Source organism: Pseudorca crassidens, chromosome 5, assembly GCF_039906515.1.
Source record: "Pseudorca crassidens isolate mPseCra1 chromosome 5, mPseCra1.hap1, whole genome shotgun sequence".
Lineage (NCBI taxonomy): Eukaryota > Metazoa > Chordata > Mammalia > Artiodactyla > Delphinidae > Pseudorca > Pseudorca crassidens.
Window position 1 is genome coordinate 69,531,892 of NC_090300.1, and position 72,089 is coordinate 69,603,980.

Sequence of the window (72,089 nt, forward strand, 5' to 3'; positions counted from 1 at the left end):
TACAAGCTTTTAGAAAGACAGAACAGCTTATTTACAAGGGCAAGATAATCATTTTGACACTAGAGTTCTTATCACAACACTGGAAGCTAGAAGACGTTGAGAAATATTTAAAGAATATCACTGGGAAAGGACTGTGATTCTTTGGTTTCCAACCAAGAACTGCAAGGACTCAAAAAGCATGCAGCCATGGACTTCTTACAAAGGACTTGAAGAAATATGCCTTCTTCATTAAAATGTAATTAGAAAAAAAAAATCAGATTGGGGAAGATAAAATATGTAAGAAAAATACTGATTTTCAATGAATTCAATAAATCTCATTTTTAAGTATAAATCAGGTTTCTTAGAATAGAATACTGAAATAAATGTTTTAACAACTCAAAGTAAAACTTCCAATCATCTTAACAGGCAGGAAGAGGATAGAGTGAGGGAAAGCATTCTAAGAGTCTCTTCTTGAGGGACTATAAGCATATACAATGTACAAAAGTCAAATGTATTCATACATACCTGCGGCAAGCAGTTAAAACATAGAATTCTAAAAGTATGTCATTTATAAGGGCATAACAATATGAAATATCTAGGATAAAATCTAATAAAAGATGCTTGAAACCTCTCTGCAGGTAAGCATAAAATTGTTGAGACGTTAAGGAAGACCAAACTAAATGGAGAGATACAGTATACTCATGGACTGAAGACCTATTGTAAATATGACCTTTCTTCCAAATTGATCTAAATATGCAATACAATCCCAATCAAAATCTTAAAGCATTATGATCACGTTTATGATTATGATAATCTTAAAGCTTATCTTGATAAGCTGATTATAAAATGTATATGAAATATGAAGAGTCAAGCATAGCCAAGATACTCTTGAAAAAGGAACCAAGGTAGGAAGACATGCTGTAAAAATACGAAGCCTTATTATGAGGTTACAGTTATTAAAACAGTGTAACCTTAGCACAGGAATATAAACCAAGGGACTAGAATAGAGAGCAGACTCCAGTATATATGGATGTCTGATATGTGATATAGGTGACAATGCAGAGCAGTAGAGAAAGACAGTCTTTTTAGTAAATGGTGCTAGCTTGACCCCTACCTTACAACATATGCAAAAATTAATTCCAAGGGGATTTGAGATCTAAATGCGAAAGACAAACAAAAAATATTTTACAAGATAAAATAGGCAAATTTCTTTATACTTCAGGGAAAGTAAATTTTTCTTATAGAGGGCATGAAAGGGGAATTCCCTGGCAGTCCAGAAGTTAGGACTCTGCGCCTCCACGGCATGGGGCACAGGTTCAATCCCTGGTTGGGGAACTAAGATCCCGCAAGCTGTGTGGCACGGCCAAAATTAAATAAATAAATAATTAAATAATTAAATGGACATGAAAGCAATGATCATATAATAAAAGAATGAAAAATTTGAGTATATTAGAATGAAGAAATTGCGTTCATCAAAAGACACCACTGAGAGAGTGAAAATACAAGCCATAGAGTGGGAGAATATTTTTTCAAGGAGTTCATATCCAAAAATATAATTAAGAAACAAATCAGTAAGAAAATCCAAGAGTTAGCAAGAGTCTGGAACAGGCATTTCACAAAAGACAAAAAAATGTAGGAAATTAATATATGAAAAAGCACCCACTTTCAATAGTAATCCCAGAGATACAAAATTAAAATCACTGGAAGATATCACTACACATTCACCAGAATGATTATAATTTAAAAGACTAACCATATCTCATATCAGGGAGAATGTAAAGCAATAGGAACTCATACGTGTGGGAGTTATAAACAGGCACAATCCCTTTATATAAGTTAGACAATCTCTACTAAATTTAAAGATACTCACCATGCTCCAACAATTCTACTTATTGTTACATAGCCAATGGAAATGTGTGCACAAGAAACTTGTTCAAGAATGTTCATAGCAGCATTATAAAATAGCCCAAGATGGAAATAACCCAAATGTCAGACAATGGTGGAAAAGAAAAATAAATTGTTGTGTATTTATATGATGGGATACTATACAGCATCGCCACCAACAACCAAAAGCTATAGCTACACATAACAAGATGAATAAATCTTTAAAATGTAATACTGAGCAAAGGAAGTAAGACATGAAAGATTTATACAGAATAATTTTATTTATGTACGTTTCAGAAACAGGCAAATCTAAATGCTAAAGTACTGAATATACAGCTTGGTGGTTAAAATATGAAGAGAAAGGAGGAAACTCCTACACAAATCAGGATAATGGTAACATTCAAGGGGAAGGTTGAGAATAACTTTTGGCTTTTAGAGTTCTGTCAATGATCTACATTCAGTTACTTGAACTGGGTAGTGGTTAGATGAGCAATTCTTTAGGCCATACACTTGTGTTCTATGCATCTTTTTCTGTATATTTCATAGTAAAAATTTAATGTATATCCTTAAAATACAAAAAGAAAAAAGAAACACCTAAGAGTGGCAATGTTAATATCAGATAAAGTAAAATTTGAGTCCAAGAGTAAAAATGGAAAAAGAGAATATTTCCCATTTGATTAAAAACACCAAGACTAGAACTCCCTGGCAGTCCAGTGGTGAGGACTCGGTGCTTTCGCTGCTGTGGCTCGAGTTCAATCCCTGGTTGGGGAACTAAGATCCCACAAGCTGCACGGTGCGGCCAAAAAACAAAAAAAATAAAACCCCACCAAGATTATATATTTGTCATAAACTTTCATGTACTCTACACTAAACAGTACTTTGCAAGATATACAAAGCACAACTCTTAGAGACAAAAACAAAATTTGATAAAAACAGAATTGAAGAGTTTTTTTTTAACATCGTTGTCTCAGAATTTGATTGACCAAATAGACAAAAAAATATAAAAAGGATATAAATGAGTTTAAGTTTATAATTAGTAGGATAAACTTACTAGATAATCCAGTACTTGATACTTTATAGAGAATATATATTCTCACATGCCCATAGAAGTAGAAGAAAATTGTGATGTGTTTAGTTATAAAGAAAATCCTGAATAACACTTTTCAAAATGTAAAAATCTTACCACATTTTGGGACTATCACACAATCAAACTAGAGCCACATGAATGGTAGATCAAAACAAAACAAAAACCAAACAAATAAAATCCACAATTTCTTTAAAGAAATTGTAAATTAAGTCAAAATCATACTCTGAGATCATCTAAATATCAACAAAAATAAGAACAGTGCATAGCAAAACTATGGGTTGGTGCTAACAAGAACTATTATAGATTTAAATTCTTTTACTATTAATCAAAAAAGGCCAAAGATAACAACCAAGCTTTCAACTCAAGACAACAGAAAAATTAATATAATAAGCCAAATATATAAAATTATATACTATAGTTAATAAAAGCAGAAATTAATAACCTAGAATGCTAAAAATAAAACAGAATTAATGAAAAAAGGAAGTGATTCTTCAAGAAGATAAAATAAGCAAGTCCCTAGGAATCTGGGCTTTGAATAAAGGGAGAAAATAAAAATATAAAGCATTAGTAATGAGAAAGGTATAACTACATTAAGAAGCTAAGTGAAACACATAATTCTTTAGGAAAGTTGAAATAACCAAAATTGACTTGCAACAGGGCTCTCTGGCTCTCCCACCTTGCCTATGTGGGCACAGGGGTATAGGGGGAAAAGGTCTTAGCTCTCCAGTACCTTTCAGTGACTGGGAAGTTCAGTTCACCATTAGAGCTGCAGAGCTCCCTATGTTCTTCAGTCCAGCTTTGCCAGTAATAAAGGGTATACTGTGTTTTCATTCCCTCCTAGGCCCAGTGTCTATTTTTCAATGCATTCTGAATATGACTAGAAGGAGGTGTGAGTAATTAGCTTTCCAACATATTTAGAGGGTAAATGAAATGAAAAATTTCTCAAATCTTTTTATGAGACCAACAAAGACCTGACACCAACACTTGCTAAAGAGAGCACAAAAAATTAAAATACAGACAATTCTAGTTTATGAATGTTACATCGTGTCAACTGACTTAAGGGAAAAGGGGAGCTTATGTTTATGTGTCCATGTTACCAAAAAATATGGGAGTATGTCTTTTGGCACACTAGAACAAGTGCGTAAAGCTTCCCTTTGTGCTGGTTTCATTCCCAATCACACTTCCACCTGGCTGTGGCAAGGTGCTTACCAGTTGTATAAGCTAACATTCTATCAGCTTGGAACTGCAGCAGAATAAGAGAACCTCTCTCCTCACAATTCCAGCACAACTCCTGATAAGGAGTCTCACTGGTCTGGCTTGGCTCCAGTGCCCATCACTGAACTGTTCATTGTGGCCAGGAGACTGGTACTCCAGCTTGAACAAGAGTGGATTATGTGTCCACTCCTAGAGCAGGGATAGAATTAGCTTGACCTGATCCTCTTGGTCTGGGAGTGAGAAAGCAGTAATTCTCCAAAGGAAAACTGAACCTCTTTCTAAGAGAAGGGAGAATGGGAGAATGGATTCAGGGTAAGCCAAAAAAGAAGAAAGAAAAAAAAAGACACACACACACAACAGACAAAAATTATAAAACAACATCTAATTTAAGATTACTTATAAAATCTTAGCAAATCAAATGCAGCTATATATTCAAGGAATAGTATATTGTCAATAAGAAGAGTTTATTCCAGGAGTGCAGGATGGTTCAGTATTAAGAAGTCCATGAATGCAAATCATAAGATTAATTATTTTAAAAAAACACATGAAGGAAAGGCACTGGAGTTGATTCAGCATCTATTTCTGGGTAATTGATTCATTCCTCCAACAAGTATTTCCTGAACACCAACTATGAACTAAACACTCTTCTAGTCATTGGATACAGGAGTGAGCAAAACGGGCACAACTCCCTGCCTTATAGAAGTTACATATTAGTGATTAAAACTCTATACAAGGGCTTCCCTGGTGGCGCAGTGGTTGGGAGTCCGCCTCCCGATGCAGGGGATATGGGTTCGTGCCCCGGTCCGGGAAGATCCCACATGACGCAGAGCGGCTGGGCCCATGAGCCATGGCTGCTGAGTCTGAGCGTCTGGAGCCTGTGCTCCGCAGCGGGAGAGGCCACAACAGTGAGAGGCCCGCGTAACGCAAAAAAAAAAAAAAAAAAAACCTCTATACAAAATAGTAAGAATATGAACCATCTTAAATATGGTAAAAAGTATCTGACACATGCTAACAGCAAAATTTACATCAAATATTGAAGATTTAAAGATATTCTCTTCCTAGGATTTCTATTTTACTTATCTGTCAGAGCACAATTTTAATAAGATTTCTGGAAAGAGGCAATGTATATATTATCTGGATTCTTACTTGTTAAGAATATCTTTTCCTGCCCTTGCAAGTGAAAATAACTTGCAAGATTTCTCAGTCTTGAATATTTTCCCTTTAAACTCTGCAAATGTTGCTTCTTTTTCTTTGGCCATTTAATATTAATGAGGAATTATCTGAAGCCAACCTAATTTTTGTTTCTTTGTAGGTAAGCCATTTCCTCCCACTCAATTAATTAAGAATTCTACAGGACTCAATTAATTTGATTGCTCTTTATGAAACCTTTCAAACTGAAACATTGCCTTTCTTTGACTCAAGAAATGCTGCTTCTTCTTTTCCTTTTATTGTTTCTACTCAATTTGCACTTTTCTCCTCCAGGTTTTATTTAATAACTAAATGGCATCTTCTAAAGTTTTTCCCTATGTCTTTATCTTCAGTTGTTCACCTTCTTCTCCCTTTCTTTGGATTTGTGGAGACAGTTTTTTTTGTTGTTGTTTCTTTTGCGGTACGCGGGCCTCTCACTGTTGTGGCCTCTCCCGTTACGGAGCACAGGCTCCGGACGCTCAGGCTCAGCGGCCATGGCTCACGGTCCCAGCCGCTCCGCGGCATGTGGGATCTCCCCGGACCGGGGCACGAACCCATGTCCCCTGCATCGGCAGGCGGACTCTCAACCACTGCGCCACCAGGGAAGCCCTGTGGAGACATTTTTGAAACTTTCCCCTGCTTTGGTTTTCCTTGGTATCCCTGCTGTTTGTATTTTTGTTGGTGTTATTCTTTGTGAGGCTAACATAGGGAAGACAGGCCTTCCCTTATAAAACTGCATGATGTTGTTAGAAGAAATATCTATTTAGTTAAACATTCTCGGAATATAAATTAAATACAGTATCCTCTCTTTCTTTCCCTAGCAATTTTATTTAATAGAAAGATGATGCTCTGATTCCAGAAGTCCATGCTTTCTCAATATCAGATGTTGAGCCTGAATCTATGAACAATTATATGCTGACCTTTTAGACATTTAGGTCTAGACAAGGAGAGACCAGAAAAGGTTAGATCTGCAGTACTTCTCCTTTCTGGTTCTGCATTCCTGAAGCCTGGGAAGGGGAGGCGCAAGTCCAGGGGCAGTGATGGTTGGGATCTTTGCACTCTTTGCAGGGCTCCTTTCCTTTCTTGTATTCTGCGGGATCTGGGAGTTAGCAGTAGCCTCATCTGCTCACCTTCAGGGTCCCATGGCACCTGGCTCATAGGTCCTTGGACATGCACCAGTTACCAGTATACCTTTATGTTAAAAGGACGAGGAAACCTAATTCAAATAGTTCCAGGCAATAAAGGAGAATGATGTGCTCAGTTAACTGAGATATGGTGAACTCCACAAGGGTTTTTTGGCTTTTGGGGTTTTTTTTTTTGCTATGGCCCAGTGATGTTGTCAAGGACCAAGTTCCTTTTTGATCTCCCTTCTCTGACTCTGAAGTGTCAGCTCCACTCCTAGGCTGAACTTCCTTAAGGAGACAAGGTAGCTGCAGCAGTTCCAGACCACATGGCACAGCAGGTGACGAAGCTGACTAGCTCAGAAGAGGGCACCTGAACTTCATATGACTCCTGAAGGGGAATGCAATTTCACTAATTAGCTTAGACCAATCTTGGCACTCCTGCCCCCATGGCTGGGATGGGCAATTCACTCTTCCTTACCCCACCACACGGCTGCTACCCAGGGGAAAGGGTGAAACGGGTGGTGAGGCGTCACCCATAATATATTCAGATTTTTAGGGTTCCTTTCAGCGTGTTCTCAGAGTTGGAGACAAGTTCCAGAATTGGTCTAAACAATGCAGGGATAAATTTATTTGGCTATGTAAGTCTATTATATTAATTACTCAGTTTATTAAAATCCAATTTTGAGAGTGACAGTTTGGGAAAGCCCCTTAGCTGTTATTTTGGTTTTATTTCACTTTGATACTCTGTCAATCCAAAATCCATCAGAGGGGAGAAAGGAGACTGGACTAGCAGAATCTCATAAAATAATGCTATATTTTGGACATTTGGATTCATTTATATATATAAGAAATACTTTTGAACACCTACTACTTGCCAGGCATTTCATTCCTAAATGTGGAGATACGATGGTATACCAGCTAGAAAGTGCTCCTGTTCTCAAAGAGCTTAAGTCATAAAAGAGATGATAGCGAAGTCAACAGATTTGTGAGATAAAAGGAAAAATACCAGCTGCTATGAGACCACACAGGGTGGGTGCCAAATCCAGGCTTGAGGAAGCAGTCAAAGCTTACTTATCAGAGAAAAAAGTCATCTGAGCTAAAACTTAAGTGATGGGTAGGAGCTGGCCAGGTGAAGAGGAGACGAAGGAGCCTTCTAGTTAGAGGGTTAGTATGTAGAAAGGCCCAGAAGTGAGAGAGGCAGCAGAGCAATTCTAGAGGTAGAGCACCTGGGTTTGATTCCTGGCTCTGCCACTTAGCAGCTGTGTGATAGTGAACATTTAAGTTTCCATCTGAGAAACAGATAAGAATGGGAGTGACCTCATGCCATTATGAAGACTGAACAAATTAATATTTGAAAAGCACTAAGAACAGTGCTCCATTTGTTACATAAGCAAAATAAATCTTACATAAACCATAAAACACATCTTTCCACACTGCTTCAGTCAACAACGAGTAAGAAAGAAGTTACTTTTTGGTGTCTTCTGTTCAAGAGAGCCATGCTTTTTCTCTAACCTCCACAATAGTGGGTCCAGCTGCCTGAACAAGACTGTCCACTCAGTCCCCCTGGACTGAACCCCTTATCCATTCAAGAAAGGCTACAGTGTGAGATCACAAGGGAACAGTGAGAGTGGGAGTTGACAGCTAGGGCAGTAAGTAAATGCGAAGAAGGTCAATGAGGAATCCAGGAGAGATGGTTGTATATGTTGAAGGTGAAGGCAGGGGCAAAGCAACAGTCAGCCATCTGGGCAGGTTGTCAGAGAGACTGACAGCAGGTCCTTGTCAACGCTTCCAGACCCCATTCAGAGGCAAGACTCCATCTCTGGGAAGCCTGACCAGGACAAAGCCAGGTCCATATCCAGGGAAACCATAATGCCAGGCAAGTTATCAAAGCAATGATTCCTCCTTTCTTTCATTGATTCCACAAAAAATTTATTAAAATGCTTAACATGTGCCAGAAAACACAGCAGGTGCTGGAAGTATTAGTAATAAGACAATGTCTTTGTCTTCAAAAGATTTGAATTAGTGAGACTAGTGAGAGGATAGACTAAATAATGTAGTGTTTTGATAAAACTATTCACAGGGCACCATGGTAATGATCCCCAAATTCTGACCTTACCAAGTCCAGTTGTAAGGGTGAGGAGAGAGGCAAGGAAAGGGGGCATAGAGAAAACAGAGATAGAGAAATGGATTTAGAGTCTTCACTGAGAAGAAACCCAATTATTAATATAAAATCAGAGCAAGATGGCTTCCAGAATGGCCTGTTGAAGCTACTTCATAACATGACTCTATTTCTAGAAAGAAGGAGTTGAAGTATGCAAGGACAGAATCATATAATGAAGGTAAGGAAGGACAGTGTCTGAATGAAAGAGAAAAAAAAGCAGAGTACCCATAAATTATGAACAAAACAAACCTCAAAAATATCATTCTACAGAAAACTATTCAACAAAAAAAGGGAATGAAGTACTGATACATGCTACAACATGGATGGACCTTGAAAACATTACGCTAAGTCATAAAATACATAAAATTGCATGACTCCATTTATATGAAATGTCCAGGAAAAGCAACTTAATAGAGACATAAAATAGACTAGTGACTGCCTAGGGCTCAGGGGGTTGAAGGAAAATGGGGAGTAACTGTCTATGGGTATGAGGCTTCTTTTTGGGTGATGAAAAGGTTCTAAAATTGATTGTGATGAGGGTTTTACAGCTCTGTGAATATACTAAAAACCTTTGAATTGGTATACTTTGGATAAATTGTATGCTATGTGAATTACATGTTTAAAAAACTTTCACAAATATAAAATAAATTAAAAATGGTTCAGTAGAGGAATAAGGAAAAGCTAGTATGGCTAGGAGTTCAAACATATAGGGTGTAGGGTGTAGTGACAGATCAGTCTCAGGCAGTGGTTCTCCACCAGGGTTGATTTTGCCCTCTAGGGTACATTTGGCAATGTCTGCGGACATTTCTGGTTATCACAACTGGGGAGGTGGTATGACTGGTATCTAGGGGGTAGAGCCCAGGGATGCTGCTAAATATCCTAGAATGCACAGGAAAGCTTCCTACAACAAAGAATTATTTAACCCAAAATGTCAGTAGTGTTGACATTGAGAAATCCTGGCCTAAAGAGGCAAGCAGAGTTCAGGTCATGAAGGGTTATGGGGACAAGTCAAGGAGTTTGGTCTTCCTCTTAAGAGTAGTAAGGAACCATGATGGGGGATTGGCATGGTGAGATCTGAATTTTAGATAGATCACTTTTGGTGCAGCCTAGAAAAAGGATTGAAGAGGCAGGGGGATAGAGATAATGATGACCCAACTAGGATGGCAGGGGAAGAAATGGAGGGATTTGAAAGATATTAACTTAGGAGAAACAACTGGCGGAATGTGATGATTTGTTTGATTCAGAGTTCAGGAAAAAATGGAGAAAGAGGGGCAGGTTGGTGTCTAGGCTTCCAGCTTGTGCTAGAAGCTGGATGGTGGTAATGCCATTGACTAAAGTAGGAAACAAAGGTAAGGGAGTTGGTTTGTGAAATAAAATAAGAGATTATATTCTACATGCATGGAATGTCCTGTGGAAATCAAAGTGGAGATGTTCAGGGGATAATTGAAGATAAAGTTATGCAACTCGGGAGAGACTGGAACTGTAGATGGATATCAGGGTATATAAGGCAATTGTACATGGGAATTCCTGGGATAACCTAAGGAGAGTGAGGCTTGAGATGAGAAGGAAGAACTCTGAGGGATACTAACAGGCACAGAAAAAGGAATTTGCAAAGGAGACTAAGAGAGTAGCCAGAAACTCGAGGAGAAAAACAAAACAACACAAAACAGGACTGTATGGTAACATAGAAGTCAAAGGAAGATTGTTTCAAAGAGGCCAAGAGTAGAAAATTCTGCAGAGATCAAATAATATGAAGACTGAGAATTACCCAATGGATTTAGCAACAGGCGTTTGAGGGAGACCATGGTGAGACCAGTTTCAGTGGTGTGTCAGGGATAGAAGTCAGATGTAGTGGGTTGGAGAGTAAGTGGGAAGTAAGGAAGTGGGTGCAGTAAGTGTAAGTGACTCGGCCATGGCAGGGCAGAGAGAGATCAGTGGTAGCTGGAAGGGAATGTGGGGATCAGATTGGGGGCTTTTTGAGAAAAAAGACTTCAACACTTTAAATGCTGAGTGGAAGGGGCTGGCAGACAAAAAGATTAGAGATATAGAATAGAGAAATTAAAATGTCAAGGTTTGGGGGAAGGACTGAAGTCATTGCTTAACTTTGGCTGAAGGACATCTCTGCTATCAAAGCACTAGAAAAGGACAAAAGGATGGATGCAGACAAAAGAGAGTTTATAATTTTGGTGGCAGAAAATTGAGGATATTTTCATCTGAAGTTTTCAAATTTCCCCGTGGATGAGGTAAGGTCATCTCCTGAGGGTGAGCCAGTGAAATGGCAGGGTTAGTATTTTGTGGAGAGTGGACACAGTTTGAAATAGCTATAGTAGAGTCGAAGAGAAGGAAGCAGATGGATAATCTGGAACATGACAAGGTCAAGTACATGGCCATGGGATCGGATGACAAATAAATGGATGTGAAGGTCATTGAAAATGAATGGGGTCAGGGATTTAAGATGGAATTTCTTCATTGAAGCTGACTTGTCTCGGCAGAAGAAAACTATATCATGCCTCTTGGGGTATGTGCAGATTCTAAGTAATGTCTTGTTTTGTTTTTGGTTCTCAATTGGATTTTATCCTTAAATCTAGACTCAACAGTACTTGTTACACTTCAAATCTCTCTAGCACTTATACTTAAGGAAATCATGCAGAGAAGAATGGAAATATTTCAGAAGGCTACAAATGAATACGGACCATGATGTGCTCAATGACTTGAAGGTTGCTTCCTCTTGCACATGAAAACTCTTTGGTCATTCCAGGTAGCCACCCGCCTAGTGCATCTTCCCTTCCTCAAGGTAAGTAGTCCCATTTACTTCACCATTTCTTCCCTCTTCTCAGACACTGACTTGTACATACATGCTGGCTTTCTCCTCTTCCAGCAGGTACATTCCAGATCTCCTCCTTAGCTTACATACTCCCCAGTTTTCTCTAAGGGAAAAGCCTACCAGAAGATACAACCTTCTGGAGGATGGCACTCAAGTTCACTACTCTACTGCACACTTGGGACATTGGGACAACTTGATGCTGTCAACAGTACTAACATGGGACACAGGAGGACTCTTTCACATCCCCTAATGTAGGTCCAGAGTCCTGATCCATCCACAGAATGCCAGAATTGCAACTGAACTTGGAGATCGTCTAGTCCAATGCTTTATTATGCAGAAGGGGAAGCTGAGGCAGGGAGTTGAAGCAACGTGTCCAGATCATGGCAATCAGCTAGTGGCACAGCCTGGATTCAAATCTAGATCCTCTCGCCCCTAATCTGATCCTCTTTATGCTTATCAAATTCTCTGGAATAGTATCTCATTTTCTTCTCTCTAAATATCTATGGCAGAATAACTTCTCAGCTCAGTTCCACATATTGACACTCTGAATATTCATTTCCCAAACCTCAGGAGCTTAACAAGAACAGAAAAATGGATCAAAAAATTAATCCATTATTGGGTGACATGGATTATAACAAATACAAAGTGGGAGAAAACACACAAGAAAGTAAAACCTCAGCGTGTTTACAGCCTTATGACAACCATCAGGCCGCTACCAAAATTGGACATGACAGAGCATTATAAATCATGGGACTGTAAGGGAAGAACAGGGAGAGAAAAGAGTACAATAGTCTGATGCCTCAAGCAGCATTCATCACCTATAATCTCCCAGCCTTTCCATCTTCTGAGCAGGTCATGTGCACAGTAGGTTTTGGTCTGAAGCAGTAGCCTTTACTGATCTCTCTCTGCAGACCTGACACGTTCAACTGATTCCCAGTAATTAAAGGTGATCACAGGGCCAGACAGCCTCCTCCTCATTGAGTCAGGGCTATAATGTACCTGGATTTTTTAAAACGAAATGGAAAAAAAATATCTCTGAAGATTTGGCAGGGAGAGAGATAGCATTGACCTCTTTTTCCCCGACAACAGTGGAAAACCTAATCTTCAGTCTGTGGCTGAGAATGAAGAATGCCCCACAGAGAGATACACAAAACAGGCTATCACAATGGCCTGTCAGAATGAACTCGGGAGAAGTCAGTAACTTCAATGGAAGACTCTAGGTCAAACTGTAAAACAACTCCAGCATAAATCTCATGAACTATCCTTTAGGGGGGTAATCCTGAATTTTTGCAAAACACCTACACTGAAGTCAAGATCAGTGACCTTTAATGCACTCACCAAACCACCCCTGGGTGAGTCTGTGGCTTTGAGCCTGCTTGTTTCCTGCTACTGGCCTGGGGCCCTGGTTGCTCTTTGCACAGGTCAAAAGTTCTCAGTGACATCAGGAGGGGCCACAGGGCTCTCAGCGAGGCCCAAGCTGCACTTTCATGGCCAGACTGAAGCTGCAGAGGTGAAAAGCCAAGTCTGGCTTATTGGTGTGAACATCAGCAGGCTGTGCAGCACCTCGCAGCTTCACGTCGCCTTGGCCCTGGATGATCTGCCTTCATTTCTCAGAGCTCCCCTCCCTGGATTTCAATGTGTGCTGCTGTTAATTCAATTCACATATTAGGACCGTGGCCATCTCGTGGCCTCCTTCCATCAGAGAGCAAGCTGCTTTCTGGTGCCAGGTCAACTCAGCCATAATGACTAGACTAATGAAGGCTGACCTTGTCTTCCAGATCTGCATGGTGGAAAAAAGCACACAAGTGGGATTTATAGCACCCGGATTCATCTCCTATCTCTGCCACTCATATGTTAGATCTTAGGATTTGCTCAAGCTTCCTGAGCTTCAGATTTTTAATTTATAGTGATTTTTATGCAGGAGTGTATTTTGGCATCATTCTTGGAGTTTTCTAAAAATACATGCCTCTCTACCCCCAGACATGTAGAATCAGAATTTCCAAAGGTAGGCCTGGACTTCTGTTTTTTCCAAAGCTCCATTATATGCATCTGTTCTGAAACACTCCTTATTAAGGGTCATAAGCCATTGGGCTATTGTAGTAACAACAAAGATATGGTGATAAACATATCTAAGAGATAAAGTGCTCTAAAATTTAGTTATTCATTTTATCTTCCTCTTCTCTTCTCCATAACATACAGACACAAACACTTTCCAGGTTCTTGGTCTTATATATCTCTCTCCTTCACATATAAGGGTCCTTATCTCTTTTTTGCCCTTTAAATATCTGGTTCAAATATTCTTTTGCATCCAAGAGCTACTGTTTCAAGCCTCTACATATTCTTTCTTTTTTTGAAATAATACTGATGTTTTGTAGTTATGGTTCATATCTATACCATATTAGTACATATACCATTAAATCTAATGGTATGGGTATTATTATTTCCATTTGGTAGATGAAGACATTAAGATTCAAAGATCTTAAGTAACTCAATAAGTGTTGGAGTTGGAACATATAACCTTGTCTTCTAATTTTAAATCCAATGCATTTCCCCCTGAGTCAGTCTAGAAACAGTATCTGAATTTTTACTCATAATTCAAATGGACACCATTACAAAGCAAGCAAGTAAAGAATAGGACTTAGAGGGTCTTTAAAATCTCTTCCAAGTCTTGGTGGTTTAATGATTCTAGTTGTATATTTGGAAATCTTGATAGCTAAATTCTTTATTCCTCCCCCAAATATTATGAGATGAGTTGAGAATTAGTTTGACCTGTGTGGGACCCGGCACCTCTCCCAGAAGGCAGCACAGGGGTAGCCCTGCCCCCTTAAGTGTATGCCAGGCTCTGCATTCTCATCACTGCAAGTTTGGTGGGCTTTGTACTCATTATCGATCAGAAAAGGAGTGAAGTCATTCCCATCCCTCACAGTGAAGGATAGAAGGGGCTGGCATTTGGGTATTTCCTTTCCCCCGGGTCAGTTAGGCTTCTGTAAAACCCAGCTGTGTTATGCTCCAGTGCAACAGTTTTCCTTAAAGGCAGACTTTAAGAACAGAGAGTTCTGGGTGTTTTAAAAAATGTTTTTTTCCTCCTTCCCCTGTCAGAAGCACAGGAAGATTTTTCTCCATTTTGTAGTGAGTTTTTCCTGGAGGTAAAACTCACAAGAAGGTGGGAAACCCCCCTAAGACTGGGTCCCCTGGATTTTTTAATTCTCAAGCTTGTCCACTGAGCTTCCAGCAACTGGCCATTGACAGTGTAAACTGTTCCTGCTGGTACTGGTTCCCGCGGGGGCTTCTGCTTCTGAGCATTTGACTGTGGTAAGCAGTGATCCTCTGTATCCACCCATCTGTCCCTCCAGTTTTCAGGGCAGTGGTTTGCCCTGTGACCCCAAATTCTCTCGTGAATCTAAGAAGGGCTGTTGACTTTCAGTTTGTTCAGCTTTTTTCTTGTTGTAGGGATGGAAGTGATGACTTCTAGGCTCCTTCCATGTCAGACTGGAAAATGCCCTTTTTACACATGGGCAGGAAGTGAAGAAAAATTAAGTTGCTCTTTGTCTTGGCTGGGGTTCTTCTAGAAGCACAGCCCAAGACGAGAACTTAGTGCTGGTGGTTAATGTGAGGGGTGATTCCTGGGGGCAGGAGGGAGGAACTAGGTAAAGTGAGTCAGAAAGGAAAAGCCAGTGAGTGGGTATAGCTTCCACGTGCTGGCTTCCTGGCCTGGCCTGCAGCGGCAGGGGAAGGGGGTCTAAAGACCCTGCTTCATCACATCTTCACCACAGCTTTGGAACAGAGTGCAAATATTTCTGACTCTGGTTTTAAAACAACCTGTGCTGAAAAAGAGAAGGTGGATGTCACGAATGGGAGTCTGGGGCTCTATTTGCAGGCTGAGCAGCCTGGGGTTGGCCACTCTCCTTTCTGGGGTCAGCTTTCTTCAAGTTCACAGAAGGTCTTTCTACCCCAAAATATCCAAATGGTTGTCTATCAAGGCAAACCCCAGTTTCCCAGATGGACTGTGCGAGGCCTGACACCAGACAGGTTTTCACAGAAACTGTGAAACAAACTGCCTCTTTGAAAATTTGTGAGCTTTTGTTTCAGTTCTTTTGATTTTACACGTTACTTCTGGTTCTTTCTAAAAGGTTTACTTTATTGTCCTTTGAGCGTTATCTTTGCTGTCTGGAATGGTGTTCTCAGGAGGCCTAGCCCTGGGCCTGAGCCGCAGCAGGCTCTGGGCTTCCTTCTCCTTTTACAACTCTTGTTTCACTTTTACAGGGGAGTTGACTATCCAGACAGGGGCTGGACAGGAGTCCTGGGGGAGCACTGGCCCCGCCCAGGGAGGTGCACGGAACAGAGTGGGGCTGGGGATAGATAACAAGGTGTGATAGGAATACATATCTCTGCTCAGACTGGATTCCTACGTGACTGCTGTGCTCTTGGAGGCCTTATATACACAATTATTTGCAGTTTTTTTCACCCTGTACTACTACAGATTGGTAGATGACAGATAGATAGATAGATAGATGATAGATAGAGAGGTGAAAGACTTTATGGTAACTTACAAAGAAACATGCAACATAGCAACAATAGAAAACTAGCAAACACTGCTATTTGCTTACTAAATGACAATAACTAATTTTTTTTTTTTTTTTTTTTTTTTTTTGCGGTATGCGGGCCTCACACTGTTGTGGCCTCTCCCGTTGCAGAGCACAGGTTCCGGACGCGCAGGCTCAGCGGCCATGGCTCACGGACCTAGCCGCTCCGCGGAACGTGGGATCTTCCCGGACCGGGGCACGAACCCATGTCCCCTGATTCGGCAGGCGGACTCTCAACCACTGCGCCACCAGGGAAGCCCCGACAATAACTATTTTTATACTCATTCAAGCCTCACAACAGCCCTATAAGGTAGGGAGTGTTATTATCCCTACTTCTTTTGATGGAGAAACTGAGGCACAGAGAAGTTAAAGGGACTTGCCCAGGCCACCAAGGTGTACATGGTGGAACTAGCACTCAACCCAGGCAGGCTGGCTCTAGCTCTACGCTCTTAACTAAAAGGATAAGCTGAGAAAAGTGAGACAGGGCAAAGTAAAGCTAGATGCTCTTTTATATACACACCTGTCTTTCCTGCTGGGCTGTTCCCTGCCTGAGGACAAGGACCAGCAGGTTATAGGTATTTGATAAATGTGTTATTTGATCTTTCCAAGGCAACGGTCTAATTCTGCTTTCCCTTGAGCTTGCTGGTTCCCTGTTGTGTTTGTGACTATCCATACGTGCAGCGAAGGGGCAACGATGAGAGTAGAAACAGCCCCTTCCCATTACATTCCAGGCAATTTGAGTTCAACACCTCCCTTCCCCTCCAGGATGACCTTCTGCTGAGAAGTCATCCTAACTGGAATGGCAGTTCTTCCTAGGATGTGCCCAGGGGCCCCAGCTCAGAGAGCACAACCCTTAGAGGAGCAGCATGAAGACCCCACTTAGATTCCCCCAAATAGCTCCCCACGCCTTCTGCCTGTTCTTCAACCATTAGCAACTCATTCTTTCTTTAGACATGCCCATTCTTTCATGGGACTTAGTGTGGCATCAGAGAAATTTGAGTCCTGGCCCTGCAACTTACTGGACAAGTCATGCCAGGGTCCAAGAGATGAAGATATTTGTCTGGCATCACCAACACAGCAGGGGCTCCTAGTCCAGAATTCACCTCTCCCTACTCTGAAGCATTGAGGCAGGAGACATGGATTTAGGTTAGGGATCATCCAGCCTCATTGTTCCCCAGATCAATCACCTTAAATTTTTTTTGTATCTATGTTCCATATACCTATAGTATTTGTGCTAATCAAAGAGATATTTTTTAAGTTATTACAAAATAATGAATATAGTTCCCTGTGCTACAAAATAGGTCCTTGTTGTTTATCTGTTTTATATATAGTAATGTGTATATGTTAATCTCAAACTCCTAATTTATCCCTCCCCTCCCTTTTCCCTTTGGTAGCCATAAATTTGTTTTCTATTTGTGAGTCTATTTCTGGTTTGTAAATAAGTTCATTTGTGTTTTTTTTTAGATTCCACATATAAGTGATATCATATGATATTTGTCTTTCTCTCACTGACTTACTTAACTTAATATCATAATCTCTAGGTCCATCGATGTTGCTACAAGTGGCATTACTGCATTCTTTTTTATGGCTAATATTCCACTGTATATATGTACCATGTCTTCTTTATCCATTCATCTGTCAGTGGACACTTAGGTTGCTCACATGTCTTGGCTATTGTAAAAAGTGCTACTATGAACATTGGGGTGCATATATCTTTCTGAATTAGAGTTTTCTCCAGAAAAGAGATGTTTAAAATGTAAAATTATTACCACATTAAGGACTACATTTCTTGTTTCTTGTTTCTCTCCTTTAACCAAGCCAATCCCTCCATCCCATCCACTTGCAAGCTAGAGTAATTATGGAAATAAAGTATCAAATGGATTACTGCCATAGATAGGGTCTCCATCTCCTTTCTCAGTCCCACCCCCTCAATCCCTATCACTAATGTCTACCCTCCTTTCTTCCTCTGCCTAAAATGTCCCCAAGAAGAACACATCTCTTTGTGTTAAACTTTGTGCTAGACTTATTTGTAATAGGTCATGTGATATTCTGAAAATGGGTACATGCCTAAGATTACAAAAACTGTACTTTAGTCCTAGTTAAATTAAATCTATCTTGGCTTTGGTTTCTGCAACTTGTAAAATAAGGGAGCTGGACTATTGCAGGAATGGCAAAAAAAATTGTCATCTATCAATCAGTTGGCAGTGGCTGCCTAGACCACTGATGAAAGAGATTTTGAAGATACGCCCAGACCCAGAGAGAAGAGTGCAATCATCGATTAGCAATGTCTGCCTTGAAAAAGAATAGGGGAGTGACATCATGTGCCATCCAAGGATTAGATGACCCTGTAGATTCATTCCAGCTCAAAACTGCTGAGAATCTAAATTTTCCTTTTTCAGAACTGACCTGTGCTTTGTGTCCTTTGAGGATCCTTCCTCTTTTCTGACTGTCTCTCATGAACTCTTCAGCCAATCTATGATGAGGCACCAACTGTTGATGAAAGCCTAGACGTCATGACCCTGTATGACTTGGGTAAGTCGTTTTGACACCTTCGCTATCAATGACATGGGAGGGGGAGGTCACAAGATGATATATGAGGTTTCTTCCAACTACAAGTTCCATGATTTGATTACCCTAATGCCTTGGTACGAGGGAACAAGTGGCTTACAGTGGATCCATGGGGTTTTTAAAGGGCTGTAATTTCTTTCTCTTTCTTCTTTTTTTTGTCATGTGGTGAGGAAGGTAGTGGGCTTCCTCCAGCCCTCAAATCTCAATACATACCCCTGGTCTCCCCATGCCCCTGTCCATTGGACCAGGCTGGCCTGGAGCAGTTGTGTGTGTCAAAGGAAGCACATGAAGCAGAGGCAGAGGGAAATGGCAGGGAGTGCAATGGATCAGTCAAGGCTACATTTTGGGAAAGAAGACCATTTGAGGAGTCAGGAGGCAGGGCTGCTCTGAAGATACAGGACAAAAAGAGTGGGCTTGGGTTCTTAAACCCAGCAGAAAGTAGGAGAGCAAGGGTGGGGAAAGAGCCTAGGCATGGTTGGAGCAGGTGAGCAGAGCTCAGAGCTAGGACATGGGATGTTTGGGTTCTGGCCCTCTACTGGCAATAATTTTCTGTGTGACCTTGGGCAGGAGACTTCTTTCCACTTTGTCTCTATTTTCTCATGTATAATAATCAGAGAGAAAAGAGGACAAGTTGATTCCTAAGGGATTTCCAGTTCTAATATCCCATGGGTTTAATTCCAAGTTCCTCCAACTATCTGTGCAGACAAGAGTTTCCTATATTGTCTATGCAGACGTAAGCACCCTCAATGTGTAAAGTTATAAAAGCAGAGAGAGTTTGTACAGAACAGAATATCCTGGGAGCGGGGGACAGGGGAGGGGGTTTCTTCCTCCCAAATAGAACATGTTAAAATCCAGAAAGCACGAGAAGACTTAGGCTTATCCTGTCTGGGAACAATAACTGTAGGGGCTTCTAAGGACATAAGCATCCTGCTTGTCTTACCTCCCCCATTTAAATTTCAACTCCAGAGGGACAGAGCTTACTTTCTAGAATCTCAGACTCTTTTGAGTTAGAAGTGATTTTATAGGTCATCTAGTTCCAATCCCTCACCCCAGGAATGGGAACTCTATCCTGACATCCAAAGATGGCTCCCACACCTGCTCGTATACTGCGTTACATGATAATTTACACAGCAAAAGGCAGAGTTAAGTAATCTTTTCATTTGGCCTAGAGTCCTGCCTCACGACCCAGGATATCTCAGTAGACCAAATCACTAGGTCAGGATTTCACGATGGTTCTTCCCACTGGCTCCAGAGTGCCAACCTGGAACCCAAAACACCATTCTGAGCTCCCTCTGAGCTCTCCTCAGGGAGGGAGGTAGCTGGAGACATCACAGGTTTAGAATCTCACAGGATGGGGTTCAAGTCTCACTTATGTTGCTTACCAACTGGGTGGCTTTGAACAAGGGACCTCCACTCTCTGTGCCACTCACCTGAAAAGTACCAGGAATAATCCCCCCCTAAGGGACTGTGGTGAGGTCTCATCAGGTGCACGAAAGGAGCCTTGGACACGTGCTCCCCCGCACCGGCCCCCCCTACCCAGTGTCTACACGAGGGCGTGAGCATCTATGGGCGCAGGAACTTATTCTTAGTCGATGTTACTTGTCCCAATGCCGAGCATAGTGCTTTGCCTAGTGCAAAAATAAGAGAAAAATAAAATAAAAACTAACTTATAGGTGCCTCCAGAATCCAGACCAGAGTTTTGTACTCAGACATCCCTTAGCAAGACCTGTTCACAAACTAGCAAATCCCTGCTGCCCCCTGTCCTCAGAACAAAAACTTGCTCTGTGTACTCAAACAGTCTGAAACAAAAGTCAAACCTGGAGTCTGTCATGCAGAGTGAAGTAAGTCAGAAGGAGAAAAATAAATACCGTATGCTAACACACATATATGGAATCTAAGAAAAAAAAAAAGGTCATGAAGAACCTAGGGGTAGGACGGGAATAAAGACACAGACCTACTAGAGCATGGACTTGAGGATATGGGGAGGGGGAAGGGTAAGCTGTGACAAAGTGAGAGAGTGGCACGGACATACATACACCACCAAACGTAGGGTGGATAGCTAGTGGGAAGCAGCTGCATAGCACAGGGAGATTAGCTAGGTGGTTTGTGACCATCTAGAGGGGTGGGATAGGGAGGGTGGGAGGGAGGGAGATGCAAGAGGGAAGAGATATGGGAGCATATGTATATGTATAACTGATTCACTTTGTTGTAAAGCAGAAACTAACACACCATTGTAAAGCAATTATACTCCAATAAAGATGTTAAAAAAAAAAAGGAAGTGACGTGTATCCAGACGGAGAAACTGAAACTTGACGGAGAAACTGAAACTGTTTTTTCTTCTTGCTGGAAACTGAAAGTTATTGTCAACATAACTTAAGGACACACAAGTTTCCTTGTGTGTCCTTAAGCAAGTTGTGTATTGTTTTATGATTCAGTTTCCTGGGGCCTCAGAGTAAGAAAATGGTTTTGGATGTTGGGACATGGGAGCAGACATTTCAAGAACTGATCTGGCAGGAGAAACCCCAGGCAAGATGGACCCTGAAGATGGATGGGAACCTTCGGCCAGACTGTGCAGCCCCAGGGTGGAAGCAATACAAGCAGAGAGCATTTGGCAGGTATGTGAGAGTCTGTCCAGCCATGGGCCTTTCTGAGCCAAGAGGTTCAGCTAAGCATTGATGATTCTTTTGAGAGCTTGTTAAAAGAATATGTGTCACCAGGCTCTTCATGCTTTTATAATCACAGTGTTCTTTAAGATGGAAATGATAAGGCTCTAAGCCTCTATTTTGCTTAATGGTAGGAAATTTTTTCTTTTACAAGGCTTTCTCCTTAAGTATTTCTGGAAATCCCCAGGGAATACCATAAATCTGCCCTCCTATTCTCTCGCCACAATTTATTCCAGACTGCTTCTATACAGAGATCTGCTCTCCCCCATCAGTCCTGTCTGGCTTCCCCAGGCTGCAGCAGCCCTACGAGCCTAGTCCTGGTCAGTACCAGCCTAGGAAGACTGGGGCCTTCCTTTATAGCCCCAAGAATTGATTAAGGCCAAGCAATGGCTTTGAACATTACTTTACTGAAGGCCTGAAGATAATAGGAGGGATTGATGCTGCAAGAAATGAAAACCTGGTTCTTTGCGTCCCTAAATACTGCCCCTCCCTTATTGTCTGTCTCCCTCTTTAACTTCCAATGAGCCTCTAAGTTGCAGGAACCAGCTTCCTTGCCCATGCAGAAGGGTGAGAAATGCTGACTTGGACAAGACTTGGACAATCAAGTCTTCTCTTTTTATATGGCATGCAGGGACTTTCGCTTCACTTTCCACCTCACCTGTTATCCTGCTTCCCTGCCTGCCCCCATCCTGCCTCAGGTGTCCTCTGTTCCATTCCTTATGGGTTATTAGCCATGCCATAAATTTTCAGACTTCTATACCCTTGTCTATGATGTTCTGCCTGTTCAGCAGGCCCTTTCTTCCTCCCTCCCTCCCTACTTGTCCCTCAAGGACTAACTCAAGTACCCTGGTCTTCCTAGGGACAGTAAGTGTTCCTTCTTCTCCATTCCCGTAAGACAGTGAATGGTTCTCTCTTTCTTTCTTTCTCTTTCTCTCTCTCTCTCTCTCTCTCTCTATATATATATATATATATATGTTTGTAATACATTTATAAATAACGTATGTTCACATATTACATACTACAGAACATATATATTTATATATAATTATTTTTAGCTGCAGAACCCATTGTTTACATGAAGCTTCCTGGGGCTCTACAGAACAGTTTTCAAGCCATTGGCCACAGCCCACATAGCAGTCATTCTGTTCTGCTTGGAACCTGGTGAACTATGTAAGAGTCTCTCTTTGCACCAGCCAGAGCTCTTGGAGGGACTCATGATGTCTTTTATCAGTTTGGCACTGCCACAAATGGACAGGTGCTTCTCTTGTTCAGATGAATTGACCTGATAGTCATTCTGAGTTGGGAAAAGCAACAGATCAGCAGAGTTTTAGAAAAATATCAACCAGCTTTTGAAAAGCACTTTGTAGTTTACAAAATGCTTTCACATATATTGTCTCATTTAATGTTGACAATATAACCCTTGAATATTTTTCCCTTTAATATTTTATGGATGTAAAAATTGAGGCTTAGAGTAGTGCTTTTTCCAAAGTCCCCCTGCTGTAAACTATGGACTTGAGTCTCCAACCCAAGTATTATGGTTCCAGGTCCTAAGTCAGGTACAAAGCTAACCACATTGCTCAATAGAGGTAATGTGGTATAGTAGGTAGATAATGTTGGGATTGGAAACATGGCTCTACCACTTAACTTTGTGTGTCCTTAAGCAAGTTGTGTATTGTTTTATGATTCAGTTTCCTTATCTGCATATTGGGCTCAATAATGCCTACCTCAGAAGAGTGCTTTAAAGATAAAATGGGATAACATTGTAAAACACTGCCTCAAAATAGGTACTTTATAAGAGTTTTCCATGACCTTGTGAAGACCAAATTTCACTGGCAAATGGCAGAAATGTTTTTCCCTCTGAGACATCCAGAGGTGTTTTACCGGCAGAGGCAGACTTGGTACCACATATAGGTGGGAGTTCAATGGGCCACAGGAGAAAGCTTTACTAGAAATGCAGTCCCTCTCATTCTTGTCAAATTGGCAACATCACATACACTTTTTCAAGTTGAAAGGGTTCTTAGAGACCGAGGCCAGGCCCATTTCCCTGGCCTCGGTCAACAATCAGCTGAGGGCACGATGATCTTCTGTCTGTAGGTTCTGTTGTTCCTCATGCCGTCGAAGCTGGCCTTCCGCCCAAGTGCAGATCCTATTTCACATGTACCTGGAGCACCAGAAGTCCCAGGGAAAGGTGCTTGTGCGGCTCTTTGGTCAGAGGTGCCGGAAGTGTTCCCAGTCTCAATTTGAGAAGCCTGAGTTCTCCCTGGATAGCACCAAGAGGATTCTGAACAACCTGGTGCAGCGTATTCTGGAGAGATTCTACAGAAATGGCACCAAGAAGGTTTTGGAGATACCAGTGATCCGGGAGGTGCCTTTGGATGGGCACCATGATACGGTCAATTGTGAGGCATGTGCTCTGGGCTTCTGTATACAGAACTTACATAACTGCATGACAGAGCCAGCCAAATCCTCTCTCTCCTACATGAAGACTGGGAGCTCCTCTCCTCACCCTGGTGACATGTGTGGCCAAAACCAAGCTAGGAACCAGTCAGCTGAGGCAAAGGAGACTCAGGGAAGTGGGTATTCCTGCACCCATAAAGGCCCAGGGCCCAGCCATGCCACTGCTGGGATCCAAGGGCCTGGGGCAGGCCCTCAGCTCAAACGGGAGACAGGCCGACTGCTCACACCAGGGGCATACTGGCAGGCTGCACGGGGAACAGGCCCACAGCCCATCCGAGTAGCAGGATCACTTCCCCCAGGGTGGACAGACCCACGGCCCAGACAAGCAATAGGTCCATTACCTAAAGGGTTGGCACGTTCACAATCCACACTGGGGACAGGACCACAGACCCCCCGGCTGACATCTTCTCAGGCTATAAAGATGTCAGGCCTGCAGTTGACACAGGATGCACAAGCCACCCAAGGGGCAGGTCGTCAGGCCACAAAGGTGACAGACCCACAGCCCACATGGGGGACAATCCCAAGGGCCACATCAAGGTCAGACACTCAGGCTACAAGGAGGGCAGGCCCCTCACCACTGGGGTCAAACTCACAGCCCACACGGGGAACAGGCCCCACGGCTACATGTAGGAACTTCAGTGAAAGTCAAGCTCCCTGGGGCAGGCAGGAGAGGTGCTCACCTAGAGGGTCTGCTCGAGACAGCTCTTTCAGATTACCTCCTTCAACGTTACCAAATAATTCCTTGAACCAGGAGCAGCGGTTCAATTGGGGCTATGTCTGTGTTGTTGCTCTGTTTACCTTTCTTCTATGTAAATACCTATAAGTAGAATGATGAAAAAAGACTTGTCTTCTCTTGTCTTAATTCCATGGTAATCAATGAACTGGATGCCATTTTAATATGACAGAATTTGCTTTGGGACCAATGCAGGGTCAAATTTATAGAATAAGAACTGGTTCCTGGACCTCTTTTGCAGATAGTTTAAAACATGACCTGGCAGATTAATAAATATTTGTTAAATCATTAAAAGATTTTTACTCATGCATTCACTCATTCATTGATATCAATATATAGAGACCATATCTTGACAAGAACTGAGGGTCCTGAGTTTCATCAGAAAGTTATTGTAGTAGGCTGAATAATGGTTCCCCCAAAATGCCCATGTCCTAATATGTTACTTTACACGGCTAAAGGGACTTTTCAGATGCGACTAATTTAAGGATCTTGAGATGAGGAGATTATCTTGTGTTATCCAAATGGGCCAAATGTAATCACATGGGTTTTTATAGGAGGGAGGCAAGAGGGTCAACGTCAGAAAAAGGAAAGTTAACTATAGAACCAGAGGTTGAAGTGATGTGCTCTGAAGGTGGAGGAAGGGGTCACAAGCCAAGGAGTGCAAGCAGCCTTTAGAAGCTCATAACGGCAAAGAAATATATTCTCCCCTAGAGCCCCCAGAAGGAACCAGCTCTGCTGACATATGACTTTAGCCAAGTGAGGCTGATATTAGACTTCTAACCTCCAAAACCATGAGAAAGTAAATTTATGTTGTTTTAAGGCACTAAATTCATGGTAATTTGTTACAGCAGCAACAGGAAATTAATACAGTTATCAGTATCACTGCAGGGATCAGGCAGCTATGTTTTGGGTATGCTTTAGCTTTAACAACAACAAAAAAGAGTATAGATTAGAAATATTGACATACACATCCCCTCTTGTTCTTTTTTCTCTCCTACATAAACCCACCCAAATATCCCCATCCTAAAGAGATTTTCTAAAGCATCATCAAATCACGGGGAATCTATTTAGAATGGAGGTATTTGGGTGGGCTTAAGTAGTTTGGTGACCCTTGGAGCTATCATATTCTCTCACTCCTTCTAGCATTGGATTGGGAATCATGTAAGAACGTGCCAGTCCTGAGATCTTGTGATGCATAGCTTCATCTTTCACTCTCTCTTTCCATCTGTCTGCTAGGCATTTCTACATGGTTCTCGTACTACCACCTCTACCTTCCCACATTCAAAATCAAGCTCATCAGCATCTCTGACTTTCTTGTTCAACTCTGCCCTAGTCACTCAAGCTTATCACCTTAGAGTCATTTTTAACTTCTCCTCCTTTTCACCAATGCTTATTATCCCTTCTTTTGTCAAGTTGCTCCCATCTCTTGCCACTAGGTTTTCCTATCAACCCCTCTCCCCAAACAGTTCAGGGACTTGGATTATTGAAATAATGAGGAGATTTGGATTTTACCTCATAGGCAGTGGGGAGTCATTGCAAGGATTTGAGAATATGGGCAATTTGAGTAGAATAACAGTTTAAAAATATTATCTCTTTCTGGAAAAGAATGGAATATAGGATAGAACCAGTTAGGATTCTGGCTTGAAATAGGAGAGTGGTAAACACAGAGAGGGGTTCTTGTAGACAATAAATATCTTGAAGGAATTTGAAGACCATGAAAGGCAAGATGGCAGAAAACCCAAGGATGAAAACACTTCCTTCTTTTCTGGCCATCTCTTTTCATTGCCTCTCAGGCCACTCCCATCAGTACTCTCCATTTATATATGCCCCCATCCCCAAACCACTTTACTAAATGTCTGCATTCCTCCTGTTTTCATACCTTTTTGCTTCTTTCATAAAGAACATACACATGAGGACTAGAGACTTTATTTCTGTCTTGGTTATGAGATATGACTGGTGCAGGTCATTATCCCCCCCTGACCCTCAGTTTCTCCATCTGTAAAATAGGTTAATGACTTCTAATTAAACATAGAGGATTGAACACATGCATTTCCTTCTGATCACTCTTGAAATCCCACTGCGTGACAGTAAAAGGGGGGGAAAAAGCATCAATTCACAAGGCAAAGAGCATGGGTGGAAGCTACAAAACAGATGGATTAGTGATGGGTTACTGACTTGCAGAGAGATCTGGAATACAAGTTAGGCAAAGGAAAACCAAGGTGCAAGGCAATTGATGTGGCACAATTTCATAAAAGTTCAAAAACTGTAGGCAACAAGTAGCTCTGAAGGTGGGTGTTAGGAAGCCTGAAGTGGAAGGATTGGTCGAAAGCCTTTAGAAAAAGTTCCATTTCCCCACTCCGATGCAGCCTTGTACCCACTCTTAACTCATTCCAGGGTGAGGAATGGAGGTTTATTCTCCGAAGACATTGACCCAGAGGGACTCTGGGTTTAGGAACTTGTGCATAGTTAAGGGAGGGGGTACCAACCAGCAATCAGAAAGTCTACATACTGACTAGAGGCACTCCCTTAGCCCACTACCAAATCTAGGAGCCAGCATTATATCCTACTAACCCTCCCCTCAAATACACAAAGAATGGACAGTTCCTCATTAGGAAAACTGATCAGTTCAAGAGAGAGAAAAAAATACATATACTGAAATCGGGGAAGGGGGTTCCTCCAATGGAATGACCAACTCAGATCATATAGTACTGTAGTACATATTTATTGAAAAAAAATCTGCGTATAAGTGGACCCATGCTGTTCAAACCCATGTTGTTCAAGCGTCAACTGTATATGTAAACTACTAGAAATAATAAGGGGAAAAATTCTGTATGCAAGGAAAGTAAGACGTGTTTTTGGCTAAGAAAAGGTATGAGATATGGAGATGCATTTTTGTTAATGGAAAAGAAAGTAAATTTGTCCTAAAGTAATACTGATTATTTCAGAATTGAAAAGAGGACAACAGAAAAATAGAGGACAAATTATGGACATATCTATATCTGTAACTATAGAGAGAGAGGGAAATTAAGCATGAGCATGGGAAATTTTACCTTGTCTAATCAAGCTGGCTAAAATTGAATTGTTACTAAAAGTGTTTCTTAAATAAGCCTTAATATTAATAGTGTACTTATATAAAACTAAAACTTGATTTTTTTTTTCATATACTGAAAAGACAAAGTTTTACTGGACTGTTGGTCTGCTCCTGATAAGAGACTGTGAAAGGTTTTTCTTTACCTATTAAATAACCTTCCTAAAAAACAGAAGTTCTGTGTTTTATCAAAATAATTTCCTGTGCTTCATGTCATCTTAATCAGGTCTTTGGTAACTTAAGAAAAATGAATCTTCTCAATATTAAGAGTGAAGTTTTGTTAACAACTATGTAACATTCTATATTTGCCTTTGAAACACTTTACTGTCACTTTGTCACATAGATTATTAAGTATTGTTTATTAATAATCTGGGATCCTATTTAGTCAAGTATCCAAACCTTTTGATATTTTTCACAAACTTCCCAAAATTAAATTCTAAATGAAGTCTTTTTGACCTCGAACTAATTTGGGGATTTCCCAGAGGGCCCCTGGAACATCTCAAAAGATTTGTTCTCTCTCCTTTTTTTTAAAAAAAAATTGATGTATAATTGTTTTACAATGCTATGTTAGTTTCTGGGGAACAGAAGAGTGATTTAATTATATATATATATTCTTTTTCGTATTTTTTTCCATTATGGTTTATTACAGGATGTTGAATATAGTTCCCTGTGCTATACAGTAGGACCTTGTTGTTCATCTATTTTATATAAAATAGTTTGTATCTGCTAATCCCAAATACCTAATTTATCCCTCCATCACCCCCTCTCCCCTTTGGTAACCGTAAGTTTGTTTTCTATCTCTGTTACTCTGTTTCTGTTTTGTATACAGATTCATTTGTATTAATTTTTTAGATTCCACATATAAGTGCTACCATATAATATTTGTTCTCTCTCTTTATAGAGGAGAGATGATGAACTAATTAGGCTTGTTTGATATGTTGGATTATGTGAGAAGCATTGCCAAATAAATGATGCTAAACCTTCTTAGATTATATTTGTGTGGCTACATGTTATTTATATGTGTTCTAGAAATTGTATAAAATCTGATATGTCCTGGTATGTTATCATTTTTAATTCTAATTATTATCTTGAAGTGTTGTGTGTTACAGAAATAAGCACATTTCCTTGTCAACTGCATTATAATGAACTCTCATGAGGTCTTTAACCATGGCCATTTTAAAGTCTTTGTCATTTACGAAGAGTTACTCTTTTACTTTTATGCTTTTGCAAATATGTTTCATTTTCAGAGAGATTCATGGAGTGGGCTCAAACAAGTACTCTAGAATACAGGTTTCTGATAACTTTAAGATCATAAAACTGAACTGGGTAGGAATTTCCAGAACTCATGGAAAAACTGGATTCAAGTAGAACAAGGATTAATAACGTGGGACTGAATGAACCGATGAGGATGATTATAATTTTATGATTTTTATTTGAAACACTGCTGATTTTTAAAAATGTTTTAGTTTTTCCAGATTTGAGGGAAACCCTCCCTCTTTTCTCTTAAGCTATCAACAAAGATGACTTATTTATCTTTTTCTCCCTTCTTGATCCTTCTATAATTCATAAACTCTCAATGAGTATTCTTATTTTCATGGTAATATATTTATTTGCATAAGTTCAATAAGAATCTGTTCTTATAACAGGACACAGTTGAAAACACTGGTTATATTATCAAGGCTTTGACTAGGATGTTAGGTTTGAGAATGTGCATAGACTCAGATATAACCAGAAAACTTAAAGGAACTAAGGTTGACTTTATGAAGCCAATAAAACCCCTTGGAAATACTGGCCTGCCCTTGCTTACAAGGTTCCCAGCAACCTAATCAGGTGACTAAGGAAGGTCACTTCCTGGTAGGTACAAGAGCCTCAAGGTACTCTGGGGACCTTGAGAAGAGATGAACTCACCCAAATCTATATATATTGCAGGAAATTTCTGAGGGTAAGTCCTTGGCTTGGCTTCCTGGCCTTAAGAGGCTTTTAAAAGTTCAAACTGATATTTCTTAAGAAAAGTTCCAGCAAACAGATTTAAAAGAGCCTCTATGATCAATCACTATTCTTGCTGCACTTATGTAAATAATCAGGTCAATTTTTTGGAACTAGATGTATTTTGCAAAAAAATTAGACTTAATTTGGCTCTCTTTTATAGAAATGAGGGTCATTTTAGAGAGATAAAGTAGGTTTCAGTAACACACCTTTGTGGATATTAGATTCTAGTACTGTTAATTGTCTTTGAGGTTTTGTTATTTACCTGTAAACTGGACTGAATCCTGAATTCTTCTAGTTTCCTCCAATATCTGGCTGTAACACCCCAAACTAATGTTTCCAATTTTCTCTTACCCTTTTGACTTGGAATCACTAAGAACAAAAGCTGCACTATTCCCTGAAACCCTGCAAACTGAATGTGAACGACTTGATACAAACTTCAGAGAAACCACCACAACAGCTTATGTGTAGGCCATCTTTGTGTCTGCTGCTGTGTGCATCACTCAGAAAGTTTACTTGAACACATGATGACATCATTAGAGACATTCCAACTACAGAAGATGCTTTGACCCCAACATCTAGAGTATTCTCTAGAAATCTTCTTGACTGACTGCCCTCAGAACTCAGACTGGGTTTTCAGTCTGCTGCAATCATTAAGCTTTGTTTTTATTTTGTTTCCATAGAAATGCCTTATTAAATACCTGATTTCTCACACAATATAGGCCTAATTTGGGGAGCTCAAATACAAGACAACCTCCTGAAACGAGACACGACCATTTAACTGAACTGACCTATTCTCAAGACGGAGATTGGTTTAATGAGATATGAAGCAATCTATCAACTTAGCTTCTGGGCTGTGAAACTTCTTGTTTGAAGTTTCAAAGGCAGGACTGAAGAGGAGCAGAATTTGTTATCCTAAAACATGCCTCTTCAGCATAAGGATTATTTTAAGCTGGCTATTTTTAAGAAACAGCAGATAGAGGAGAAGCTCTGAGAACTGAGTAGAAGTTACCCTTTTGTAAGAGACATTTATATTTATAAGGGAAATCTCCATGTGTGAGAGTGTCTCCCTCTCTGTATCAGGAAGAGAAGGATGATTCTAAATCTCTAGAAACTCTTTGCAATGGAGAAGGTAAGGACTTCAATCTGTATAACAACCTTACTCTTGTTTACTATGTTTTCCTGGTCACCTTCCATAACTGACTCCTCACCCTCAACATCTTCTTTTGTCTTTAGCTGAATATTTAACATGATGATTCTGACCATCTTGGGGAGTTACTCGGTTTCCCTGGGTCTCTCCCACGTATACATGAAGGTATACATGTTATACTTTTATTTGACATTCTCCTGTGAATCTGTCTTATATCAATTTAATTATTAGACCAGCCAAAAACCTAGAAGGAAAGAAAGGGAAATCTTTCCACTCCTATACAGCCCAGGAAGCATTACTCTACCTCCATGCTTGGTAATTAACTTGAATTATGCAATAATGGATTGGGATGTTACTGGAGGGAAGAAAGAAATGGAGAGAAATTCAACAGCACCTAACCAAGCCATGAGGAAGTATTATCAGTCAGGCCAGGCAGCCAAACTGGGATCAGAAACAAATGTGTGTATGTGTGTGTGTGTGTGTATGTATATATATATATATATATATTTTATGAACACTGAAAGCACAGAGATAATTCTCAGCCAAACAGAGATCTGACATGAGAGGACTCAGCAAAAAACTCCTGTTAACAAAATCAGTCATCCCCTAAAATGGAAAAGTTTTTCATTAATGAGAGTCCAGGGCCAAAAGCTATGGATTTCAAGGAATGCTAAATGCATCCACTGACCTTTCTTGACCTGCTTTTCTTGTTCTGTGCTACCATCTATCCTTTACATCTTCACCCCTGGTTAATTCAAGGCACTTTCAGCTTGTGCATTATGTCTGAACATCCTCAGGCCAAGAAGTCACAGGGAGGGAAGACTCTGGAGGTTTGGAAGGACAGATTCATCAGATGTCAGAGCCAGAAGCGGGTTTAGAGAAGAATCCTGACCCACCTCTTTGCAGCAGTGGGAGGGAAGGGAATAGCTGTTTGATCCCTCGTCCCTCAGCAGAGGCCAAATGTCATCAATTTTCACTTAGGGATGTCAAAGAGATGAACACTCAGGGGTGAAGCCTTACCCTTGGGATTAAACTAAAAGCTTGCAGTGTGGAACTAGGAATTTCTGAGGTTTATAGTGGGAAGTAGGGAATGGCTGGAGGAGACAAAGGCAGGGGAACGGAGTAAACTGGGTGAAACAACACAGTTTGGCTCCTGGAAACTTCCAAATAATCTTAGAATTGCTGCAAGCAAGCAGCATTCTGGTGTGAACTGACCACCTCTCTGGGGGCTGGATGTCTGGGAGCAGTGCTGGCAGGCACTGATTCCAGCTCTAGAGAGTTAGTGTGGTTCTTTCTCCAGAGACCCTGGGAAGCTGGGAAAGAGGGTTCCAGATGGCTTAGTGGCTCAGATACCTTAGAGTGGGCTCTTAGAAACCCTCTAGTCCTAATGTATTTTTTAACAGAGAAGAAAACCAAGTCTTTAGAGACATAAGATTGCCTGTTAGAGTATAATTTTCGAAAAGGTAAAATCACGTCTCTCATATAGGTGTTAAATGAACAGGTTTCAAAGATTTTACTGAGCTCATTAATTAATGAGGAAAGCAGTAAGATTTAAAACCGGCACAGAGAGCATTTGAGAAGCTAGGTATGTATAAGCAATTTAATGGCTTGCTGACTTACAAGCTATCCAAAAACTGGCTTATGTTTAACCGGATCATAAACTGTAAACTTTCAGGCTATTAGTTCCACTGGGAAGAAATTATTTGCATCTTCACTGAACAAAATTTTCCTAATGAACCTTTGCCTTATAGTGAAGTAAAGTCATCCAATAAATTCAAAGTCTGCATTGAAAGAACACTCAATGATTTCTTTTGCCTATTTCCAAGTTTCAGGTAATTTTTAAAAACCTGTCCAAAATAACACTGGTGTTTGCTAGCAGATGTAGGATGACATCTGAAGTCTCTTTATATAAACTCAACCCTGTGTTGTTGTCCTTGCCACACAATCCAGAAAGACCCAGATGTACAAGAGCGAAATTGTGAATGGAAGAAGTATATTCCCTACTCTGGTCTGCCCCACCCATCCACTCACTTAAGGTGTTGCGTATGAAACACTGACCTGTGAGGACGCCCAGACTAGTTCCTTGTCCCCATATTTCCCAAACACAAGGTATGATCTCAATACTCTCTTTCCCTCCAGTGTCTTACAGTAATCCTTAATCACCCTCCCCCACCCACACACACACTCAGTCCTTATACTTGACTGTCTCTAGGATCCTTTTCTGCATATTCTCTATTGGAAACTTCATTAGATGTGTTCCAGTGAGGCTCAGTGACATCTTGGTGGAGATGTTACTTAAAGGGATTTAAGACTGAATGTACTCACTTGGCATAGGTATCCATTAAAGTTCTTCCACTTCTTAAATTCAAGGATTCTGTAATAGTTTTTTTTCCAAGATAGGACTGAGAACTTGCATATAGGACCTAGGAAGCCTCAGGTGGATTTGCAAAGGTGGCATTGATTTTTTGGCTTTAGGGTAACTCTAATTTCTTGGCTCTTCATTAGAGTTAATGCTAATGTCCTTCCTTTTGGGAGGGCTCTGAGTATAAGTGAGTTACTATTTGCCAAAAGATTTGGAAGCCTGAGACAAGTAACACTGAGCTGCTCACCAACAATGACAAGTCATCTACACAAACATCCATCCTTTTGCTCCTTCCAGATCTTTGTGGGTGGCAGAGATTGGAATAATTTCATTACCAGAGTTCATCAGACTTGCCAGTGTCTCTTTAAGATTGCCTTTTTCAAAATTACTTTGTTTGTCTGAAATGGAATTCAGGTAGATAAGGGGTAGCTATTAACCATTCAAAAGATAACATGATGGGGATGAATCATCTTCCCCCAGGCCCTGATTTTGAGGCTTGCTTTTGTATTCTTTTTATCCTCTAGATAAAAAGAAAAAACATTTTAAGAATGAATTTCTTATGGTTAGTGTTAAAAAAAAAAAAAAAAGGGACCACAAGCCCAGAATGGAGTCACTTGTGCTAGGCCCCAGATCAATAAACCAAGACCTAATACCTAACTTAATTACAGTTTCAGCCTTTCCCAGGAATGGAATCTTAAACTAGTCAATCTGGAATCACCTTCACTGGTCAGTACCAGTGAAGAAATCTGCCTGATAGACCCCTGCTGGCTCCTAAAGGAAGGTGACCTCGCCACAGCCAATTCGTTCTTTGCTAGTTTAACTTCCATGTCCTGCTCCCTTCTGTCTTTAAAAGTCTTTGATTTTGTACAGGTCTTCGGAGCTCCTTTCTATCTTAAAGAGCATCACTTTTTTTTCAGGTATTTACCTTTCTCTTGCAAAGCTCACTTGCTTCACCCCCAACCCCAAGGCCTGATTTATCCAAGGGAAATCACATACCCTGGACAGTGATTGATTCATAAAAGAACGTCGACACAAAGTTGGTCAATAAGATGCAAGGAGAAGTTTGCAGAGGGCTTCTGGGAAATCCTTCCTCACTTTTTAAATAAAATTTCCAAAAAGTGACCCTCGTATATTTTCTGGACAAACCATGCCCATGTTTGAAGTCTGGAATGTCCACAGCTGCCTCACTAGTAGGTTGAGGATGAAAACTCAGAGGAAGGGAGAGCCAGGGCCACAGGCTTATATGCACTCTAAGGTTTGCCTTACTGCTGGACTTTCTTATAGGAGCCAATAAATTTCCCATTTGTTTAAGCCACACAAAATCCAGGGATGAAAACTGAATCATGAGTTAGGCAGACAATCCAATGGAAACGTTATCTGAAAGAGCTGGGTAAGGTAGCAGAATATGCTATGAAGCAATGGGAAAGGAACAAAGATACCAGCACAAAGGAGGATGCTGGGAATCAAGAGTCTGGGGCAAAACTTAAAGAGATTCCTGAGAATCTGGGGCATTGTTTCTGGGGTTGTGTGCTGCACAACTGATCTGCTGGTTATTGCCTTATTGTGACTCCTGGAATTCTCTTTCTTGTCTAAGTCTAAACACCACCCACCCTTCAAGCCCTAGCTCAAAGCTTACCTCCCATGGGGAGTCTTTCCATTTGCACTGGGCCTTGTTTACTGCCCCCAGCTCAGACTTCCTTGGGATCTCTCTTCTCTGCAGAATGTCTGTCATGCAGAACCTCTAAGTATCCTGGGTGAGAGTCTTGTCCCTTAAGGCCAAATGAACAAGTATGTTTCTTTGTTTCTTCTCCCACAGAGCTGAGCCCAGAGTTATTCCCAGAAATCACAAGAAAGTGAATGTGTTTGCAGAATAGTGTACTGAAGTTTATTAGTGAGGGCATCTCAGTGTTCATAATGAAACCCGTTGTCAGCATGGCTCCTGAGTGTTATCCCTCCCTGGGTGCTTGGTCATACAGGGCTCCCCACAGCTGAGTTCAGAGGGGGACCCCCTCTTCCATTCTCAGGCTGTACTGAGAAAGACCATAGCCCTAGCTCTCAGAGAAGTTCCCAGAAATGGTGAAAGAGGTGAAGAAATCACTTTGACCTTGTTTAACTTGGAACTGTGGAATACCTGAGCTGAAATGAAGCTTAAAGTTCACAGAGGCACATTTTCCTTTTTCAGCAGGGGAAACTGAGGCAGAAGGTGGAAGGAACCCGCCTAAGGTTCTACTATTAAAGTGATCTTTAAACAATCACCATTGAGTGTATGGGGAAAGCTGAGCAACTCAGCCCATCATTTCCTTAAAGATAACTGCTTGTTTATTACTTAGGCTTCCTTTTCACTAAAAAGCTGGGCAATTTGATAGTAACTTAAAAAGGTGTCTAAAGAAATGGCCATTTTAAAAGCAATAATTACTCATATTTCAATACAGCTCTATAGTTTAAAAAAAATTTTTTTATAGCTTGGTCCTTCTTACAATTGTTTTCTGGAAGGAGAGATTGTTGTTTCTATTTTAGAAATGTAGAAACCAATCTCACCCCACCCAGGTCATACTTCAGATTCAGGCCTGGAATTCCATCTCCTTTGCCTACTCCTGTGTGTATTTCTTTCTGTTCACATGGGATTGAGAAACATGAATTTTGAAAACCAGTTTGATGCCTCCAATGTTTCCAAACCTCAATTACCCTTCACAGTGGCAGAGCCCTGGCTTTTTATCAGCCTAGCTCTAATGCTAGATTTTGGGTCTAGACCCCCCTTCCTTGTCTTTGGTTGATAGTGGAGCCTTTTTAATGAAATAGCCCAGAAAATACTGCCTACTGTCTTCAAATATTAATAACTTCATTTGTTTGCAAAACTTAGGGAGGGTGTCATAAAAATTAATGAGTGTGTTGGTGGAAATCAATTGTCTTTCTGCAAAAGATTCTCTGGAGACATTGTGTAGGAAATTATGTGAATTTTTTTTTTTTTTTTAACTTCTGAGATAGTATATTTCTAGCTAAAGGGTATGTTTTGAGTATATTTATGATCCAGAAAATGGAGACTTTGTAAAGATCTTCTGGTCCTTTGCTTTGAAGAAAGATGAAGTTTGGAGAAAAACAACCCCAAAGAATGAAAACCCAAGGGAACCACTTCAATCAAATATTTCTCATAATTTTGGCCTGGGTATTTGTATTCCTCTTCAGTCCTTATATTTTTACACTCATAACTGGGCTAAGGTAAATTCTTACTGAGTTGGAGACAGAGCCAGGCTCAGAGAGGAGAAGAGATGTACAGAGTCTCATAGTCCAGTTAGTAGAAGAGACTGCTGATCCCCAGCCACAATTTTTGCTGTATTACATTGTTTGTCTTTCCTGCTCTCTCTTAAAAAAGAAAAAAAAAAAAAAGGGCATGGGGATAGAAGTTAGCAATGTATTCATTTGTTCTTGTTAATTTTCCAAATTAAGGTAATTTAATTACATCGAGTTAAGGTCACAATCTTTTTCCACTCTAAATCTGTGTTCATCTCAAATTTACTAGTGTCAGATGGCATCAGATAGGCTGTAGGCTTTTTGGAAGTCCAGCTATGAGGAAATTGAATTGGAGATACATTTAGCCTGGACTGAATGGACCACACTGATGTATTTCACATCTTGAACATGGATAAAATGCATAATTTTATGAAGAGTTGGTAACATTTAAATACACCATATTAATTGCAATTTGAAAAACATATTGGAACATTTCAGTAAATCAAGTGAGAATTTACTGACTACTGATTTGGACATACATGAAGGGTACTTTATTTTCCTTCGAAAATTATTTATTGAAGAATTGAAGGAAAATTCAGATAAAAATTGGTGGATATTTATTGCAACATCTTTTCAAATTTTTGATTGTTTGAATGTTTTCGTAATAAAAATTCAAGGACTTTTAAAAAATTAAGGGAACACAGAATAACAGTGATCAAGACAAGCAAGGAAATCGCCAGAGATTTTCTCATATTGAAAGGAAAATTGTAACAAAAACAAAAATTACCAAAGGAAGTAATTCATTAAGAAGAAGAGAGGGACTTCTTTCGTGGCACAGTGGTTAAGAATCCACCTGCCAATGCAGGGGACATGGCTTCGAGCCCCGGTCCGGGAAGATCCCACATGCGGCAGGGCAACTAAGCCTGTGTGCCACAACTACTGAGCCTGTGCTCTAGAGCCCAAGAGCCACAACTACTGAAGCCCGTGCACCTAGAAACAATGCTCCGCAATAAGAGAAGCTACCGCCACCGCAACGAGAAGCCTGCCACCGCAACGAAGTGTATCCCCACTTGCAGCAACTAGAGAAAGCCCACACATAGTAACAAAGACCCCACTCAGCCAAAAAAATGTTTTAGGGAGAAGTATTATAGAGACATGAGGCTATGTCATTTTTCTGGATTTCTGTGGTATCTGTCAGAATTTTACAATCTGTTATTTGTTGTGATTTCTTTTTTTCATCCAAATAAATATTCACTTTTGCTCCTAATTTTGTATCCTTTTTCTTAAAGAGGGCCTGACCATATTTTATGGGCTTCAGGCCCTCCCTACCAAACCTGTGGTCCTCTAGCAGTGAGATAGGGAGAGGCTGAAGGATGGTACTTACTGAAGTGTAGGTGCAAGTTATGGAGTAAAGTGAAAAGAGGGATCATCTAGGTGGCCGGTGGCACCAAACTGAGAATGTTGGCTAAGTCAGGTTATATTTATCAATAGGAGAGGTGAGGAGCGAATTGGGTGATTTCCAAAGCCTCTTAATAACAATGACAATAACAGGCTCTACTATAACTGAGCACTTACTGCATATCATGCATTACATCAGAGGTCACAAATGATGGCCCATGGACCACTCTGGCCTGCCCTCTGGTTTATAAATAAAGTTTTATTGGAAAACAGCTCTAACTACTCATTTAGGTGCTGTCTATGATTACCTTTGTGCAGCATGGTTGCACAGCAGGGTTGAGTAATCACGACAGACACCACATGGCTTGTAAAGTCTAAAATAATTACTAACTGGCCCTTAGAGTGAAAGTTTGCCGACTTCTGCACTATGTAGTCATTGGCTCTGTGGTACACTGTATTTTCCAAATATGCCCACAAATATATGGGTATTGCCCAACCCACATGCTCTGGTAAAAAATGTGATCTTCTTATCCCACCTCCACCAAGGGGTGGGGTCTACTTGTATCTGGGTGGGTGGGCCAAGTGGCTGCTTTGACCAATAATATAGAGTGGAATTGATGCTGTGCCATTGCAGGTAGGGCCCCAAGTTGCCTGGAAGCTTCTGCTTCCTGCCTATGGAAGCCAGCCACCATGTAAGAAGTGCAGCTACCTGAGACCACTATGTTGTGAGAAGCTCAAATCTCACAGAGAGGCCCTCACAGATGACATGCCATGTGGAGAGAGAAAACAAGGATCATGGAGGTACCAGACATGTGAGTGAAAGAGCCATCTTGGCAGTAGATCCTCCAGCCCCAGTTGCTCTGCTGATACCATGTAGATTAAGACAGACACCACCCAATCAAGCCCTTCTAGAATTTCTGACCCACAGAATCAGATGTAATAAAATGGTTGTTTTTATCCATCAAGTTTGGGGTAGTTTGTTATGTAGCTATAGATAATTGGAATAGTCGCATATACTCCTCATCACTGCCCAGTGAGATGAGAATTATTAGTCCCAATCTATGTGTAGAGAACCAAAGTTTGAAGAAACCAAATTACATACCCATGTTACACGTCTGATAAATGGCAGAACCAGAGTTCAAACCTGAGTCTAGTGGACTCCTACCTGACATGCCTACCAGCGTTGACATTCTGTGTGCGGAAAGCTGCCAAAGCTAAGAGACGATGGGGTCAAGCAGGAGGCTCCTGAGAAAGTCATACTCCCAGCCCTAGTGGAGTTATATTCAAGAGGGAATTTTTTAGTACCCAGCTTCCACAAAGCAGAGCAACTAATGCTGTGCCAAACATTTGTTCCCTGGCAAGTCGCCTGACAGCATTTCTTTTTCATCCATGATATGTTTTTATTCTCTTCCAAGGCATTATGTTTTCTTTTTAAACAGCTTTATTGAGGTATAAAACACATATCATAAAATTCACCCATTATAAGTGCACAGTTAAATGATTTCTAGTAAATTTACACAGTTGTGCAAGCATCACCACAACCCATTTTAGAATATTTCCAAATGTTCTAAATGTTCCAAATGAACACTTCCTAAAAAGGTCTCTCATGCCAGATTGTGGTCAGTCCCCATTCCAACAGCTAGCCCCCAGCAACCACTGATCTGCTTCTGTCTCTACAAGTTTGCCTTTTCTAACAATGTCATATAAATGGAAGCATGTGGTATGTGGCATGCTGTGTCTGGCTTCTTTTACTTAGCATGCATCAGTAGTTTGTTACTTTCAATTGCCACAGAGTATGCCATTGTATGATATATCACATTTTTTTAAATATATCCACCAGTTGATGAGCCAATCCATATGGACTGGTTCCACTTCTGGATTGCATTAATGGTGGCATTTAGTCAGTGTTTGATTGCTTAAGACTCACAGGACCCAAAATGACAATGGGGGGAAATCAGAGAAGCTGGCAGCTATTGACCGGGTCCTGACGGCTTTGCATCCAATTGCTGCAGAGGGTGTGGTCTGGCTTCTCAGGCTGGTTGCTGACAAGGTTGTGGGTCAGAGTTCTATTTTTATATGTGGTCAACCCAATGACCATTTGCATATTCAGTCTTTCACTTCTGTAGTACAGTAGAAGTGAAAAGCATTTGGTGTCAAAAGACCTAGTTCTATCCCATGGAAAAATCACTTCACTTCTGAGACATGTTCTCTGCACACAGAATGAGCATAAAGATAGTAATTCTTGCCCCTTTATTTTGTAGGGTTTGGAAAAGATTGTACTAGGGTCCCTAATTTTTTATCCATTCCTAAATCTATGCCCTTTGCCATGTGATTTGTAGTTTTTCTCTCAAAAGGGGAAGAGGATATTTCCCCATCCCATGACTCTGAGTTCAGCCATATAACTTACTTTGGTCAAAAAAATGAAAAAGAAAAGTGACAGTATGACAGTTCTGAGCTTAGCTCTCAAGAGGCCTTGTGTGTTTCTACTTGCTTTCATGAGCTTCCACCATCACCATGAGCATATCATGCCCAAGCTAGCTCATAGGTTCCACAAGGTGGAGCAGAGCCTACTTTTCCCAGCTGAGTCATTCTACATCCCCTGACCCACAGTCAACCCCTAGACCAATGTGCAAGCCCAGCTTAGATGAGCAGAGCCACCCAACTGAGTCCTGGTCTGTGAAAATTAGTGATTGTGTCTTTAAGCCACTAAGATTCTGGGTGGTTTCTTAGGTAGCAAAAGCTAATATATACAGGGTTGTCATGTCAATCAAATAAAATAAGGGATGTGGAAGTTTTTTTGAAACTGTAAGCTACTGGGAAAAATTTATTACCCTTAGTTTTCAAAATTTCCACATGACCTTATTTTCAGTTATTTGTGAAATTAGTATCAGTGAAGTAGTACCTGTCAAGGTTTAAGGTACACTCTTCTATAAGGTATTCAGCCATGTATTAATATTTATTCCCTAAATACTTTTGAAAATCAGTGTGTTCTATAGAATACAGAAAGGCTTTTTCTTTTCTTTTTTTTTAATGTTTTGTCTGCTTTGGGTGTTCGTTGTGGTGCGCGGGCTTCTCATTGCGGTGGTTTCTCTTGTTGTGGAGCCCGGGCTCTAAGCCCGTGGGCTTCAGTAGTTGTGGCTCACGGGGTCTAGAGCGCATGCTCAGCAGTTGTGGCGCAAGGGCTTAGTTGCCCCGCAGCATGTGGGATCTCCCCGGAGCAGGGCTCGAATCCGTGTCTCCTGCATTGGCAGGTGGATTCTTAACCACTGCGCCACCAGGGAAGCCCCAGAAAGGCTTTTAAATGCAAAGAAATCTCTTTCTAGAGAGACACTGAAATGATTTTAGACACTGAAACCATCTGGAGTGAGTAGGGAAAGATATGGGCTTTGAAGCAGTAGGTTAGACACTGGTCCCCCTCATCCCAATGGTGGATACCTATTCTGCATTCTGCTTTCCTCTAAAAGCAAAGAAAGAGCCAAAGCCCTTTCCCTAGGTGGTGGAAAGCATAGAATTCCCTGGAGAGTAAAACAGGAGTAGAACTTCTCCCATTTGGAAAGGACCAAGGAAGAGGGCCTCACTGCACCTATAGCGGTGGGTCCAGGGAAATTACTTGAGAACCTTGTCCAGTCCTTGCCACTTACATCTTCTGAAATCAAAATGTTTCTTCAAAGCTCCACTCAAATTCCACCTCCTCCAAGCAGCCTCCTTTTCTGAGGCCCTATGGCTAGTATCTTTTTTCTTTACATCTGGGGCAATCTTTGATATCTACCTTAGCCTCATACTCCACTACTTTCACAAAGACATGAGCCTACTAAACTAGTAGGGTTTGGCTTGGAATGGCTGTGGCAATGGGTGCAACTTAAGGCAGAAGAGAATAGCACAATGAAAAGGTAAGGATGAGGAAAGTAGGGCATGAAGAAGCTGATCTTCATGACAATTCTTGGGAGAACCAGGAGGTCAAAAAGTGAGCTGACACCAGCATGGGCTGCACCAGGGTCTTGGAAAGAATTTATCTCTGGCTGGGAATTCAAGGGCCACACTTATTTGGAAGAGCTTACCTTGTGTCCTAAGTCTCAAGTTCTGTAAATGGCCCAGGCCCAGCCAGGTAGGGCCCCAATGACATGTTCCTTAGATGCTTAAATCAGGTCTTAGATTTTCTTGGGGCCAAATTTCATTTTAGATGACTAGTGCTTATATATGATACAATTTAGAATACTGGCTTTACTTGACAATTCAGTTTAACTACTGAATTTTAAAAAGGGATTTTTCCAGATCCTTAGAATTTGAGAAGACATTGCAAATACAGTGGTTTGTGGTTATGACAGTTGTTATTAAAGAATCAATGCACTTATGACAATTTTGATAAGAATGAAATATGCACATAAATCCACTTTTACTTAATTATGGAAATGATCTTTTTCAATAATAAAAGGGGATCAGACAGATCTTTAAACTGCCTGAAAGAAATATTTTGAAATGAGTTGGATTTTCTTAGGGTAAATCAATGGTTTGCCTTCTGACCTCGAGTAGTTGTGTATATGTCTGTGTCATCCCGTAGCCTCTATTCTCCTGGAGATCAGGAATTGTCTCATTTCTATCTCCTCTATGGCTAGTACAGTGCCTGTTACACAATGAGAACTCAGAAAATACTTTTGCTGTCTTGGAGTGTTATCTCCACCTTCTTTTACTTATGCAATTCATTTACTCCTTGGGACAATTTTGCAAAACATTACCACCTTAGTTTCCACAGAGGAAGGAACTAAGCCTAAGAGAGTAGGCGATTTGCCCAAGATGGTACCATTAGTAAAGGGCAAGATCAGGATTCAATCCTAATCTGTTTTCTATGGAGTCCTTCTTTTTAGATGGAGATACAGGACACCAAAATGATCAAACACAAGGCTTTCATTGCTATCCTGCTGTGGATTTCACTTTTTTCTCTCCTTTTCACTCCACTGACATCATATAATGCTCTTCAATTACAGCTGTCAACTTCCTCCCACAATTGCTCTGTATTCTGGGCTATAATTGCTCCTCACAGAACCTGAGCCCACACGCCTACAATTTCTCTATCAGCTAAGCAGCCCCCACTGCCTCCAAGGGACCATGGCTAATGCAGTCCACAGAGGTACATGCACCTGTGATTACTGCCATTTTCCACTTTAGTTATCTCAGGAGAAGTGCTATGCTGGAGTGCCTTTTAGGCAATGCGTAGTGACAACATTCTGATGTGGGTAGGTGGCCAAGAATCACTATCCCCCGCATTAGTATTTGAGAAATGATACCTTCAAGGTGGGAGTTGACACGTTCACTTGGACGTTTGAGGGAGGACGCGAAGATGAGTCCCTCTGGTACTGAGATCCATTTCCTTCCTTAATGCTAAGGGCACAAGGCTCTTTTCTAGAGAATACATTAAGCCGTCACTTATGGCAAAAACTTCAGCTAATAAACTACCAACTTGTACTGTCCAAGAAAAAAGTAGTTCAGAAATAAAGGATTCCTCCAATTTCTTCTGTAGAGGCATCCCTGAAATTCATTTCAAAAGAACTCAAATAGGTCACAGAACCTGTGGAACTAAAAGGGCCTTGTTCAGATGGGAGAATTGGGATCCAAAGAGGGAAAAGGACTTGGTCAAGTCACCCAGCAAGTGGATGGCAAGAGCCAGATCTTAAGACTTCTAGATAAGGACCTTCTTCGCTTTGGTTAAACTTAGGGTTGAAGGAGAGGAGTGATGTCACTTCTAACTTCAGTCTCCTGGGAGCTTCTGACAGGGGAAGTTATAGAAACACCAGGTCCCTGGGATAGTGGGTCCTGACATTGGTAACATCTTATTACTAGGACACCCTAGTCCAGAGTGCAGTCAAGAAACTCTGGCCAAGAAAGCCAAACATTGCTGAAGAGATAAATAAACAAACAAGATAAAACTCTAAAAGAGATACTGAATGTGCCTGAGATGAGTCCCCTCTCTCCACCTCAGGACTGAGAGAAGCTGGTCAAGGCCAAAAAGCTGGTTCTAGGAACCTGAGAGATTTTGGGGAGAGAGGAAGAGATCAAGTGTAAGGATTTTCCCAATCAACCTGAAGCTCAGGGTGTATAATCACTGTCACAAAGGGAGGGACTGCCTTTCCTGGAGGTTAACTAAAAGCAAGGAGCTGGAGGAAAGGCTGGGAAGGAGTCCTAAAGGGCTGCTGTAAGGCAGGGACATTACAGAGTGAGCAATGGTCTGAGGGAACTGCCTGGCGTCTAGCAAAGACAAAGCTGAACTGACACGACAACCTAAACAGCAACAACAGCAACCAAACTTCACAGAGCACTTCTCTCATACCAGACTCTTCTCTAATTATTTTACGTACATTATCTCATTTGATCCTCACAGCAGCCTTATAACAAGAATTTAGAAAATGTGGTAGGGCCACTTTCAAAAGTTCTGGGAAAGGATTATTATACCTGAGGACTCTCCCATTAATGACATTTCATAAGAGACCAAAGCTATTTTGGATCCCCACAACCTCTCTATGGATGTATAAATAACATTTTAAATACATATTACTTTGAACTAGGGGAAACTGCTAGTTTTGTAGATCAAAAAATTGTCAAATAGCAGAACTTTCATATGGTTCAACCTAATATATAAAATATACGTACTTTAAGGGAAGTAAGTAAAAAAGTAACAGGCAAATACAGTAGAGTGGGATATGTACTACATAAGGAGTAAGTATTGTGCACTCTGGGAAAAAAAAACACACACACAAAAGAATGTGCTAACCAAGTTTTCAGTGAAGGAGAGCAAAGGGGAGACTTCTAGGAGGAAATGTTGAAACCTGAAGTACAATAGAAAACACTAAGGGAAGTTAATCATTATGAGCCTGATTCAGTGAATCAGGGAGGCTTTAGGTCATGATAAAGTAACAGATGCTGGACTTGCACTACCACTGTAAACATGTAGAAAACTAAGAAAAATATGTGAAAAAAACCCACTTTCAGACATTGAACAGCAGACATCACAAGATCATAATCACTGGGAGTAGGAAAACAAACAAGGTGAGTCCTTCAGTTGGTTAAAATCAGTAAGTTTTTAAAGATTGAAAGAGTATGTTCTCTAATTGTACAGAATTAAATTGGAAATAAAAATAGAAAGAGATCTGAAAAATAAACAGCTTAGTTTTAAGTAAGTCTTGGGTAATAAAAGAAATCCCAAGGGAAATTTAAAAATATTTAATGAACTGAATGAAAATAGAAACACAACATATCAAAATTTGTGAGATGCAGCTGAAGCAATGCTAAGGGAAGATGTATAACTTCAAATGATTATATTAGAAAAAAATCAAATCAATAATTTAAACTTGCATACCAAAAAGCTATAAAAAGTTGAGACAATTAAACCTAAAGTAAGTGAAAGAATGAAAAAATAGAAATAACAGCAAAAATCAATCAAATAAAGAATGTACAAATAATGGAGAAAATAAATTAAACCAAAAGAAGAGTCTTTAAATGCCACATCATGGGCTACAGGTAGAAGCCCAGAGGTGGGAACAGCTTATAAAGGAGGTCTGCTCAACGGAATATATACTGACTGCAGAGGTGCCACTTTGGTGTGTTATCATCTTGAACAGCTTGTTGTGACAAACATTTCAATAAAACTAATAACTTCTATCTAAACTCATCAAAGAAATAAGGGAAAAGACACAAATTATCATCAAGAATGAAACAAGGGACATTATTACAGAGTCTACAGTCACTAAAAGGATAATAAGGACTATTAAGAACAACCTACTGCCAATAAATTCAACATCTGATATGAAATGGAAGAATCCTTTGGAAAAAAACAACAACAACAAATGACCAAAAATGACTTAAGAGAAGACAGAAATTCTAAATAGTCCCATATCTATTAAAAACCATTGGATTTCTTATAAACGATATTCCACAAAGAAAAATCTCAACCCAGGTGACTTCTCTGGTGAATTCTTTCAAACATCTAAGGAAGAAAAAAGAACAGTTCTATACAATATATTTCAGAAAATAGGGAAGGCAATAATACATTGTTCTTCCACATTAAAAGAAAACACCAGCAGCATTGTTCGCATCCTGCCTGCTTAACAGAGCCTTATGGTATCTTCAATTCCAAGAGCAATAAAAAACATGTAACCATAAAAATGCTTAAACATGTGCCATAAAAATGTACACAGATCTTTAAAGAATATTTATTTATACCAAATAAAAACTGGTAACAATCTAGATATACATTAGCAAGAGAAGAGAATAAACAAATTGTGATACACACACATGGTGGAATATTACTCAGAAATAAAAAGGAATAAATTACAGATAGATGCAACAATATGGATCAATCCAAAAAAAATTATACTGAGTAAAAGGAGCCAGACACAAAAGAGTATATTTGTATATTCTATTTTTATAAAAATTTAGAATATGTAAAACTAATCAATAATTGTAAAAAGCACGTCAATGGTTACCTGAGGCCAGTTGTGAAGGTGGATGAAGGAACTTACTTGGTGGTGGAAATAGTCTATTTCTTAATAGGGGTAAAGTTTCAAATGTATATACTACTGTCAAAAACTCATCAAACTATATGGTTAAAATAGCTACATTTTATCACACAAAAATTATATCTCAATAGAATTGAATTGAAAAAAATAAGTCAGAGAAATAGGTAGAGATGAAGACATTAGGGAGAATGTTATCAAGGTTGTCTCTCATGTTTCAATCAGAGCAACTTTATGGATGGTGGTTTTCCTTACTATTGTGGAAAGAAATGCTGGAACAGAACCAGGTTTGAGGGAAGGAGTGTTAATAGAACAGTACTGAAATGTTGAGGTAAAGGTGCCTATGGTAGTGGTGTTCTATAAGCCATTTTTCAGGGGGAGAGGGAAAAGATGGGGAGCCCTGACTTGTAGCATTTTCTGATATTCATGGTATAGATACTTCCATCACGTCTGATTTCAAGCTACCAACTGTTTAATAACCAGCTTAAAAAATCTTGGAAATTTAACAATCTTTCGTGACCCAGAAGGAGCCAGCTCCAGCAAGCCACTGCCTATGAATCATCAAAACAAATATGTGAAGCAAGAAACTGTATCAATCGAGGGGTTCTTTCTAGAAATATAGGGGAAAAGTGTAGTCATCAGTGAATAGATGTTAATAAAATCCAGGTATGTGGATGCAATTAGGGAAAAAATATAGAGGGGAAAGAAGAGATGCCTAGAATTTTACCTCAGGTATGTTATTTTTAAAGGTCAACTGGAAGAGAATGGGCAAGTAGAAGAAAGTGAAAAGTAAGAACCAGAGAGGCAGGAGGAAAAACAGGATGGTATTTTGTCATCCATCCAAGCCAAGGTAAGGAGCTGAGAAATGGTTAGCAGTGTTAAATTCAGCTAAGTTAAGTAAAATGAAGACTAACATTTGGGGGTACGGAGCTTATGGTAACCTTTGAGAATGCAGTTTCAGTGGAGTTTTGGAAGTTGAATGGGCCACAGGCAGATGCCTTCATCTAGAAGCCAGAGTGGGGAGTAGCTCGTAAAGAAGTCTGCTCAGTGGAATATATACTGGCTGAAGAAGTCCATAGCTGCAGACTGTCACTCTGGTGTGTCCTCACCCTGATCAACTGCCATGACCCACATTAAATACTCTAACCAGGGACAGAGGTGTCTTGACATCCAAGCTGACATTCCTGGGCCTAAATTTATACCACACACACACACATACACACACCTAGAGACATGTATAGACACCTAAATATGTGTAAAAAACAAACACTATGGTGTACTACAGAATATAAAAGTAATAATTTTTTAAATATAAAGCATGAGATTTCAAAGAAATGTTATGTTTGCATCATGTTACTTTACATTTCTAGGCCTCCTTCAACTCGACTCCACACTTATTCCCACCCATGTGTGGGGTGTCTATATTCATTCTCCTCATCCATGGGGACATTTGGATGAGTAAGTTTGATAGGCTGAGAGAAGGCATGTGCCTACAGGTGCCAAGAATCAGGAGGTGATTTCCAGTGCTGGAATCTCGTTGACTTCTGGGCACCACCTATCCCTGAGGAACCTGGAGGACTGTTGCTTAGGGCCCTTCCCAGCAGAATTTGTCAACCTTGTGGTTTGACACTTTCATTTACCATCCTTCACATCATCCTATCCATCTGCCACCACTTCTGTCCACACGAGGCCTACAAACAGCCCATGGTCCATTGCATACCCTACAACTCAGACCCGGGAACCACAGAGAGGGTCACGATTCCACAAACATGTAGACAAGGAACTTCCAAGTTCTTACTGATGCCAGCACTGGCTTCAGTGCCTAGGTCACCAAGAGAGAATGGATATGGGATAAGGCCTTGACAGCCTTCCCATACTTCTGTGCAACTCAGAGCTTATCGAGGGCTTCTCAGAACAGCTAATGGAACATTGGCCCTGCTTTATAGACAGAGGTTTTACATATAGACTCTGGGCTGTGCACACTTCTTTGTTTTAAACATCACATGTTCTCTGTATGAGAAGATACCCCTGGAATTGAATGTGGCTATGTGTGACAGCTCTGGCTCCAGCTCTCTGAAACCTTTGCCAGCTAGGCTACCCTCTAGGTCTCCTACTAGGAGAAAGAAATTTGGACTGAAGGGCCATGGAAGGTTTGGGAGGAAGGTCTGCCCTACATTCTCGGAAGTTGGCTCTGTGGCTCTGTGGAGGGCAGATGAGAGAGAATAAAGATTAGAGGCTGGGGGAACAATTGAGATTTTTCTTTAGTGAGTCAGTGGTTCTCAATAGGGGTGATAGTGCTCCTGAGACATGTTTTGAAATTTTGTGGGATCTTATGATTTGTTACTAGTGTTTAGTGAACAGGAGCCAAGAATGATAGGCATCTAGGCAGTTTAGGCCAAACAACTAAAAATTGTTCTGAATTCCACATAAAAAATGGAATATTCCTTTCTATAATAGTCTGGACCTGGCATTTAACACTGTTTTACCAATATACACACTACTAATGATATTCGAGCCCTGATATGACACACCTGTACTGGTCTGCATTTATAACTATGATGCTCAAATTATGAAGAGGTACAAGCATTTGACTGCTTGATCACACACACTAGTTTACTGAAATATGTTATTATTTTGTTATAAACTACTTTATTTCTCTGTGTATTAAAGTCAGGGTATTATTTTGTTGTTTGTGGAATGATCTATTTTGATAGATTATATTATCTATAAGTTTAATTTCCATATACTAAACAGTCATCATGAATATTTTTTATTTATTTTTTAGGAAAGAAAGCATTAGATCTAACAGTGTTGAAAATGACTGGTTTAGATGATAAATATTGAGAGCTTAGGCAAAGCCCTGTGGGAAAAAGAAAGTCACTATGGATATAGAACTAACAGACTTTGGAAAATGATTTGATTCAGTGGCTTAAAATTAAGCTCTGTTTCAACTTTCTCTTCTGCAGGGTAAATAAACTAAATAAACCCAGAGCCATCATCCAACTTGGCCTGCTTCACAGACCTTGCATTATCTTGGTTGCTGTCTCCAGAATCACTTCCCTGAGTCTCAAAATGGTATTCAGTTCTATATCGCCAAAAGAAGCTAAAGTATATTGAAATGAGGAGCCAAGACTCCCAACCCCCAAACAAATAAGCCATGTACTAGCTCACAGATCTGACCGTGGACATTAATACACACATGCAGCAGACACTGTCAGTAGCCTGAAAATATTCCCTCATCTTCTGTATCTGCTGAGTGACTTGCAACTGTCATCACTTGCATTTCTTTGATCAAGAGGCTTCTTCGGCCACTGAAGCCTGTTTTGCCCAATGAAGGAGGTTGGAAGGGCTAGAATGAATGCATCTCCCTATTCCCTAAACAGCCCTCAAACAGTAACTGGCTGCAGTTGGTGTATAAATAACCCAGCTACCCAGTCCCTTTTGTGCAGTAACTCTAAGGTGTGTGTCCTATGTTAATCCCCCAGAGTTTCCCCCATAGGATAAAGCTCCAGTCACCCACAGTTGTAACTGACTTGATAACACACCCCACACTGACTACCTTTCATGGCGTATTTTCTTCTTCCTCTCCTGGAGTTTATTTTCCCTCCCCATCAAACTACTTTGCTATCATATTCTTGTCTGAGTGTCAGCTTCTGGGAAACCCAAACCAAAGCAACTTGTTATCTATTGCACTGGGGACCTCTTGTAGTTGATGGATGTAGTCTAAGAGCACAGATCCAGGAGACAGGCCTAGGTCTAAGCCCAACCTGTACCAACTCACCTTCTTACTTCAGGCATTTTAACTCTCTCTCTCTGCTTCAGTTTCCTTACCTTTAACTTAAAGGATTTTGACTACATTAACATTTCCCAGAATGTGTTCATTGGAAGAACATTCCATGTTTGGAACGTTAATCGTTGTTATGGGGAAAAGGTGAAAGAGGAAAGAAGATTCCTGCTCTGTTATACACAGCAGTCTCTATCTACTTCCCAGGATGATGCTGAAGTGGACGTGGAGTGCCTGGCTAAGTGTCTGACACATAGTAGGTGTACAAAAAATGGTGATTGATTTCAAATCCAAAGCAGTTAGCTCATGCTCATATAGAATACATCATCAGTAGGCAGTGATTCTTAACCTGAAGTTCATGTACTCTCTGAAACTGTAATAAAAATTGTACACTCTGTGCTCCTGTGCCTTTTTCTGGGGTGAATCTCTTAGATTTAATTGGATTTTTAGACTCTCTAAAAGATTAAGCCTTAAGCCATATTGTCTTAAGCCATCTGGTCTTATCAGTTGTTTTAAAACATAGAAGGAAATGATTACTTCCTAGTTTTAATGATCAAACAACAAACACCTATTCATCATCTTATCTCTCTTTTAGGGGAACACCTCAAGTCTTTGTGCAGTGGTATCTCATTAAAATTTCTGAGATATGCATTCAAAATATGTAAGTGACATACAAATATGAGAATTCAGTTGATATAACCAAAAAAACAATGGATTAAAAAAATCCTGGGTTTCACTGGGAACTGTATTTGTATTTGAATAGAAACAATTTTTTTTTTTTAAATTCTGGCTAGTTTGATGGATATATACTGTATGTTAGAATGGGGTGGGATAGTCCCTAAATGGATTGGGCTATTGTTGAATATTTCCCCTCCACTCTCCTTTGTCAGAGCAACAGGCAGATCACAGGTCTTGGATTCAAATGTTTTGCTCACCATCAGACCGTTCATTGGATTAATGTGTCCTGGGAAAGGTGCTTATTGTATCTATCTGTGATTCCTCAATAACTAGCACGGTCCTTTCCCATTTGTAAGGCCTTAGCAAAGGTTATCCAGGCTGTTGGGAGATTTGCTGTCATCTCAAACCATGAGTTGTGCACTCTCTCTGAGATGAGTCAACCGCAGGGAGAATGGAACCAACCACTAGAAGTGTTTCCGGCTCCAATTTTCTGAATGTCTCCTCGTGGAGCTTAATCTTTGGTTGTTATTGACAACTGTTGTGACCACATTTGAGAGTGTGTGCAAGGAGCTGTGTGGAGAAGTATGGGGAGGCGGAGAGAAGACAAATTGGCAGGAATTATTTTAAAAGATGCCTGTTTTCCCAGTTACTTAAGTTTACCTGGTTTTGTCGACATCAAGAGAGGTATAATTTTCTAGTTTTCAAAAAACAAATTATGCCTCAGTGGAAAGTAAATGTGTTATCATGGGTAAAAGGAAAATATATTGTCAAAATAATTGCTGTGGAACATAGAATCCGGTTTCAGGAAACATTTTTCAGTTTCTTACAGGCAGAGAATAGTCTTATTAGAACAAACCAACCAACATCATTGGTACAATGGCTTCTGCTCTGCTTTCTCTTTATCAGTTAAAGTTTCTAGTTCAGTGTGTCTTCACCTTTTTTGTGAATATGAGGACCCTGTTTAATACATTTTTTAAAATTGAGAACCTTGAAAGCTGGAAGTTGTATTTTAGTAACTGTTAAAGGGAGAGAATATACAACAGTATTCCAGTTATCTATTGCTACTTAACAAACCACCTCAAATCTAGTGGCTTAAAATAACATTGGTTTGTTTGGCTCATAAATTGGCATTTGGGCAGGGATTGGAAGGGACAGCTCACCTCTGCTCCGCACGGGGAGCTGAGGCAGCTTATAGACTGGGGGTCAGAATCACTGGAGGCCACAGGAACTCACACGACCAGAGGTCGATAGTGACTATAGGACCTCAGTTGGGGCCGTCATCCACAAAACCTATACGTGGCCTCTACCTGTGGTCTCTTTGCTTTCTTGTGGCATGGTGATTGAATTACAAAAGAAAGTGTCCCAAGAGGATCAGGTGTCATCTGTATTGCCTTTTAGGACCTTGGCTCAAAAGTCACATAGTTCATTTCTGCTCCAGTAACAAGCCCACCCAAATTTAATGGGTACGGTGTCAACACTGCATTCTAGGAAGAATGTACGGATCAGAGATATTGTTGTAGCCATTTGGAAAAATATGAGCCTCCACAAAGGGCAAAATGCTCACAATTTCAGTAATGCTTTAAAATGAACACATGAGCCTATCACCCCTGGCAATGATGCCTCAGGGTCTGGGGATTTCTTACTATAATTGGGCACCTCTGCTCCAGAACAGATACATGTAAAACACACTCTAATGGGGTCAAAGCAGTTGGCCATAGCTTGAGACCCTGACTATGCTATTTTTCCATCCATGGAGGATGAAACTCCTTGGTCTCTACTGTGCATACCTTCCAGCCCACTCCATATTCTGTTCATTTTGGTCTTCATTTAATCATTCTCCTATGTGTAGTTTATTCCTCATTCAGCCAACAGCATTTTTTAAATATAAAAATACATACCTATTCACAAAGTAACCCAATTCACAAACTAATTCTGGTTTGATCTGCCTACAGAAATAACAACAATAACATAAGCAGCTACAATTCTGAACACTTAAATGCCAGGCACTGAGCTGAGTGCTTTACAGACATTAACTAAATTAACCATCATTGATATAATAAGGCAGTTCTGACATTATCCTGTTTTTTAAATTAAAAGAAAAAAACCCTGAAGTTTATCATTAAACTTACCCCAAATCTCAGTTAGTAAATTACAGACAAGTTCTCACAAAGATCTTACTTTTCATCATTATGATGCTATGGGTTCCTGTACAGGATATTTAACGTAACATTCATGGACTTTCCAGAGCTGGACCTTATTTTTCTAGTTTCACATGGTAACAGTTTTCTTTCACACCCATACAACTTATACAACAGTCATCTAGTATTCCTAACTATACACACACTTTTTTTCTTTGTTCATTTGCTTAATGTGTCTTTCTACTCTCCAACCAGCAAAACAGAAATTTCCTGCTTAAATGCCATCTTCTCTAGGAAGTCGTTCCTGACTTCCTGTCCCCTCCTCTGAATTATTATGACACTCAGTACTTTTCTCTGCTAAAACTCCCCTGATGTCATTGAACTTATTTGTCTATCTTTTCCAGAAGGTAATGAGGCCTAGGGTGTGCTGTTTATCTGTGAAGTCTCAAAGACTAACACAGCACTTTGTACCAAGTAGTCACATATTCTGTATGTTGGAACTTCAACTTCCTGCCCTGATGGTGGAACAGATGCTACATTAGCCCTCTTTTGGTAAATTAGTATAAACCTAGACTAATTATATAAAATAACTGTTTTCTGATGTTGAACCAAAGGCAGTGCAGGACTGTGATCTCTGAGAGGTAGGAAACAAACAAGATAATCCCCAATATTGTAATGGCTTTCTGTTTTAAGGCACTTTCCAGACCATAGTACAGAGAAGGGGAGGCAAAACAGAGCACAGTTGCTTAGCAGAGCTAAAATGATAGAGATTAGAATTTGGGGTTACTGAAGCATCTAGAATTTCTGGGACAGGGTAAGAGGGAGAAGGAAGCTATGTACAGAAGGAGCTCTAAAAATGTGCTTAAGGATCCCCTTGAGTCTTTGGCTGAATACTAACCTGTGTATGTGCAGAGAAAAACTGCATGAAGCTAGAGTGAAAATATCTATCAGAGGAAACCAACTACTTGGAACTGCGAGTTAAACAAATACTAGATTTTGCATAAGGCTGAAAGATGTTTGCATTCTGACTAGCCACAGTAGAGACTTTGCTGAAAATCCCAGAAATTCAATAAAACCCATATAAAGGCAACATGTTAGGAATAGAACTAGCCTAACCCTATGGTAATAGTCATTCTAGACCAACTATTTAAAAGACTCTAAAGAAAACTTGAAAGGACTATGTTGGTCCATGAGCAAATTAAATGCCTGCTGCAACAAAGCACTAAACTCTGTTATGAATAAAGATAAAATCCTTCAAAAATATAGTACCCATAATGTCAACCATGCAATACAATTTACTAAGTATATAAATGAGCATAAATACCTGATGTATAATCAAAATAAAAATCAGAAAAATAGAATACAACCAAGAAATGGGAAAGATGCTAAAATTTGCAAACAAGAACTTTAAAACAGCTATTATAATTATATTCAAGAATTTAAAGGAAATATTAACATAGTGAGTGAAGAATAGGAAATCTTCAGAAAGAGAAGGTTAAGACAAGTTTAATTCTAGAACAAAATGGAAGTTCTAGAATTAAAAGTTACATGATTTGAAATTTAAAAATTATGAGATTAACATCAATTAGGCAATGCATAAGAAAGGTTAATAGGGAATACCCTGGTGGTCCAGAGGTTAGGACTCTGTGCTTTCACTGCTGAGGGTGTGGGTTTGGCATCTGGTCAGGAAACTAAGATCCCACAAGCTATGTAACGCAGCCAAAAAAACCAAACAAACAACTCTAATAAACTTGAAGACAGAACAACAAAGATTATGTACATGGAAGCACATAGAGATAAAATGCTGGGGGAAAGAAAAGTCTCAGGGACAACTGTCCTGTGATACAATATCAAGGGATCTATTGTAAATTTAAGTGACATGAAAAATATAAGCCTACAGATATAAGAAACTCAGTGTACTTCAAGCAAGATAAACACACACACACCCCACACCACGGTCAGAGTGTACTGTAATCAAATCATTATAAACTGATTATGTGTTAAGTAAATGATAAAGAAAAACATCTTAAAAGCAGCTGGATGGAGTTGAGATGGGGAACATATTACCAACAGACAAAGGAACAACTATAAGAATTACCACTTGTGTCTCATCAGAAATAATTCAAACCAGAGAAAATTGGAATAATAGTCATGTCTTATAACTATTATTTCATAACATTTTTTAGTTGACAAAGTACTTTCCCACTCATGCTTTCATGTAAGCTTTACAACATTACCCCATGAGACAAACAGGATTAGGATTATTCTTCTCATTTTACAGATGTAGAAAGTTGGCTCAGAGATGTGAATTTGCCCAACAGAGCTAGCACTAAATCCTGGTCTCCAAGGTACCCATGTTATCATCATTGCCATCACACTGACTGTATACCTCACTTGGGTTGATCTCTGATATGCCTTTTCCTGTGGGCTGACTTTCTGGGTTTGCCTTCTAATTAAAACAGCCATGACACAACAATAATTCCCATTCCTTGCCAAATTCCAACTCCTAGTTTCCTGCCTTCCCAATTCTATGTTACAGCTCCGGACTCTGAGGAGCCAGAATGATCCCTTTAGCCCTTCCCAGGCAAGAAACACAAATGTGAAACCATAGTTTCTTAATCATAGGTCAGCTGCCTCCTTGAGTGGTTCATCTGATTCTGACATACCCCAAATTCTATGTCATACACCAAGCTTGGGCCACTGTAACCCAACAGTCCTCCCACACGAAAGCTTGGCCATCCTCTCATTGGCTCCACCATGTCCCAGCTTCCAGCATGAAATAGAAAAGTTCCTATAAGAGTGACAGTAAAGTTAGTAACAGCAGATCATAGCTAAACTCCTCACATGTTGTCTGTGGGAAAGGAGCATCTTCCTTTGTCTAGTCTCATCCTCTAAATGCCCCATCACCAATCACAAAACTGGATTCACTCAGCATGTGTCCCCTAAAATGCTTTTCAGGACAGAATGAAGTTGAGAGGGTGTGATGCACAGATTTTACCAATTCATAAACCTGGAAGGAAACTTTTCACTTTACAGACACATAATCCAAGATTCTGAGAGAGAAGGTGGCTTGTAGATGGTCACCCAGTGAGCTGGCAGCAGGACTAGGACAAAGACTCTTTCAATTGCTCCCACAGTGTCTCTCCTTTCTCAGGTAAGTTCCAAGATGAGGACGCAATGATTTTGGTTGAGAGATTTTCTCTTAGATGAAGTTCGGATTGAAAGAGGAGAGAATTAGCTGCCCTCTGGTTGAACAGGCTCTATTTCCCAAGAGAAGACCCTACATTTATGCACTCCTGAGGTTTCATTCCTTTGAGGAGGTCTCATTGCATGCTTCTAACCAGCCACCCATTGTTTTCCCTTGAAAATACATTTGCTGTGTTCCTTTATATTTGCTTGAAATGTGGTTCTCACATATGCAGCTAAACCCTAAAGAATTTGCTGATTCAATTTCTAATTGATCTTTTCCAAGTGTTTTCTACTTCAGAGCCCTCTTCACTCCAATAAGGGTGGTGATAGGAAATTTAGAAGGAGTAAACTCAGTCTTGGGAGCTTCACTGCATTTTTTTAAAAAAGAAAATCAGCACCACCTTTGACAAGCATGTCCCAAGGTTTAATTTCCCCTTAGAATGTCAGAGAAAGTCAGTGTAATGAGCATACATAAAGCCTGTGGCCTTTCTTATAAGGAAATTTCAAGAGGGTCTACCAGCTGCTGGAAGGAAGCAGCACTTTGCTATGTGGCCAAACATACCCCTTGGCATTTCAAGAATCCTTTCTGAAGGGAGGGGAGAGACAGCTCATCTCAGCAACAGATCTGCTGCAGGCAGTAAGAGATCAATGGGGAGTTGGAATGGTGCTTACTATTATTATTAGTATTGCTGTTGTCATTATTATGATCAAGTTGCAAATTCACTTAATGGTAACAACAGGGTCTGGCCCCAAAAAGAGATTCTAAAAAGATGTAATCTCTGCCCAGAAGCCTCATTTTTGAGCCAGATATTTTTCCAGTACTCCATTCTCACAGTCCTCTGGTGCCTGTTGTGGATATGTGTCTGCGTGCTCTGACCAGCCTGGCTAGATTCATGTTGATAAACTATGCACACAGAGGAACTGTGTAGCTCACATACACTTTACTGCTGCTTTTGATAAACCAGAGCCTCTTTTTAAGATAATGAGATTTATTGACATAATTATGCATATACTGCTGTCTTCTCAAATAGGATTTAGAGAACATAATAAGATGCCTGGTGTTGGAAGTGACCTCAGAGAGAAAACTACATAGTGCTCGAATTCTGCCCTTCAATCTCTTGCCCATTCTTGAATACTCCTGATGTTGGAGAACTCAGCACCTCTTAAAGCAGTCCATTACTGTCTAGAGAGTTCTGATAGAAAGTTCCTCCCAAATTAGGCATCTGCTAGTCACTTTCTTTCTCCCTTCAGAGAGCAGCATTCTCTGTACAGGAAAGCAGAGGTTTCTCCTTCTCTTCGCACATGGCTCCGCCCTCTCTGCAGGGCTCCCTAGCACTGGGGAGCTCTCTTACTGCTTCTGGCTTCTCTATGGTTGCCCTTCAGTTCCCCTGGTGTCATCTGGAGTTCATGCTCCAGTAAACAGGCTGACGCTTAATACGTCTCCCCAAAGCTTAATGGCTTAAAACAAGATAGAATCATTATTTGTAATGATTCTGAGTGTTGGCTGGGGAGTTGCTCTGCTGGCACCTCCTGGGCTCCCATGGCTGGGCTGGAAGGGGCAAATTGGCATTACTCTTGTGTCTGACCGTTGGTGCTGTCAATGGCCTGGGACTCCTCAGTTCTCCATATGGCCACTCTTTCTTCACTAGGATAAACTGGGTTTCTTAAGTGGTGGTCTCAGACAGTCTTCTGGGGGTGAAAGGCCTAATCTTGAAAATAGCACATTATTTCTGCCATATTTCTATTGGTCAGAGCAAATCACAAAGGCAGCCCAGATGCAGGATGGGCAAACAGGCTCCGCCTCTTGATAGGCTGTGGCATGTTCTTCAGTCTACCAGCCCTCTTTCCGCTGGAACACACAGAAGGTACGTGTACAGAAGGTAGAAAGGAGAGATGGAGCACGAGGGCTTTCCCTTTCTCTCTTGACACTGTTCCTTCATTTTCTCAAGACCAGTATCTCCGGGTTTATGGTTACACAAAAATTTATTTTATAAAGGGTTTCAATGATTTGGGAAGATAATTAGTATAGAGGAAGGAACAAAGTATAATTGCAGCGAATTTGAATATTGCCTTAAATCTCAAAAATGAAGGATCTTAAAGACTTGTGAAGAGATCTTCTGTGGTCACTTTTCAGACTTTCATTCTGGATCCTTTATTTCAGGTTCAAGAGTTTCCTCTTCCCTCATATCAAGTGTCTCATGGTTCCAAGGTTGATATCCAAAAATTTCCACCTTCACTCCACTTCCTTTTAGGAAACCTTACTTCTTTTTGAAGGAAGAGATTTTCCCCCCTAGATTCTTTGCCCTTTCCTCATATAAAATGACTTAAGTTTTAATCCTATGGTCTTAGCACCCCAAACCCTCACTACAGTTGGCCATCAGCCAAATTTCATAGACAGGCAGTCACAAGATGGATGCTGGTTCCCTGGGGAAGTTGAGTGTGGAGTAGCCTTTTGGAGTTTCCTTTTTTACATCCCCGTGTGAAGGCTGGGGCCGGCAGTTCCTGTTGACAGGGGTCTACTGAAATAAGATCAGATCCCAAGAACAAACATCAGTTGTGTGTGTGTGTGTGTGTGTGTGTGTTTGTGGGGAGACTGAGGATGGTTTGAGTAGAGTGGTCTTTTCTCAATTAAAAATGGAGTTCTCTATAACACAGGAAACTAATTCAATATTCTGTAATAAACCATAATGTAAAAGAATCTGAAAAAGAATATATATACATATATATTCAGTTATATATGTATATAAAACTGAACCACTTTGCTGTACACCAGAAACTAGCAAAACACTATAAATCAACTACACTTCAATTTTAAAAAAAACACCATTAAGTATAATGAAAAAATAATCTACCACTGGTAAACCAACAACAACAACAACAAAAACCAAACCAAAATTACGACAAAAAAATGGAATCAGTGGAACCTCCATTACTAAATGAGAAGTATTTGGTTTCTCTCCTGCTCAGTCTTGGTCCCTGCCAGAATCATAATAGCTGTGCCTCAGACTCTTAATTCACTCGTCCCTACCCCCAGCCACACATGCACACAAACACACCTCTGAAGGGATGTGTGACCCCTCTTACTATATATTGGAAGAAATCCACCTCCTTTTCTCCTGAGGACACACAGAGAATTCATTATTTTTTTAACACCTTTATTGGAGTATAATTGCTTTACAATGTTGTGTTAGTTTCTGCTGTATAACAAAGTGAATCAGCTATACATATACATATATCCCCATATCCCCTCCCTCTTGCATCTCCCTCCCACCCTCCCTATCCCACCCCTCTAGGTGGTCATAAAGCACCGAGCTGATCTCCCTGTGCTATGCGGCTGCTTCCCACTAGCTATCTGTTTTACATTTGGTAGTGTATCTATGTCAATTTTACTCTCTCACTTCGTCACAGATTACCCTTCCTCCTCCCCACGTCCTCAAGTCCATTCTCTACGTCTGCATCTTTATTCCTGTCCTGCCCCTAGGTTCATCAGAACCTTTTAATTTTTTTTAGATGCCATATATATGTGTTAGCATACAGTATTTGTTTTTCTCTTTCTGACTTACTTCACTCTGTATGACAGACTCTAGGTCCATCCACCTCACTACAAATAACTCGTTTTTTTTATGGCTGCGTAATCTTCCATTGTATATATGTGCCACATCTTCTTTATCCATTCATCTGTCAATGGACACTTAGGTTGCTTCCTTGTCCTGGCTATTGTAAATAGTATTGCAATGAACATTGTGACACATGCTTTTTTTAAGTTATAGTTTTCTCAGGGCATATACCCAGTAGTGGGATTGCTGGGTCGTATGGTAGTTCTATTTTTTGTTTTTTAAGGAATGTCCATACTGTTCTCCACAGTGGCTGTATCAATTTACATTCCCACCAACAGGGTAAGAGGGTTCCCTTTTCTCCACACCCTCTCCAGCATTTATTGCTTCTAGATTGTTTTTTTCTTTTTTTTTTTGCATTACGCGGACCTCTCACTGTTGTGGCCTCTCCCATTGCGGAGCACAGGCTCCGGACGCGCAGGCTCAGCGGCCATGGCTCACAGGCCCAGCTGCTCCGCGGCATGTGGGATCTTCCCGGACCAGGGCACGAACCCGTGTCCCCTGCATTGGCAGGCGGACTCTCAACCACTGCGCCACCAGGGAAGCCCCACTTATAGATTTTTTGATGATGGCCATTCTGACTGGTGTGAGGTGATATCTGTTTGTAGTTTTGATTTCCATTTTTCTAATGATTAGTGATGCTGAGCATCCTTTCATCTGTTTGTTGGCAATCTGTATATCTTCTCTGGAGAAATGTCTATTTAGGTCTTCTGCCCGGGAGTGTTCCTCCCTCTGCTATATTTTGGAAGAGTTTGAGAAGGACAGGTGTTAACTCTTCTCTAAATGTTTGATAAAATTCACATGTGAAGCCATCTGGTTCTGGACTTTTGTTTGTCAGAGGAGTTTTAAACACAGTTTCAATTTCAGTGCTTGTGATTGGTCTGCTTATATTTTCTATTTCTTCCTGGTTCAGTCTTGGAAGGTTGTGCATTTCTTAGAATTTGTCCATTTCTTCCAGGTTGTCCATTTTATTGGCATATAGTTGCTTGTAGTAATCTCTCATGATCCTTTCTATTTCTGCAGTGTCAGTTGTTACTTTCCCTTCTTCATTTCTAATTCCACTGATGTGATTCTTCTCCCTTTTTTTCTTGATGAGTCTGGCTAGTGGTTTATCAATTTTGTTTATCTTCTCAACGAATCAGCTTTTAGTTTCATTAATCTTTGCTATTGTTTCCTTCATTTCTTTTTCTTTTATTTCTGATCTGATCTTTATGATTTCTTTCCTTCTGCTAACTTTGGTTTTCTTTTGTTGTTGTTTTTCTTCTTCTTTCTCTAATTGCTTTAGGTGTAAGGTTAGGTTGTTTATTTGAGATGTTTCTTGTTTCTTGAGGTAGGATTGTATTGCTATAAACTTCCCTCTTAGAACTGCTTTTGCTGCATCCCATAGGTTTTGGGTCATCTGGTTTTCATTGTCATTTGTTTCTAGGTATTTTTTGATTTCCTCATTGATTTCTTCAGTGATCTCTTGGTTACTTAGTATTGTTTAGCCTCCATGTGTTTGTATTTTTACAGTATTTTTCCTGTAATTGATATCTAGTCTCATAGCGTTATGGTCAGAAAAGATACTTGATACAATTTATAGTTTCTTAAATTTACCAAGGCTTGATTTGTGACCCAAGGTATGATCTATCCTGGAGAATGTTCCATGAGCACTTGATAAGAAAGTTTATTCTGTTGTGTTTGGATGGAATGTCCTTTAAAAATCAATTAAGTCCATCTGGTTTAATGTGTCACTTAAAGCTTGTGTTTCCTTATTTATTTTCATTTTGGATGATCTGTCCATCGGTGAAAGTGGGGTGTTAAAGTCCCCTACTTTGATTGTGTTACTGTCGATTTCCCCGTTTATGGCTGTTAGCATTTGCCTTATGTATTGAGGTGCTCCTATGTTGGGTGCATAAATATTTACAATTGTTGTATCTTCTTCTTGGATTGATCCCTTGATCATTAGGTAGTGTCCTTCTTTGTCTCTTGTAATAGTCTTTATTTTAAAGTCTATTTTGTCTGATACAAGAATTGCTACTCCAGCTTTCTTTTCATTTCCATTTGCATGGAATATATTTTTCCATCCCCTCACTTTCAGTCTGTATGCATCCCTAGGTTTGAAGTTGGTCTCTTTTAGACAGCATATATTTGGGTCTTCTTCTTGTATCCATTCAGCCAGTCTATGTCTTTTGGTTGGAGCACTTAATCCATTTACATTTAAGGTAGTTATCAATATGTATGTTCCTATTACCATTTTCTTAATTGTTTTGGGTTTGTTATTTTAGGTCTTTTCCTTCTCTTGTGTTTCCTGCCTAGACAAGTTCCTGTAGCATGTGTTGTAAAGCTGGTTTGATGGTGCTGAATTCTCTTAGCTCTTGCTTGTCTGTAAAGTTTTAATTTCTCCATTGAATCTGAATGAGATCCTTGCTTGGTAGAGTAATCTTGGTTGTAGGTTTTCCCCTTTCATCACTTTAAATATATCCTGCCACTCCCTTCTGGCTTGCAGAGTTTCTGTTGAAAGATCAGCTGTTAACCTTATGGGGATTCCCCTGTATGTTATTTGTTGCTTTATCGTTCCTACTTTTACTATTTTTTCTTTGTATTTATTTTTTGATAGTTTGATCAATATGTGTTTCTCCTTGGATTTACCCTGTATGGGACTCTCTGTGCTTCCTGGACTTGATTGACTATTTCCTTTTCCATATTAGGGAAGTTTTCAACTATAATCTCTTCAAATATTTTCTCAGTCCCTTTCTTTTTCTCTTCTTCTTCTGGAATCCCAATAATTCGAATGTTGGTGCATTTAATGTTGTCCCCTAGGTCTCTGAGACTGTACTCAATTCTTTCCATTCTTTTTTCTTTATTCTGCTCTGAGGTAGTTATTTCCACTATTTCATCTTCCAAGTCACTTATCCGTTCTTCTGCCTCAGTTATTCTGCTATTGATTCCTTCTAGTGAATTTTTAATTTCATTTATTGTGTTATCTTTTTTTTTTTTTTTTTTTTGCTCTTTAGTTCTTCTAGATCCTGTTAAACATTTCTTGTATTTTCTCCATTCCATTTCCAAGATTTTGGATCATGTTTACTATCATTACTCTGAATTCTTTTTCAGGTAGACTGCCTATTTCCTTTTCATTTGTTTGATCTGGTAGGTTTTTACCTTACTCCTTCATTTGCAGCACATTTCTCTGTCTTTTCATTTTGTTTAACTTACTGTGTTTGGGGTCTCCTTTACACCGGTTGTGGGTTCGTAGTTCCCACTGTTTTTGGTGTCTGCCCCCAGTGGGTGAGGTTGGTTCAGTGGGTTGTGTAGGTATCCTGGTGGAGGGGACTGGTGCCTGTGCTCTGGTGCGTGGGGCTGGATCTTGTCTTTCTGGTGGCAGGGCTGTGTCCGGTGGTGTGTTTTGGGGTGTCTGTGAACTTAGAATGATTTTAGACAGCTTCTCTGCTAATGGGTGGTGTTGTGTTCCTGTCTTACTAGTTATTTCACATTTGGTGTCCGGCACTGGATCTTGCTGGCCACTGGGTGGAGTTGGGTCTTAGCATTGAGACGGAGATCCCTGGGAGAGCTCTAGCCGATTGATATTACGTGGGGCCGGGAGGTCTCTGGTGGTCCAATGGCCTGAACTCAGCTCTCCCACCTCAGAAACTCAGGCCTGACACCAGACCGGAGCACCAAGACCCTGTCAGCCACACGGCTGTGTGTATGACTGTTGTCTCCTTTTCTTCACATCCCAGAGCTCTTTACTCAAAAAAGGTGACCGGGTTCAGCTTAGATACAGAAACACCTGGCATGCGGCCCAGAGGGCAGAAGTGGTTTCAGACAATTCATTTTTATGAGAGGTTTTCATGTATTTCAAGATAATTACCATGTCCTTCACAAGTCTATTCTCTTAGCTAAATACTGAGGCTGGCTTAATAAATTGTTATCTGACAAATGCCACTTTATTGATTCAAAAAATATAAGAAAATATATTTATGAGAAAAATTCACACTCGTTTCTATTGTAGATATTTGTCATGCATTTAGCAGAAATCCAAAATGTTAGACACAGGATATGGATAGTGGATGAGATACTGAACATAAAGTGTTAAATCACTAATTCTGTTTCTATTTCTCTTCTTCTGTGTCTAGCACCTACTCAGAAAAGACAGGAATGAAAGAAGACTGTGGAAAATATCCTATATTTAATCTAATAATTCTTTTCACTAAACAAGTCCTACAAATTCATTTAATAAGTGTTTAATAATATTTAGTAATATTTATTAATCACTTACTATATATCAGTCACTGCACATCTGACACCTAGAAAACCCTTGGTAAATGCCTGTTGGGTGAAGTAAAGGGATCACTTAATTGATATAACTCTGCAAAGTAAAAATTATCCCCATTTTCTAGATGAGGAAATTGGAATTTGGGGAGGTTGAGTGTGCCAAATTCTTACAATTAAGAAGGACAGAGCCCAGGTTCTTCTTCTCATTCGACTCAGTGCATGCCTGTCCTGGGCACTGGGGGATATGGGGTAGAAACATTACATGAGCTTCCTCCTTTGTTCTCACCTTCTGCATGTGAGGAGGAGAAGCCAGGGCTCAACTCAAGGAGGAGGGGAGCACTGAGCTGGTCCTGGAAAAACAGTGGCAAAGGAGGCACAGGAAGGGACACTGACAGGGAGGGACTTAAGAACCAAGATAAGGAGAGAGGAATGTGCTGGGTGCTCAGCAGGTACTGAGAGGACCACTCCGGCCAGACGAGGGAGGACTCATTTTGGGTGTGTGTGGAGGTTGGTTTGGAATTCCGTGTTAGTTTGACTATAGCTTTTGATGGAGCTGGACCATGGAGAGCCTTGAATAACAAATTAAGAAGGCTTTTTACTATGGATTAGCCAAGGCCAAGAGCACTGACGGGCCATGTTTCCAGAGATGTAGATAAGCCTGTTCAGGGAAAATTCTTTCTTCCTGTTGACGTTAGACAAGTTCTGGCCTGGCCTTTCTTCACCACTGCAATGGTAAACTGGAGATTTATGGGATTGAGAATATAAAAAGAGACTAGCTCCTTTGACCTGCTTACTTGCCACTAGAACTGGGAAAACATCAGTTCTCCACATGGTGCCTAGCATATACTTTCCTTGGGAGTCCCTAGAAATGTTTAGCAACAGAATTCAAAGATGCTGGATCCTGTAGCCCAGACATTTAATTCTTAATCTTTCCTTCATCCTAAGTCCAACATGAGGGAGCCAGTGAATATTTTTAGCAGAATTGTCACTTGAAGATAAGCAGTATGAGGGAACGTTAATCTTGGCCTCATGGCTCAGCATGGCTCAGAGAGACCCAGGAGGAAGGGAGACCGAGTGGGAGACATTTCACTAGTTCTCACAAGTGGTGGGCAGGTTGTCCAGGAAATCTGAAAAATTCGTTCATCCCTTTCCTCATTCAGTTACTTGTTTATTCACTCAACAGATATGTAGAGAAAACCCACCCATGTACTAGGCGGTGAGTGGGTTAAAGCTCTGAAAACCAGGGGTGAACAAAAGAGACATAATTCCTGTACTCAAATAATTTACAGTGTCTTTTCTAAACTAATCATCCTAATGTTGTTATCCAGTATTTCAGTGTTTTAGGGTGATGGGATATTACAGAATTCAAGACATCCAGCAAAGGATGAAGATACTTGACTACATAGTGATCTCCCTGAACCTAGAGGCAATTTCTGCACCTAGTAGGAGTTTGACAAATTTCTACTAAAACATAAGAATCTAGAATTCATGTTTATAGGTATGTGCATCTGAACCTGAGACTTTTTACTGGGATTGGTATTGAAAGGAATCAAAAAAGAAAGTAGGGAGATATTTTTCTTCCTTCTTCTGGAGCAAAAACAATGTGGGATAGAGCAACCATAGGCCAAGTCCTCTCAGGAATACTGAGGAATACAAAGCACCGTGATAGCTCTTTCACCAAAAAACAAACAAACAAACAAAAAGTCACCCTTTAGGTTTAACCTGATTGCAAAGTCAAGCAAGCATGAGACTGGTTTCTTTTTTTTTTAATTTTTATTTTATATTGGAGTATAGTTGATTAGCAATGTTGTGTTAGTTTCAGGTGTACAGCAAAGTGATTCAGTTATACATATACATGTATCTATTCTTCTTCAAATTCTTTTCCCATTTAGGTTGTTACATAATATTGAGCAGAGTTGAGACTGGTATCTTTTTGTGCTAGGTGTGGTGATGTAACTGACTCAGACAAGAAGAAATGATCTTAAGAAGTTCACCACCAGGAGGATGGTAGTACAAGGTACACTTGCAGTAATCAGCTTATTTCTTCAGTTTACGCCTCCATCCTCATCATGTAATTGTACCAGTCCCTTCTCAAAATCTCGTGATATTGTTTGTGAGATAATTTAACATGTTGCTATGTAAACTTTCTGAGCCTCAGTTTCCCCATTTCTAACACTATGATATTTTTGAAGGGCACTGTAAGACTGAAATGATACCTCACAAGCAATCTGCCAAACATAGTACCTGGCACCTGACTGGAACCTAATACTTACCTCATACCATCACGTCTAGGAAAAGTAAAATACTTTTTTAAAAAGTCTGGGTTTTTTTTCCTCCTCACATTTTGTGAGAGAAGTTTGGCAAAAAACATAGGAAATAATTATTAACGTTTTCCTCAGTCAGGTTTGAAGTTCCTGAAATGACTCATCCCAGGATTGGTGGGAAGCTCAAAGGAGGTGGCTCAAAGGAGGTGGCGCATAGGAAGAAAGCCCCTTGTCAACTATTAAGTACCCTCCACACCTGAAGAGCCAGCTTAGGCCTGAGGGGCCTGGTGCCTGCCTTTGTACAGGAATGCCGGTGTCCCGAAGGCCAGCGTCACTGGGTGGAGGAGGCCCTCGTTATCCGGACGGGATGCCTGCTAATGAGAACCGCAAGCAGCCACGAAGAGGATTTCCACTGTACGGCCTTCTTCTGACTCCAATTTGTGCAGCCTACGCTGCTCTGCTTCGGGGAGCCCAGGCTCCAGAGGCCCTTAATAGCCAAAGTCACCCAGCGAAACTCTGCCCACCTCCAGCCAGCGTGGCTGACTGCCCCAGAGAACATAAATGACGATAATTCCTTCGCAAATGAGGAGAGACACTTCTCATTAACAACTTGGGGCGGACGACCCAGGGCTGAGCAGAAAAGCAGGATGCAGACAGGGCGGCCTTGCGGCTGCTGCTGCTCTCACCACTTCCTGGCCCCGTCACGGGGCGGCCTCGCGGAAGCTGTCTCCAGGGGCGCTTGCAGGAGGAGTAGAGGCAAATCCTTACAGAGCTTTCTGATACCAACTCCACCACGTGTGTTTTCTCAACTGTAGACCTGAGGCTACATTACAAACCTCCACTTAAATGTAGGCTCGGAGGAGAAGCCATCTCTGAATGCATTCATTTCCTCTTTTCCTTTCTCAAAAGAAAACCAAAAACCAAAACGCCACTTGTATTTATTCATTATTCCAACTATTATTACTCTTCTAGGGTAGAGATTGGTTCTCAAAGCTTAGTGTACATCAAAATCACCTGAAAACACTATAAACAACAGGGCCCCTACCTCCATTGCACCCTGCAAACCTATGGACATCAGGGCATCTGAATTTTAACCAGTTTCCCAGCTGATTCTGATGTAGATGGTTCTTAGACCACACTTTGAAATACACTATTCTGAACACAGAAACTATTTCAGGGGGTGTTAAAACTGTAAGAGACTTCAAGGATAGCTAGAACAACCTCTTGCTCTACAAATGAGACAGCATCATGTCACAGATAAAAGCACAGACTCTACCAAACTGCCAGGTTAAATTCCTGGCTTGGCCTCTTACAGGCAGTTATGATTTGGAGCAAGTTACTTTAATTCTCTGAGCTTCAATTTTCTCATCTATAAAATGGAGATAATATAAAATGGGGATAATTACATACCTCACAAGAGATTCTGGAGGATTAAAAAATTAATATAGGCAAAATATTGAGAAAGTGCCTGGCACATAGTAAACATTCAAAGGATATTATTTACATCATTCACAATTCAGAGAAACAGAACCACTTCAAGCGGTATAGAATGAGGAATACATTACGAAGATTAGGCCACACGCAATTGTGGGAGCTGATTATGTTGGCTATTTAAAGCTGTAGTTTCTGAATCTGGTGCTGGGTCTGAAGTCAGCAGGGCTAGAAATGTAGAAGGAAAGATAGACATAAAGTAGAGATACCAAGAACAGACTAGAACCTGTTAAGAATTAGCTGGAACATCATCTGTCTCTCATCCCCTTCAATCCCTATGATGCTGTTGACCTACACGATGAGCTGGCACCCGGCATCACAGAGTAACACCTGTGTTTGGCCCAGGACTCAGGGAAGCTGAAGGCAGGGATCCGGCAGAAGCTGGAGCGGATGAAGGCCTGACTGTATCCCATACCAATCAACTAAGCGGGCAGACCAGTGACAATGTGCATGAGTTCCAACAGTGCCTGCCTTATTGACCTTCAGAGTGGAAAAATTTAAAAAAGCCCTCCTTTATGTCCCCCTTCCAAAACTCTCATGACCCTAACTTGAAACACTAACTTGTGGTCAACTCCAACTTGGAATCATATAGAGAGGGGAATTCCAACTGTAACTCGGAATTCTAACCCTAACTTGGAACCATATAGAGATGAGAATTCTATGATTTGTAGTTTCTCAACTTAGAGAAACTGATACAACACAAATCACATTATCAATTTATCTCACTACTCATCAGAAAACGGAAGACAGAGAAAGAAAGTAACTTAAGGTCACACAGAAAATCTGTAGGAGAAGACTGACAAGGGCCTGGGCCTATTCTTTTCTACTTCTGTCCTTCAGGCCTCCTGGTTACTGCAAAGATCTTAAGAGCGTGTCCATCTGCATGTCCTTTGGACCTTCAGACAGAAGGCTCACGGGGGTAATGGATCCAATTCAATAATATGTTTACTGAGGGCCTGCTAGGTGCCTGGTACTCTGTCCCTAGGTAGGGAGGAGTCCTTACCCTCAGACTGCTCACAGAGAAGACAACTGCATCAGTAAAGACAACAGAAGTCTGAAGAGACACATGCTTCAGGAGAGAAACAATGGTAGTGTTTTGGGATGGAGCTTGATGAAAAATGGGATCTCAAGATAACATCAGAGATTTTTGCTTAATATCCAAAGTTCAAAGTCTAGCTCCTACTTCTCCACTCTCTTATCCCTCAATACTCTGCCCCGGTGAAGCAGGACATATGGGTTTGTTGGAACTGAGGGGCTTCCAGTATGCAGTGCTAAAACTAGAAAGTCTCTAGCAAACTGGGATGAGCTGGTCACCTTAAGGCCCAACGAAAGAGTGACTTACCCAAGGGAAACAACAAGTAAGTAGCAAAACCAGCTTTGGAATCAAGTATAGTACAATCTTCTCTTCGCTATTATGACCCTGTAACTCTAAGCTCAACAAGCCCAAGAACCTCTCATAAGCAATTAGCAAGCCAGTAAAAGGAATCAAGACTTTCCAGCTACCCTCAACTTTCCTCAGAACTTCCTGAACTTCTATTCCCGCTTGGATTCTGAAATCTTTTTAACTCTTGTCTGTTTTCCCCCAGTGTATTAAAGCCCATTGGACTTGGTTTGGTGTTAGGTCTCTGTGGATTTTACTTTGGCTTTTTCACTGACTTTGGCTTTGCTGTTGCTTTCCTGATTCTTCCCAAATAAGAAAACTTAGAGGAGGACACCCATACTCAAAGCACCCAGGACTGCCAAGACAGAAGGACCTTGAACAGAAAAGAAGGTAGTGGAGGCCATGTTTGGTTTCCGGTGCTGAGACTACCACTTAAAAAATTCTCCAGCTCTTTGGTTGAAAAGTTTGAAATAATCAGGGGTGCTTATCAAGACCTTTAGCTTTCACCATACAAACCTCATATCAGATGAATCACCTTCCGGATCTACCAACCATGGTCTTTATTTGGCTTGCACAACTAAAATTAGCAGCCCATTCACAATCCATAATGGCTGGGGAATTATCTCATACACATGGGACAAAGGAGAGGGATCTGAAGAGGGGCCTCTTCCCTAAGTCTCATCCATGAGATTCTTCTCATTAAAGAGGCGCTCTCAAGCATCCAATTTGCCGCAATTATAGCAATCAAAAAAGCATTCAGCCTCCTTCCGCACCTGACAAGCCAGCTCATGCATTCTCTCCAACGGTGGTGGGATGGAAGCCAATGCAGCTCCCATCCCCCTGGTTCCAGCTATAGCCATCAATCCCACCCAACTCCCATCCTCACAGCTGGAGTTGGTTCACAGTCCAACAGACTCTGTCATGTTGACACTACTATGGTAGACCTGTGGCTGCCCCGACCCACCAGGGTTCATGGTTCTCCAGAGAAAGAGGCCAATTAACCCTTGATGTTGGCTTATATATCTCTATACTCAAAGGCTGGAAGTGAACTTATTATAGGCAACCTCCTCCATTTTATAAGTTTCTAAGGGCTGATAAAGAAGTTCCCGTTGTGATAACAGGTGCAGGTGTAGCGCCTTGGAGAAGCTCGGGCTCGTCTGATTGCTGCATTGTGCCAGCCTCCATGGCACTTGAATGGGAGCTTTGTGAGTATACAATCTCCCCAGATTGCAGGGACCGGCTGCTGCTGGTGGCGGAGTGCAGGTCTGTTGATTAAAGGCCCATTAACAAAGCGCAAATAACTCTCAACTTCCTCTTCTCACCTGCTTCTCTGTTTTAGTCTAATGGCTCCTGGGGGAGCTGAAAATGTTATTTAATTATTCCTAACCCCCACAATGCTGCTACAATGACTCCTTCTAGAGCATGCCATCCCCAGCAAGGCATCTGTAAACATACTTATGAACTGCTCCAGGCTTGCTAATAGATGTAAGAAGTCTGCAGCCACTCCGAACAGTCAGGCTGGTATTGAGTCATGTACATGGACCACCTCTGTGCTACTCCCTTGAAACACTCTGGCTGCCCCATGCACGTTTCCGTCTATCTACCTTCAAGGCCAGGTGACCACAGCCCTTGGGTTATTGCTCACCATGTGTCTCTCAATCTCCACTGAGAGTCTTTGGAAAACAATATGCAAGTGTTTATTGTTGTTAAGTGTGGTCACTGAGCCCAGTGGGACATTCTCTCACCTTTTCTCAGTGTCTGTAAAGTGGGGATAATGGGGATAACCAGAGCTTCTTCAAAGGGTTGTTATGAGTCCCCAATTAGATAATGTCTGCAGAATACGTAATGCTCAATTGAGTCGGTGCTCAATTAAAGGTTGCTATTATTTCATTATTGTTTCTGTCATATCAACTGTTAGCTTTTTTAATAACTTTCTCCAGAATGTCTCCCAATCTGATAAGTTCTCCTAGAGCAGGGCACTTCTAGATTTTCCTATTTTCCATACAATTTACCAGGCAGCTAGAATGTGGCACGAGCACTTGTGTGGGAGTCAGAAGCCTCAGGCTGGAGCCCTGGCCCTGCCCATCCCTCTCCCTGGTTGTCTACCATTAGGTGTCCTTTTATCTCCTCTGTGCCCTCACTCTTCCTTCCCTCCTTAAATACCTTAAAAAAACACCCACCTCCTTGGCCTCACCTATTAAAATCCCACCCCTTCTTCCAGCTCAAACCAAATGCCCCACCTTCCAGAATTCCTCCTCTGGTTGTACCAGTCTACACTGGCCTCTTTGCCCAGACTTCTCGTCCCTTTGTCTTAGCACCACAAAGCTTAGTAACTAATTGCTTTTTATTGTTTTTTTTTTTTGCGGTACGCGGGCCTCTCACTGTTGTGGCCTCTCCCGTTGCGGAGCACAGGCTCCGGACACGCAGGCTCAGGGGCCATGGCTCATGGGCCCAGCCGCTCTGCGGCATGTGGGATCTTCCCGGACCGGGGCACGAACCCGCGTCCCCAGCATCGGCAGGCGGACTCTCAATCACTGCGGGAAGTCCCATAATTGCTTTTTAAAAGCCTCACTTTAATATAGAAAAAATACAATCTCTACCTTTTTGCAAAATCTTTTCCCCTACTCTTTTCTACATTTATACAGCTCTTTAGGGCAAAGATTGACAGTAAGTGGCCCAGTGGCCAAATCTGGTTTGCTTTCTCATTTTGTCTGGCCTAGAGATAAGAATGGATTTTGTATTTTAAATGGTTGAAAGAAACCAAAAGACAAATAATATTTCATGACATATGAAAATTATATGAGGTTTCAACTTCAGCATCCATAAATAAAGTTTTATCAGGACACAACCACACCCATTGTTATGCATTGTTTACAACTGCCTGCACACTACAAGGGCAGAATTGATCAGCTGCAACAGACACTGTAAGATCCATAAAGTTTGAATTATTTACTCTCTGGCCCTTCACAGAGAGTTTACTGACCCTTGCTTTAAAGTATAAAACCCCCTTCACATTTGCACATTCATTTGGTTCTTGTTATAGGCCTATTGTAACATCTCCATTTTCAGGAGCTCAGAGAAGTGAAGCCACTTGTCCAAGACATCACAGCTTTA

General features: G+C 40.7%; 1 protein-coding gene across 2 annotated transcripts; it reads left to right on the forward strand.

The window, feature by feature from the left end:
• The first annotated feature begins 18,431 nt into the window (after positions 1-18,431).
• On the forward strand, positions 18,432-28,078 carry RTP4 (receptor transporter protein 4). Of its 2 annotated transcripts, XM_067738379.1 has the most exons (3): positions 18,432-18,577; positions 21,049-21,228; positions 23,371-28,078. In XM_067738379.1, the coding sequence occupies exons 2-3, from the start codon at positions 21,074-21,076 to the stop codon at positions 24,554-24,556; spliced, it is 1,341 nt and encodes a 446-aa protein (XP_067594480.1). In that variant the 5' UTR covers positions 18,432-18,577; positions 21,049-21,073; the 3' UTR covers positions 24,557-28,078. The 2 variants fall into 2 exon arrangements, with proteins under 2 accessions (XP_067594480.1, XP_067594479.1); XM_067738378.1 differs by lacking the exon at positions 18,432-18,577 and having other exon boundaries at positions 20,805-21,228.
• The last annotated feature ends 44,011 nt before the right edge of the window (positions 28,079-72,089 follow it).

Coding starts and splice junctions, on each gene's coding strand:
- RTP4 (XM_067738379.1), top strand. CDS start 21,074: ATGGTTTTGGATGTTGGGACATGGGAGCAGACATTTCAAGAACTGATC. Junction 21,229..23,370: donor AAGCAGAGAGCATTTGGCAG/GTATGTGAGAGT, acceptor TTCTGTCTGTAG/GTTCTGTTGTTCCTCATGCC.